This window comes from Lytechinus variegatus, chromosome 14, assembly GCF_018143015.1.
Source record: "Lytechinus variegatus isolate NC3 chromosome 14, Lvar_3.0, whole genome shotgun sequence".
Classification (NCBI taxonomy): Eukaryota; Metazoa; Echinodermata; class Echinoidea; order Temnopleuroida; family Toxopneustidae; genus Lytechinus; species Lytechinus variegatus.
Genome location: NC_054753.1, coordinates 9,758,940 through 9,831,028, shown reverse-complemented (window position 1 = coordinate 9,831,028; position 72,089 = coordinate 9,758,940). Strand labels below are relative to the sequence as shown.

Below are 72,089 nucleotides of genomic sequence, written 5' to 3'. Positions count from 1 at the left end.
TTTTACAGTGTATATTTGTGTTGGAAATGAAATAAATTTCTTGAATCTTAACATAATGTTAAAATGATTTATTGACGATCGTCAATCAATTAAATGGAAAAAAAAAACATGCAAAAAATAATAGTTAAAATGGGTATTCCAGTCTGAAATTTATGTGATTCGAACAGTGTCTAACAAGACGAACAAAACACTTAATTAAATTTTCATCGAATTTGGGCATTTATGACATTTCAAATTTTTGCATTGTTTCGATAAAATATATAGTTCTCTGCATGCAATGAGCCAGCTGATGATGGCATCCCCCACTTATTCTTTTGAATCTTGTTTTAAGAGGTAATGTTTATTAAATTCTCCTTGCCAAGAATGTAAATATAGAATTGAATACTGACTTCATGTATAATATATTCATTGCTGAAACTTATTTTGTTAGTAGAAAGTCTTATTTTTCAAACATGTGTGAAAATTTTGATAATCATGAGAAAAATGGCACATGAAAATGATCAACCCATCTAATTCATAATATTAATGACAACCTGCATACCCGTGTTTTCATAAAATATTGCAAAATTTTGAATCAATTTCTTGAGATTTAACTGTTTTCATTTTCGGCGTCATGCAGAAGTACCCCTTTAAATGAGCCTTTTAGACTCCTAGGCTACACAGTTTATTGGTGTTCATAATTTCAAGAATTGCAGATCATATGACTTGGAATTATTATACACTTTTTGTTGTTGCAATTAGTGTTCGTGGGGGAATCTGTCGGCTATACCGCAAGGCGGTGTAATTCAACATCCTTTGGAACGCCCAATGAAAAATAATTTCGACAATTTTCTTGTATTAATGTTATTTACACCCATTAAGGAAAAATGACCAGTGCGATTCAAAAAGTTTTAAATTTCACTCCCTAGCAGCACTAGGCTTTTGCAACTAATAAAGTCAATAAATATCAAACTGTTCAATACATAAAGATATGAATTTACATGAGAAACATACCGCCATTTGCTGTTCTGTTTCAATCATAGGTGCTCCCATAGAACCAATAGCTGCCAGATAGCAGCCGAAAGAGAGAAGCGCCAATCTCGGCATCATTTTCGCGATCGATAACTTCAGTTTTTCTTTTCCAAACAGTGCTATTACAAAGAATCCTCTCACTTAAATTTATAACGCTGTAACCCTCTTGCTTGAAAGATGCTGATTGTGACACGCCTTTTATGAAAAATGATACCACTGTTGATTAAATTTCATTATATAAAGACCTGCTAGTTATTTTTTGTAGTTATCAGCATTCCATTTATGGATGAAAGGGATATGATTGGTTTCTTTTTAAGTTTTTGTTTTTTTTGCACGCGGCACCATTTGTCACGGAAATACTGCATAGTGCACTGCACAGTGGGAAGTTTAGTCGGCCTACGTTTAGCCAGAGTAAATTATGATACAAATGATTAAAATTGTTAAAGGCAACGACGCACTACTATTGAATTTTTGATCATGATGTCAATTTCCGCAGAAAGTCATATGCAAAGTCACTGGAAAACTCTGTGCGTAGTTTATTATGGTACGTTAAAGCCACAGAAGGTCAAGTTCAGATTCATGGAAAGTAACTATTACGAATTGGACAAAAGTGTAATCAACTCATATCGTTTTTAAACACACGAGTCAAGCTCGACACGGCAATTTTACGTTGTGTAAACGCGATCAGTGTGATCCGCGAGCCGTGTCGAACACGGCATTTTTGATCCGCCCAAATTTTCAACCCGCAAGCCGAGTCAGACTCGCCTAATTTTTGTTTTCATGTGTAAACAGAAAGCCGTGTCGAACCCGCATGTCCTAGGTCAAAGATTCAACATGCAAGCCGAGTCGTGTGTAAAAAAGGTATCAATAAATATTGTAGGCCTATTTTATCACCTTATTGACGTGTGAAGTCACGTAACACAGATTTCGTACATGGGCGTCACTCCAACCTTGAACATGGGGCACGCAATACATGGGTTTATCCTAGAGTTTTTTTTTTTTTTTTTTTTTTTTTTTTTTTTTTTTTTTCATTAAGTTTTTATTGATCGATAAAATGATTACACAAATATCAAAATACAATCGAAATCAAACACAATAATAATAATAAAAAAAAAATAACATAATCATAATGAATCAATACAAAGCAGTATTACATGGAATAAGGGGAGCTCAGCTAGTAAACAAGTACATCTAATATACAAGCAGTTTCTTAAACAAGTACAGTGTACATCAGAACACATATTTCCACTTCCTAAAGTGGAGTGCAAGAGTACCTTTCTTTTTGGCAATGCGATATTCTGTTTCCTTACAAGTTTTCAAATAAACTTTAAAACCCTGAAATGAAGGAATGTTATTTTTGAATTTACATAAGTAAATATAATATTTGAATATCAGGAAAATATAAGTGATAAATTTGTCATCTTTAACTCCAAAAATCTTTTCAAAGGGGGACGGATTAAAAACCTTCTTGGTATGTCGAGAAATTTCAAGAACTATTTCGTTCCAAATGATTTTCACAATGTCACAATCAATAAATACATGGATAATGGTTTCTGATAGGGAGTGACAGAATGTACAATTCGGAGAATCCTTCCTTTTAATTTTATGTAAGAAGTCGTTTAAGGAGATAGCTTTATGAAAGAGTTTAAAATAGAAAGAACGTATACGCGAGTCTATTGAACATTTGAAATTTCTCAAATGAATCTTATCCCACTCTTCAGAGTTTGGGGACAAAGACAGTTCTTCCCAGAAATCAGTGTGTTTTGTTGGACTAAAAATCCCGAGCAAAATAGGGTAAACATACTTTGGGACCTTCTTTGCTTGACATAGATTGTTTACTATTTTATAAAAAATGTCTTCATTGTCCCAATCTGACATATTTAACCAAGAATTTGGAATATTTTTCATTAGAAAGTTGAAGTTTTTCCTTCCCCTTGGAGAAATGTCAAAGTCAAGAATTAGTTCTTCAAAAAGCTTGCTTCCTGGGAGTGGGGGTTCAATAAATCGCTAACAAAATTTATTCCGCAATCAAACCACTCTTGGTTAAAAAAATACTGCTTTGTCTTGGATCTAATATGTTTGTTATACCATAAACATTGGCATGACCCCATATGTGAAAATACTGTATTAAACTCCTTCTTCACTGCTTCCTCCCTGTAAATATACCATGTTCTAATACACTCTGACAGTTGAGAACAACGAAGACTTTTCAAAATGGAATCAGGAGCATGGGATTTCCACAAAATATCTTTGTTTTGATTAAAGTTTTCTAGTACTGACAATTCAATTGTCTTCCACAGACTAACATATTCTTTATCAAGAAGAAGTTTCACCCATGCCATTTTCTGAGACAAAGCAAAAACATAAGGGTCAATCATTCTCAATCCACCTGAACAATAATCATTATAAAAACATTTTCTTTTTACCCTATCTCTCCCACCACTCCAAATAAACTTAAAGAAAATCCTTTCTAACTCCTTAAATAGCTTGGTTGGAGTTTGTATACATAGCACAGAAAAAAGATACAATAGCTGAGGTAATAATAATGTTTTAACGACACAAACTTTACCAACTAAGGATAAGTTTCTACAACGCCAACAGTTAAGGGTTGCTTCTATAGACTTCAGTTTAGGTTTATAATTAAGATCAAACATTGTCCTGGTATCTAATGAAAAAACAATTCCAAGAGTTTTGAATGTATCGGTTTTCCAATTAAGACCGTTTTCAGAATAGGGATTCACTTGTGAGCCCCTTTTAGCCCCCACCCAAACAGCCTCAGATTTAGAAATATTAAGTTTGCAACCAGAACAAGCTGCAAATTTCTTAAGCAAATCAAAAAGATTGTTAAAAGAGTCAAGTGAACCATCAAGAAAGCAGGTAGAATCATCAGCTAATAAGGATATTTTTACCTCTTGACCTTCTACAGGGATCCCTTTTATGTTTACATCTTGTCTTAAACTAAGAGCCATTGTTTCAATAACTAATAAAAACAAATAGGGGGAGATTGGACATCCTTGGAAAATTCCTCTTTCCATCATAACAGCTTTAGTAAAAAATCCATTATTAGCAACATAACTCTTGCGGTTACAATATAGAGTTTTAATCCAACCAATGAACTTATCCCCAAAATTAAATTTTTTTAAAACTTTCAACAAAAATTCATGATCCACACTATCAAATGCTTTCTGAATGTCTAATAAAAGAATGGCACCTGGAATGTCATGAAGTTCTGTGTATTCTATCAAATCCATAATCAACCTTATATTATTCCCAATATTGCGACCCTTTAAAAAGCCAGACTGGTCTGGGTGAACAAGATCATTGAGACATTTCTTTAGTCTATTTGCCAGTGTTTTTGCTAAAATCTTATAATCCACAGTTAACAATGATATGGGCCTATAATTTTTCAAATAAAACTGGTCCTTGTCTTTCTTGGGAAGTAAAGTAATAATACCATTTCTTTGTGATGTAGACAAAAGGCCATTTTCTAAAGAAAAATTGAATGAATCCAATAACAGATCAGATATATCTTTCCAAAAAACAATGTAAAACTCTACCGGTAAACCATCATACCCTGGGGTTTTGTTATGCTTCATAGAGGTGATTGTCTCATATAATTCTTTTTTAGTAAGAGGATGCTCCAAAAATGATTTGTCATTATCGTTTAATTCTGGCGTTTCAAAAGACTCCAAGAAGGTGTCTGTACTGTACAAATTTTGTGTATCTTGTTTTCTATACAAGTTTTGGTAAAAGTCATTAATTTCATCTAATATGGATTGGGGATTTGAAATTATTTCATCATCAACATTTTTGATTCTATGAATGGATTTTTTCTCACCGTGTCTTTTCTCTAAATTACAAAAATATTTGGAGCTTTTTTCTCCTTCTTCTACCCAGCGCAATTTTGATCGAATAATTAAGCCTTGAGTTTCATATTCTAATATCTTGTCCAAATCACTATGCAAACTTTCTAGGTGCTCAATATGAATCACATTATCTGGGTCATTGTTTATTTGCATTTTTACATTGTCTATTTCTTTGAACAATTTATCTTTGGCAGCTTTCCTCTCTCTCTTCCTTCTGGAACTATACTCTATACAAGTACCTGTTATTGTACATTTGAGGGCATCCCACATAATATGTGGGTTGCACATACTGTTACAATTATCTGTTTTAAAATAATTAATTGTCTCTTTCATTGTTTTTACAAAATCAGCATCATTATGCAAATAATTACAGTTGAGTTTCCAAAACCCGGGTCCCTTCTGAGGATGAGCATCTTTAAAGTTCAAGGTAACTACAGAATGATCTGATTGAATCCCAGGAATTATTTTTGATTGCAAGCAATTGTTAACAAAATTTTCAGAAACAAGAATAAAATCTAATCTGGAGAGAACCTTTGGGTTAATTTGATGCCTAGTGTATTGTTTTAAATGAGGATGAAAGTTTCTCCAAATATCACATAAATTGTATTCTTCCATCAATACTTGAATAATTTCACTAGCTTTTTCATTAGCATGTCTTTGTCTACCACCTCGGTAATCCAGAGGACCCAACACAGCATTGAAATCACCAGCACAGATTAATGAAGTATAATTAAACTGCTCTATTTTAGCAAAAACATCTAGAAAAAAATCTGAATCATCGTTATTGGGGCCGTAAATATTTGCAAGTAAAAGAGATAAACCGTTTATGGTTACAGAATAAATCAAAAATCTTCCATTTGGATCGGCGAACGAGGAGTGAATTACCAGCGAAACATGATTACGAATCAAAATAGCGACACCACGACTATTGGAAGTATGGCTTGAAAACCAAGCATGTTCCCCCCACTGCTGTTTCCAAAATGATTCGTCTTCTGGGGAGGAATGTATCTCCTGAAGAAAAATAATATCACTGTCAATTGACCTCAAGTAATGAAATATTTTTCTTCTTTTTACATAATCTTGGATACCCCGACAGTTAAATGTGCTAAGCTTTAATGACATAAATGAAATTCTACAATATCACTGGTTCCATACCACTCTTTGAAGTATCTGCATTGCACGATAAATTGAAATAAGAATAAACACTGTAAAAGGCACATGACTGCTTGCCACCATGTAAAATCACAAAATACCATATCTAGCAAATAAGAGCTTGTATACAAACAAAGTGAGCAATTAACTGCTTTGAATTTAAACATATTACAAATAGGGGAGGGGGACAACAACAACAAATTAGGTAAAATCGAAAGGAGGGTGCAAATGGCACCAAGAATAGTGGCCAGTGACTTCAAATCAGTCTCAGCCCTGGTCCAAAGGTGCATACAACGAGAAATATGAAACAGCCTTGAGCAAAATCCACCGTGTAACCACAAAAACAAACAAAATGGACTCTCTGAATCACATATAAATCATGATCTACATAGGGGCATAATAAAAAAAAAAACACACAATATATCATCAGCAATAGTCAGTCGCCAATAGAGAAATCAAAACACTCGTACATGTATGGTTTACAAGTAAATCGGAATAACAGAGTCAATATATAAAAAATGCTCACAAATGCCTAGAGTAGCTTTATGGGGGAAAAACATCTCTTGGGAACACACTGTAAACAAAAAAGAAGACAGTGCAAACAAAAAAGAAAACTCTTCAGATCCCCATCACAAAGGAGAGTAAAGCCAAGGGGTAGTAACTTGAAAATATATCAAAGTGTACATTAAAACATGTGCACATTATTTTCAAAAGATATGAAAAAGACATTACCTTATAAATGTAATTAAAAAAATGTCACTATGGAAGGGAGATAAAAACTAGCATTAAGCTTCACTGATACACGTAGTATCTACACATGAGATAAAGAAGTATCTGTACAGGTAAACTTCAAAAAATATATATCAATACAACAATAAAGTTCACTCCTGTGCACAGATAGATGAGAGATAATCAGTATCAAAAATAAGTCAGTTAAACAGCCTGTATTCAAAGACATAAACATATAAGACGAGCCATAACAACAGCTGTTCTCACTCTACTTGTTAAAAGGTAAAAAATTATGAAATATCATACAAGATTAAACAATTTCAGAGTCCATAAATATCACTTAAAAAAGATAACGCATGTCCATTCAGTTCAACCTTTAAACATGTAGAACTACGTGGAAGAGTGTTCATGAGATCCATTAGTAGATGTTTTCATTTGAAAAAGACATTCTGTAATACAATAGGATCAATCTGCTGAAAAGACTTTCCCAGTGGTTGGGTCTCTGTACCGAATTTTGTCTGGGTATGCGAAAAAAGGCTTTTTTCCTTCTGATCGTAGATGCTTGAACTTCTCCTGCTTCTTCTGGCGTAATTGAAGGACTCTCTTTGATAGATCCTCAGCAACGAAGACCTTTCGATCCCGATATTTGGAATTGGACTCCTTCAGCTTCTTCACGCACGCTTTCCTCACCCGTTCTTTGGTTGTGAAGGAAGAAAAGGCAATGTGGATTCTTCTCGGCTGCCTAGAGCTGGTCTCAGATCGATATGTGGGGGTACGGTGACACCTTTCTATCTGCGAACAATCATCCTTCGAGACATCGGCATGTTGTAAGAAATCGGTGACAGTTTTCAAACAATCTTCATGATCTTGGTTTGGATGTTCAGGAATCCCAAACAGAACAATGTTCTTTCTCCTTCCCCTATTCTCTAGGTCATCCAATTTGGCAATGAGCACCTCCTTCTCCTTCTCTAACTGCTTGACAGAATCCTTCAGGGACCCCATATCAAACTCAATGCTCTTGACTCTTTCATCATGATCAGACACCTTTAAAGAAATGTCGCTCAATTTTTTATCTAACAAAGCTTCAATGCGTGAGTCAAATCTTGATTCAAAGTCATTAAAAAAGGTGACAAACCAGGTAGGAGGAGCATCTGTGGACTCTAAACCAAGAGAACGCCTGGCGCTAGTGTTAGACGAAGCCAAATGTGTAGCCGAATCATTTCTGTACTGACCTTTGGGAACAGCGTCCGCGTTCGTTACCATACGGCTTTGGGAAGCGGTGGGACTAGAGTCAACAATTTTCGGCTTCTTGGAGAGCGGGGACGATTTGTTTGGAGTGTTTTCCAGCTGACGTGTACTCTTTGAAGGATCCATTGTTATATAAGAATAGTGTATATTATATCAAAAGAACATTCTGTAAATCCAGGAGATTCGATGACAAATCCACACGGCGAAATTTTGCTTCAAAGCAAGGGATACAAAAATTACATCTTGAAAGACATTATACAAACAGCGCACTCTCGGTTTATCCTAGAGTTGAAATATAGCACCACACTGTAAAAAATGAAGTGCTAATTTAGCACTTAAAGTGCTTGTATAGTGATTACACTCCGAGTGCTGATATTCTAGTTCAAATTTAAAATCAGCACTCGTAGTGCAGTTACTATACAAGCACTGTACTGTAAGGGCCAAATTAGCACTTCATTTTTTACAGTGCAGAGTGCTAGTCTATGACACCACCAGCTAACACCGATGTATATGCTGTGGTTCGCTATGTACACCGACTTAACACCACAGTTATTGTATTTATTTTGTATATGATCACAAAACTATATTATTCGGGAATGTAGAACTTTGATGATTATTTTACTCTCTCATGGTGGTTTTGTTATGATCTCATCCTACTCTACAATCGCGCGGGATGGGGTTCGTGTAGTTTGAAAAGGTGAGTAAATTCGGATCATTATGTCCTTTTGAAAGTACGTGCAAGTCATTTCCTGATGCCTTTCCAATGAATGGAAAATATAAAGTATACAAAGCCTAATTAGTTTCCCTGTTAATTTGTTCTGTCGTTCTAGCGTGCAATGTTTACAATACTGCATATCAACGCCCGTCAACCAATTAATAAATGGAAAAGCATAAAGGCAGACATGGATCATTAAAGGGGTAATCAGAATTGAAATTATGCATTAGGAAACAAAGATATACAGAGATAAATCAGACAGGGGAATCAATGAAAATTTCGTCAGAATTAGGCGAGGGATAACGACGATGTGACATTTCAAACTTTTGGACTATTTCGGCGAAACAGCTCGTGCTCTGCGTGGCCTCAAGAATATGCAATAAGCAAGCGGATGACGTTATTTCCCCCACTCATGTATTCTATCTATTTTCTTGTCGGATTTTGTTGAAATTTTCTGCTTTTTGCTCTTTGCTTTTTTATTTATAATATAATTTTACCTTCCAGTGGTCTTTCCAGGTAGAGAAAAGACTAGCTTGATGATTCTTGGAATCCTCTGAGACTACGGATGTGGACCTCAATATAGTGCCCATGACACAAAGCTTTGAAAGCATAGTAGAACAATTTTCTACAACTGATTGCATTGACTACAATATACAATTAATTGTAAAAGTCAAGTGTACGATTCATCGCTAAGCTTTGTGTTACTGGACCATGAACCCATTTTTTTTTACACTCAGGTGAGTTTTTCATAAAGCTGTTCGTAAAGTTACGCACAACTTTGTGCGTAATGATATCCTGTGTAATTTGTATATGATCTACATGTTCTTAGATCATATATAAATTATACAGGATATCATTACGCACAAGAAGGGGTCACCAGTTTTGTGTTACTGGACCATGAACCCATTTTTTTTTTACACTCAGGTGAGTTTTTCATAAAGCTGTTCGTAAAGTTACGCACAACTTTACGCACGACTGGAACATGTTCTTAGATCATATATAAATTACACAGGATATACTTGTCTGTGTTTCATTTTAAAAAGAGAGTCTGACATTTGCATCGAATAATATAAAACTTAAAATATAAGTTCAATTAATATTGTGTATTATCACCCTGCCTATTGCCAGTGAAGGGGAATTTGTCCCATAATCACTGGCAAAGGACCTGGGTTTATTGTAACTTCTCTATTTGACTATGAAATAAAGATGATTTATATATATACGCACAAGAAGGGGTCACCAGTCACGCGTAAAGTCATTCGTATCTTACGAACAGCTTTATGAAATGCCCAAGTTGTGGTTTAACTGTTCAATTCATCAACATGATCAACTTATTTGAAACTGGCGCCGCATGCAATGTGGTGAGACAAAGTCGACTGATTGGCAATCTTGTACTCAAGTCTGTGTTTCATTTTAAAAAGAGAGTCTGACATTTGCATCGAATAATATAAAACTTAAAATATAAGAAGATCAATATTATACATAAATCGTGCCTGTTATTGTTACCTATATCAATACCAAACAAGTTACTGATATTTGGATAAATTGTAGTATCGTTAATCTTTTGGTCAATATAATCAGAAAGCTTATTCCAAATAGGTACTAGTATTGAAGATTCACAAAAATAAGATTTAGAGATTCTGGAACAATCTTCCAAAAATGACAAAGTGGGGAGTCGTTTCTTCCAATATATGGAATCAAAATGACTTGAGTGCTGTCGCATTATGAACATGATGAAGGTTTTGTTTTTGAAAAAAGGGACTTTAGTTGTGCATATAAAATTTTTGTTTTGTATAGTAGATCGACCAGTCAACTTTAGCAGATCAGTCAACTCTATATCTAGTCCAAGATATCTTTCACACTTCAGTGATTTCTCCATCAACCTTTGTGCCATCTTTTGTCAGTCTCGGAGTTTTTGTTTTACATATTTTTTCTTTCTTTTATCCTTAATATTTACTTTTTTGATGTGTTTGATATTATATCATTAGTCATGTTAATCTACTTAGCGATTCTTGGTAATTTATATTTAATAACTCTCTGGAAATAATAACAATATATTTTCTTCACCATAAAAGAATGAGGGGGGGGGAATGGCAAACAATATATCAATATTTTCGCTTCCAATAATATTTATACTTCAGAATAGAGAATAGAGGTTTTCATTGGAAGTTCCTTCGCTGAACATTTGACGAGCTTGAAAACCTTTTTTGCCCACCCCTTCCCCCCTGACGTGCTTGATGACCATTTTTGTTGTTGTCAATTTTTTTTCTGGTACGATTGAAGACCTTTTTACGAATTTCCAATTTCCCCCCCCCCCCCTGTGAAAAATGGAAAAATCCTAGGTACCCCACTGGCCTAAATGATGTAGCAATAATTGTGTGAATATTGAATTCCACAGCACACTGGATATGAATATGTACTTCTGTCATGGCTTTATCATTGCGAAGTGGTAGCATTATATCTAAATTCATGTTAAAACAATTAAAATTGCTCATTGTTTCAAATCTTCGGACGGACATCCGTTAATGAAAGCTGCTGAACACATAACATCATGCATGAACAATACGTTCTCGTTTCATAAAACAATTATATGAGTGTGATTCAATGTTATTAGCTTATCAAACAGATAATAGGTTAACAATGCAAAGGTCCTACTAGTGATTACAAAAACATTAACATTGATGTGTATTGAATATAATGAATAAAAAATGGAAGAAAAAGGTCTAATTCGTGCAGACACTATCTTTGAATGAAAAACCACCTTTTCATTTTTTTTCTCTTTATAGCGATTGCCTACTATAGCTAAACAGTTAAGTTGTGACGCATGTATTACGAAATGGAATAAAGTATCCGGTCACTTTGATTTCCATTTTTTAAGCACTAAACAATGATTTTGGGGTGCAATATTTTCAGGACTTCAAGACCAGTGACAAAAGGAACATTGCAGTTCAGATCGTTTAAAAGTCAAATCAATGTTAGCCAATGCATTCAGTATAGTATTATCTTGCAAGCAAAAAAAAAACTTGCTCTCAATTTTAATAATTGGAGAGACTTGGAAGAGCCGTGGTGTAGTGGTTCTGAATCTCGCCTTGTAAACAGAGGGTCGTGTGTTCGAATCCCACAGCGGTCTAACGTCATTTGCATGGCAAGGCGTTAATCCACACTTTGCCACTCTCGACCCAGGTGCGAAATGGGTACCCGGTAGGATGCGAAATATATTGTATGTTTGAATTTGCCAGCGCCATCATGAGGCTGCGATGAATGCAAGGAATGCTCCCCAGGGAGTGGACATTGTGCACTTTTCGTGCGGGATTGAAATGAATCCAATGACCGGGTAATAATATGCTGTAACGCGCTTTGAGCCATTCTGGGAAAAGCGCTATATAAAGATTGGCTATTATTATTATTATCATTATAATCTATTTGTATAATGGAAATGGTTATACTTCAACAAAAAATCACTCTCGGTCCATAAAGGGCTGAATTACAGTTTTTCGTACAATGGAAATAAATGTACATCGCATTTAGATGAAAACAGAACATTTTACAGCAATACAATGTCAAAATTCATTAAAAATATACACGTCTAAAGTAATTAATATCTAAGGTATTGTGGAATCAGTCATCATTATAATGTTATCAAGTGCAAGCTAATTTAAGTTTTTATTATCATCATTATTTTCATTTTGTAATCATTTATTATTAATTCATTATCCTTTTAATCTAAGATTTTCAATATTATAATCATTATTGTTACTCATATCTATTATTATTTTACAGGCCTACGAAATGAATATATTTGTATATATTTTTCTCCCTTTTTATTTTCTTCTTTATGATTTGCGTTTGAAATCAATATGTAGCTGCATGCTGATATTGATCAATTTGAAAAATTAAAAAACATGCTTATCCTGACTTTGCTCTATCAACTGCATGACATAGATTTAGTCATCAGCGGATGCCAAAAGTCCAGCAGGATATAGTATTACCATATGCGACCTGATAACAAAAAAACCAATAGCTAGTCGCTAGGAAAGATTCTCTGTTGTAAATAGCCAAAATAGTAATTTGGCCTTCAAAAATTAAAAAAAAAGTAAATAAATAAAAATTAAAAGAATAAAAGGAAACCTATTTCAAAGAGTAATTATTTTAATTCATGCTATCAAAATATGAAGTAAAACTAATTAACAGACGGTAGACAAGATGTTTCTGTGACACCGTAAATTTTCCGGACTCCTTTGATGTTTTACTGAGATTGCACAGCACTATAGCGTACCTATGGGGGGCAGACTGCCCCCCCCCCCTGACGAGTCACAACCCATGCAAGGGACGCATCCCTGCCCCCCTCTCTGTCCTTTATATCCTGTTGAGGACCTTTTTTAATTTTAATTTTTGGGGGTACCAAATCCTTTATTTGTGGTTGAAGACCCCTTTTTTGCTTGACAAATTTTTGGGCGGACGATTTTGCCCCCCCTTGGAAAATTCTAGGTACGCTACTGTTGCACAGTAAGCACATCTTATGCTTGAGTGAACCCGAACTTGAAACCATTTTTTCTTGCTATTCTTTGAAGTTGCAACTGAATTTCTTCCACATTTTAACATGTTTTAGTTTCAAAGCTTAACCCATTGCCTACTGGAACCGGGGGATCTCTGTACAAAGCATTTAAGGATGTTTTTAATTTATTAATCTTTCGTACATAAATATCATTATCTGTGGAACTTCATGGTAAAATGGTTTCATGAAATTTGCTCCGGCGGCAATATCTCCGATGGAAAATCTGCACGCACGTTAAGCCAAACATAAAACATAACCTCCAAAACTAAACCACCCGAGATATTAAAGGGGAATGAAACCTTTGGATCAAGTAGGCTTGTGTCAAAACAGAAAAATCAAAGAATAAGGAGGAAGAAGTTTGAGAAAAATCTGACAAAATAATGAGAAAGTTATAAGCATAGTGAATATTGCAATCACTAATGCCATGGAGATCCTCCCATTGGCAATGCGACAAGGATGTGTGATGTCACATGTGAACAACTTTCCCTTTGATGGACTATAAAATACCCCCCCCCCCAAGTCTCTTTTAGCTTTTTCTTATGGTGATACAAACTCTTTATCCATGATGTATTCTTTAAAAATCTGTATTACATGCCCTCCTATCATGCCTATATAAAGAATGATAGATATGATAAAAGAGGCAGTTTAAGTGATATATTTACTAAAGTAATGGGGAGAGTTGTTCACAAGTGACATCACACATCTTTGTCGCATTGCCAATATGAGGATCTCCATAGCATTAGTGATCACAGTATATTACTTTGTATGGTAAATGTAGGACCCCAAGGAAGAACAGCAGTATTTTGCAAATACAGCTGAATTGGGTGATCCTCCGTTATTGTATGTATCTCTCTTGTATATTGTATTTTTTTTATCTGATTACGGAAATAAAACAAACAAACAATATGCTCATAACTTTCTCATTTTTTGTCCGATTTTTCTCAAACTTTTGTTGATCTGTTTCTTTGATTTTTCTGTTTTCACACAAGCTATCTTGTTCCAAAGGTTTCATTCTCCTTTAAGACCGGAGCAAATGTCGCAGGAATCGTTTCACTGGTAACATATAAACAGTTAATTCTGTTTTCTGTTTCTGTTGTGGTAACTCCCGTAGGAACTCGGCAGGACAGCATTTTTTGCTGGTAAACGCCAAGCTGGTATATAACCAATTACCACCCGTATCAGACATCTGAGCTGGTCATTTACAAAACCATATTGCCCTACATTTTCTTAATATCGGGAAGGGTAGGTATATTGTTTGTATTTTCCTCGGTCTCAATGTGCGCGTTTACTTTGCATGCAGAGACGACGCAAAATATACCTTTGTATTTTCCCAGGGGGGTGTTTCACAAAGATTTAAGCATGACTTAAGTCGCACTTAAATGCCGACGCGTACATGATATGCAACGCGCGATCTTATTGATAGATACGCATTAGTGCGCGTCCTCATCACACGATCTGACCAATGCAGTCAAGCCTTTCATACCGTACGCAACTCGGTTTTTAAGTGCGACTCTAAGTCATACTTAAATCTTTGTGAAACACCCCCCTGGTCTCACATCCGGGCATTAGTGGATGCGTATAAAGAGATACGCTTCATAAGGATCCGCGCACCAACAATATACGTCATAATAAAGACAACGCTGGATCCGAGCGCTTGCAAGTACGTCATAATGATAAAGTGCAGAGCCTAGACCGATATTAACATGACACAATAGAACTCTGTTTTTAAAAGAAATATCCCCATTTTCATGATTTTTGCTCTAGATATCTGATTTGGATGATAATAAAAAGATTGAGTGGCTCTTCTTTCGGGGAACATCAAATATATTGCCCTTAGAAGACACATATTGCCCTCGTCTAAAGACTCGGGCCAATATGATTCTTTTGCTGGCAATATATTTGATGTTCCCCTCAAGGACAGTCAATATCATATAATTACCTTGGAAACATTTTACGTCTAGGTTAATCAGCCATAGTGGCTGACATAATAGACGACAGATATCACTCTTGGGCCTTTTTATCAAAGTGGAGACAATGGCAGAGTTGGGATTCGAACTCACAACCTTGCGATTATGAGTCCAATGCTCAAACCACTGGACCACACGACCCGTTTATCCAAGTAGCTTGCTGTTTTTATTGAACTTTCATCACCGCAGTTACACGGAATGAGGAAAAGCGTGGGTTTAAGGAAGTTAAAATGAACGCAGTTTAGCGTGAGTATTGAGGTCATTCTATTGGTTTTTATAGGTAACAGCAGTCTGATCCTCATAACAATTTGAAATAATGGTTAATGAGCCTAATCTTTGCCTATAATTTAGGATTGTGAAAAAGTCAATCAAAACACACACACCTTTTTTGTCCAATGTCTATTTATTTTATTTATTTCATCATTTCTTCATTAAGAAATCATGGCGCTCCTATAAAACCTAGCCTAACCGTTAGACTATCGATTACGGTGCTCACAGCTTTGTATATCACTTCCTGTCGGTACCCATTTACCGCACCCGAGTTGAGTGCGGCACTTTATGGATCCATTAATTTTATTTGCTGGATGAAATAATGCAATGGCCTGGATTCAAACACAGTAAAGGGAGCCAGGATCGTCAGACCACATAGCCTTTTGACAAGGCCCTCGCGACTTGGCTCTATTCCTCGTCAGGTAGTGGCTGAAATGAGACTAGCGGCCTACCGAGAGAACTGAAGATACTCGAGTGAACGCGCGAGCCGAACGACTTGTGAGCGCCGAATCCTCGCACTCGCTTGGCTTCTTGCGAATAGTCTTTTCTGCAGTCGTATAGGTATGTGATGTAAATATCACAACAGACACAGGGCCTTATGCTCTCCAGCGCTCATAATCATTGCTTAATTTGTATATTTCTATTTTGTAAATAATAATGATAACAACAACAACAATAACAGTATATTGTGGGAGCGTGGTCTAGTGGTTATGTCCATCGTCATTCAATCTGAGGGACGTGGGTTCGATTCACAATTATAATCTAATGAATATTCATTATACACAAACGTATCGATGGCTTATCAAACAAATTATTCACATGAATATGCATGATCTACACTATTAAGATAATCTAAACAACGCTGTTTAGTGTGTGAATCGCACAGTAGTTGCTTAAAAAAGTGTGTAAAATATTAAACAACCATGCTTAAATTTTTGATAGGTAGAGATTTGAATCTAAACTTTGTTGCTTGAGGTCATTCACATTGCCTTTAATATACTATAAATGATTTTTTATGAATATCAAATAAGCATTTTTAAAATATTCATGGTAAATACCCTTTCTCCATATTTATGTCAAGTACTGTTGATCTCTAACTGTATTATCTAGTTTCTTTTAATATAATTTGAAACCCGGGTATTGATTACGGTAACTCAATTTCTCATGAATTTAAAACCTTAATATCTGATATATTTTATTTGATATGTGTATCTGAATTTCACTTTTAAATAATAGAATACCTTCAGTTCACAAAATCTAAAAAAATATTTTCTCCGATTACATTTAAAGGTATTGATTAACTTTGTGAGCAGCCGATTTAAAAAATTCTCAAACCAAGATGAAACATGTGTGTGCATGTATGAGAACTAATAAACCCTGAAAACAAACATTATTGAGAATGAAAGCTAAAACTACAAGCCAAACCCCAATTTTGTAAATAGGCGTCTTGTAGACGCCTAAATAGTACACATAAGTGTATGGGATGAAATTAAGATGGTGTTTCCGGTCACTTTATATTTCAATTTGTGAAGCACTAGATAATAATTTTCGAACGCAATTTTTTCTGAGCTTCATTTTTGTAACATATCACAGACACAGGTGACAAGTGTGACCTTCTAGCTCAGATTTTTTTAAAGTCAAACCAATGTTAACCAATCACTTTAAACAAATTGACGGTTTGGTGAATTTCTGCTCATAGAACAGGGAGGTTACTGAGAAATAAGTGAAAACTTATATCTTGGTTTGTTTCTAAGGACTTTTCTAATAAACTACATGTAATCTTAAACTAAAATCAGCTACATACTTTCGTCGTATAATTATTTTGTGCGTTTGTGTATATATATATATATTTTCAAAGTACAGATATTTTGAATGAAAAACTTGTTTCTGATTGATTATGAAATAAATTTGCACATATGCCGGACTCGGACATGCTGGACTCGATCTCGGGGGTCGGACTCAGACTGGGACTGACTGGACTCAGAACATCACTAGAGACATCAAAAATCTTGTTCACATTGCCAATGGGAGGTTTCCATAGCAATAGTAATCTCGACACTCAGAAGCTCATAACTTTCTTATTTCTCGTGCAATTTTACTCATATTTTCTTTAATCTTATTATATTGGCTTTGTCCGCTTTCACAAAGCTGAATTAAAGGGTTTCATTTCAGCAAGAAAGAAAACTCATTACCAGGTCCCTCGGAGAGCTCCTTAAGCCGTTGGTACCCTGGTTGCTTGCTCGCAGGCATTAGTGCTTTCTTAGCAGTCAGGTTAAAAACCTCGGTATAACAAAACATATTCCCTCTAAGACCCTGTCCCTTCACACTTATGTCTGTAGCGTCAATATAATTATATATATTAATGGGCACATTAACTCCCTAATGAAATTCAATATATGCATTAAAAAGGGTTGTAGTTCAGCCATATTCATCTTCAATTTAATTTTGTGACGAGATATGATGCAAATCAACTTTTGTATGATTTACTGTCTTCTTTATAACTTAATGTGATTAGAATTCTCTTAAAATTTAATTTAAAATAAAGTAGGACGAAATAAATATTTAAATACATCACTTTATTTAATGGATAGAATAGTGCTTGAATTTTCCTAAACAAGGCATTTATTATATGACTCTATGGTCTTAAACATCTTGTTTTAATATATATGAATAAATTTAATATCATATAATAAAAAAAATATATACATATATATATATATATAAATTTTAATGGCTCTACCTTTTTTATTCAAAGAAAGAAATTAGACTTTTAATCAATATGAACCATTTTTAAGTCAGTCCTTTCGAACTTTAATAAGAATTATCTAGAAAGTAATCTGCTAGTCCTTATCACGAATTGAATTACTTATTACAGGGCGAGCGATCACGATTACTGATTCCAGGATATGATTGAGGTGTATATATCATAACATAATGACAAAGCTATTAGGCCGGGGCTGTAATCAGCTCCAGTAAAAAGATTGGAAATTATATGTCAGCATAAAAGACAGGTTTCATTAAAAAATGACAGTGAAATGGGCAGACCATTGAAAGGAGATGTCAATATCCAATAAACGGAGATCGAAGATTAGGAGAGGCAAAGGGGGTATGTTGGCAAGTGATTGGGTAATTAAGGAGATACAAACATTAAACTGGAGAAGTATTGCACACAACAACGAGACGCATCGATTCTGTCGAAACATTTCATACGTGACAAAGGAGTCAAGTAAAACAAGGAGGGTGACACTTAGGGAGCATTTAGTTCGTGTTTTATTCTTAGATCGAAAGGCATTTCTAAATTGATAGCCTTTTATCAAATTCAATTGTAAATTCAAATTCATCATATCTGCTTCCATATCATAATGTTAACTAGCCTCATAATTGTAGCGTAATACTTGTTCTCCGTCTGGCGTTCATAGAAAACTTGGGTTGTAAAGGCACCATAAACATGATAAAGCCACCGTTTCCTGACTCGTCTGAAAAGGCATTCGACATTAATGACGTAAAATTGATATACTATACTCCAAAAACCTCTCCCCAGAAAATAATCACAATAGACATGTAAACAGTTTTATGAGTTCAGGGGTCCGTTGCAGAAAGAGTTGCGTTTAAACGCAAGTCAAAATATCAATCGCAAGTCCCAAATGCGCACTGTTTAATTGGTTGAAAATCAAGTTACGCATGCTTTTTAGAGTTGCGATTGATTGCAACTCATTCTGCAACGGGCCCCAGCTCACCTTCCTAGTCGGACAACAGCACAATCCACACATTTGTGAAGGAGTGGTACATTTTAAAATCTTCTAGGACAATACCCTTATAAAAAAAATTGAATGGTATACCATTGACTACCATTTATCATACACCATTGATATACCATTGGAATACCATTCACACAGCACCCACCATACACCAATGGTATACCATTCAAGCCTCAATGGTATACCATTCAAACTAATTTAAATAATTCGGACGTTACTATTACCATATTCATGAGCACCATTTACCATTCATATACCATTGATCAAACACCATTCACCATTGATCTACCATATGGCCACTATAGACAGGTTTACCATTGACCACCATTCACCATTCAGCCACCATTCACTGGCCTACCATTTACCATTCAGCCACCATTCACTGGACACCATTGGCCTACCAATTACCTTACACCATTCACTATACACCATTCGCCTACCATTCAACATACACCATTCGTGTACCATTCACCATTCGTGTACCATTCATCATCCGCGTACCATTCATCATACACCATTCACTGTACACCATTCGCGTACCATTCACTGTACACCATTCGCCGTACACCATTCATGTACCATTCACTGCTCACCATACACCATTCAACTACCATTCGTCGTACACCATTCGCGTACCATTCAAAGTACACCATTCGTGTACCATTCACCACTCACCATACACCATTCAACTACCATTCGTCGTACACCACACACTGTTCACCATTGATTGACCATTCACTTTACACCATTCTACCATATACCGTATACCATTGACCTACCATTTACAGTACACCATTGGCCTACCATACACCATTGAACTACTATTCACCATACACCATAGGCTTACCATACACCGCACACCATTGACCTACCATTTACCATACAACACTGTCATACACACTATACTATTAGTCAACCATTCAAATAACACCATTGGTCATACACTATAGACCACAAGTGTAAATTCAATGGTAGACCAATGGTTACACTGAATGGTAGACAGTAGAACAACGATGTGCAATGTATAGTAGGCCAATAAAGTACAGTGAATGGTAGACCAATGGTGAACAGCATATCTCTGGGGTTAGTGGTAGGCTTAATAATGGAATAAGTATACACAAGAAAAAAAATGAAAACAGTTACTTATTTCAAGAACGTCAATAAAATGTTTTTACTATAAGAAGTTTAAGTACAGCATAAATGGCACAGAGTATTCACAATTATAGACTTTATAATTAAAGCACATAAGTTATCAATATATATGACTTAGCTACTCGTTGATATCTATACTCTGTCAATCTTGTTATCTAAAAATAAACATGCATCAAGACAGAGTTTGATTGAAAAACACAACAAATGAAGACTAACATTTCTAAGAATAAACCTGTTCTCTCATATTGCTTTTTACATGGATTGAGTACTTGGCAAAACCACTGTTCTGCATACAAACCTGATACTTGTAATACAATAAACTTGATGTTAAATCTGTTGTGTGTAATTGATTTCAACGACATTAATAAACATTTTTTACTCATAAGTTCAAGTACAAAAGAGTATTGACAGGTATGGCATAAAAGCACCATATTATGAATACATGTGACTGTGCGACTCCACAAGAGATCAATGATTGCACTCCACATAAATATTATGTTAATCTTCCTATAAACATTTACATGTAAGACAGAGTTTGGACAACAAACTAATGAACACCAAATTTCGAAGATTAAACTCAAAATGTGTGATAGCCTTCACATGGCCAAATGAATAAAGGGTGCCACACCTAGAAGAAATGAAATATCCCCAAAAGGGGGGAAAATAGTACTCCCAAATTGGTCTCTTTTTTCTTTTCACCTAAAAAGATATATCAATGGCATGTTTCTACATAGAATTGTTAAAAGGTATTACCCGCCTACAGTACGTATCCAGAATCCCGGATAACTTTCCTGTAGAAACAGATGCGATGCGGTTTATTGATAAATTGCATCACGCAAAATGCGGTTTCTCATAACCATCTCTCTGAGAGGTGGTTATTGCCATGTTAATCCGTTTTTCTTTTCTGTAAAAACACGGGGCAAAATAGCATACGTGTCTGGCTTAAGTGCTTGAACCAAGAAGTGCGATTTCACAGTATACATATATTCTGGCCGTTTTTTATCTCTCCAGCTGATCGCGAAAAATGTGTACCTGCTACAATGAGTGAGATCTACCATGAATTTTGAAAATTTTCCTAACGAGATGCAATTTTTGACATACCAAAATGCAATGTGAGGTTATAGGATGGATTTTCCAATTTCCGCCGTATTTGCGACGCGAAATGCAAATTAATGAGATTATTAGGTCTGTAGAAACAGGTTGGTTTAAGAATGATAAAAGATAAACTGTTTTTAATGATTTACTGTAGAAACACGCCAAAAGTTTATCATAAATACAATAATGATACATTAAGAAATAAATAATATATCACAAATAGAAAGAAAATATAATGAAAATAGGGAAAGAAAATTATTCAATTTGGAACACTAAAAAACAGAAGAAAAATAGAGACCATTTTTGCAAAATATATAGAAAATGATATATACAAGATACCCACATATTTCTTTTCTATTTTTGTTGTGTTGAATCAAATGAATAACTCAACTATGTGTGAGAAATAATATGATTATTGTCTTACACAGTAAATCAGTAGTCAATCGTAATTTTTTACAACCGAGCTTGGACAAAATTTGAATTCATATAATACAAAAAATATATAAATTGTGATCTTGTATATTCATGAGGACTTGCAGAGAACAGTTTTACCAAAAAATAACAACTTTAATTCGTCAAAACTTCGTTAATCCTCAACAAATTTTGATGAAATTTTCAGTGTTTTTTGTTTGTCTGATGTACACTTTGAATTATATCACATAGCTTTCAGTCTCGAGTACCTATAGCCCTTCAATTAAATTGGTTGGACGACCGGTTACATTTTACATATAACATAGTTATAAGGAGAATGAAGGGGACCATAGAAAGAAAGCATGAGAAAAGGGGACATTTTGGTAGGGAGAGAATGAATCAGAAAAGGATCATGCTGGAAATTTCATTAAAATCTGATAACAAAGTTATTGAATTTGAAATTTAACAACATTTTGGTAAAAAATTAACCCAATGAACACATGATCGTCAGGAATATTTGTTAGGCTTATTGTATAAAATGAAATAATTATTTCATATTTTCATACATGTGTGTATGATATGTCCCAAGTATCATATCATTATTTCCAGCAATGCATATCTTCACATTAAAGGTCAAGTCCACCACAGAAAAGTTTTTTTTGAATCAACAGAGAAAATCAGGCAAGCATGATGCAAAATATTTCATCAAAATCGGATGCAAAATAAGAAAGTTATGACATTTTGAAATTTCGCCTATTTTTCACAAAATAGTTATATACACAATTTACCCACATGCATATGAGGGAATCGATGATGTCCCTCACTTTTTGCTTTGTTTTCATTGTTTGAATTGTACAATATTTCAATTTTTACAGATTTGACAATAAAAAAATAAAAATAAAACTTTATTTCATTGGACAATGAGGAGAAAATTATAATATTTCATATTTAAAAAACAAAGAAAAGTGAATGAGTGATGTCATCAGTTCCCTCATTTGCATACCGACTTGGATGTGCATGTAACTATTAAGTGAAATTGAGCGAAACTTAAAAATGTCATACCTTTCTTATTTTTCATCCGATTTTTATGTTTGATTTTTCTCTTTTTACTCAAATCAACTTTTTTGTTAGGGTGGACATGTCTTTGAAATAAATTTTCACTCCATTTTTTATAGTTCTCGGAGGACAAAATGTAAATTAGCGCGACTTCTTGTAATAAAATACAAAAGAACAAGTGGGGATATGACATCAGCTGGTTTATAACGTCTGGTCTAGTGGTTCTTTCTCTCACCTTTCAAACAGAGGGTCGTGAATTTGAGTCCTAGCCATGGTGTGTTTTCCTTCAGCCCGAAATTCATCCACACTGTGCATCACTAGACCCAGATGAAGTGAATGGGTACCCGGCAGGATTAATTCCTTGAAGCTGCAATAAGAAATATTGGATGAAAACAATGCAAAGGGTTCAAAATATGAATGCTTGTCGTGTGTGTAATCTTTCTTTAGAAGTTCATATATTTTTTATATATCGAGAAATTTGCAGTATAATCAATTGAATGATACCAATTAACAAATATCAACAAAACATTTTGTAAAATATAAATAAATTTATGTTTAACCATAGATGGGTAGACAATTATCTAATGGGAGGTTGCCCCAATGATGACAAATACCACAACAAATGAATACCTGGGGAAAGTGTCCACCCTTCCCCCCTCAGCCAACATACTGATTTTTTTTTCTGGGGGGGGGGTGTCACAAAAGACGTGTGCTCCTCTAAATAGGGATGACATTTGTCCTTTCTCAGGATTTTTTACCATTCCTGACAAGGTTTTTTTTCAGCTATGCCAATGCAGGAATACAATCTGTTTTATCTAATGAAGCTTTGCAATTTTTTCTACTCAAGAAAATTCTTACACACCTACCTTTCATAAACTCCAATTGTTTCTTGTACACGGCACGTTTTCTGTGTTCAACACCCGTCGTGTCATTCCCAGATAAGGCTGGACCATCTAACTTAGCATCCAGTGTATCCGTCGTCCAAACTTTGAAAATGAAATAAAATCAATTTGAGTGTTGTAAAATCTGCATGTATGTGCAGATACAAACAAAAATAGAATACTAATATAGTAATAGAAAAAGAATGATCTTAGAACTTTAATGTCAAAGATATTTTTCATGGATCTCTGATTACCAGCCCAGAATTCAGGATAAAAATAAGGAAATGTGATAGTATTCAGCGTAGTTCAGACAAGGCTGTATTATAACTGTGCATGCTTTATTCTAGTAATAGCTATGTCATCTGAAATCAAATTTCTAGAGCAGCAATTTTCAAAAGGAGGGTAATCGATGACATAAATTCCAATTTTCTGGTATTGACAATCGCAGAAGCAGATCCAAGTGGGCACATTTGACCTGTGCCCCCACCTTGAGAGCAATAGTCGATGTGTTTGATAAAAATGTGGCTTTCTTACACAAGTGTCCCCCTTTTGTAGTCTATCGCAACGTGCACAAAGTCAATTGGCTTCCGGGTTTCGGAGCGTCGAGTGAATATGCATGAAATTGCAGAGTTTCGATAATTTTCGATCGATACCGGAGCGATCCGATCACAAACCAAGACCATTTACCGCGTACACAACGTTACCGGATATTGCTATCGATACTTCCGCACGCAGTCCAAAGGAATTATTTTTGGGACCACGTGGTCATGACGTGATCTGCGCGATTGACCAATCAGCGGTCTTCGAATCGCTTTGCGGAGACGATCTATCCGTTGTACACAGTCTATGGACAATTGTTCGTTGTGCATGCAACTTCGAGCAAAACTTCCCACCAGAATTGTCTACACACATTTTGAGATCAATACACAATATGCCCACCACTTTTCAAAATATTGCGGATCGCTTGGATTCGCCGTCATGTTGATATGGACCGAAGTTATGCGATCAAAATATTCGCATGCGGCATGCTGGCAGTTTGTTCGCCACATGTTAGCATGATTTGGTTGCTAACTTCAGTCCATATAAATATTATAGCGAATCCGAGCGATCCGCGAAGTGATGTCTACGGATTAGATCAACGACGTCGAGATCGCAGACTAAATACAGTCATTCCCAATATTTTGAAAAGCGTTGGGTATATTAACATCGAAATGTGACTGAGGGACCTGTCATGACATTTGGGAACAAGTTTTGGTGATGAGGTATGCTGGTAATCGGCCGGTGCAAAACTGCATTAGCGCCAGTTTTCTCTGCATAATTCCTCGAAAAATTGAATAGGAATCGTTTGTCACTCCGTCCAGTCACAGTTCCACACACAAAGTGCACATTTTACCATTGAAATAGTATGTGCAATGAGTGGTGTGTACGGTGTAGCTAAGTTATAGGCCTGCGTAGCCTTTATCATTTTTTAAACTTTAGGACCCTTACCATGTTTCACCTCCATTTTATCTCATTTACCAACATCTATCAACAACAACAACAAATTATAGGCCTAATTTCAAAGCAATATTTGTCGGCAAGTTTTCAATTTCAGTGAATTAACGTTGTGCAGTAACGGTCTATTTCACATTATCACAATTAAAACTTTGACAGTCTTGACATTAGCATTAACAAATCATTCATTCATGAATTCAATGTATTCAGAGATGGTTTTTGTAAAACATTGACAATAAACATCAGGCAATATGAGCGAATTACTATTCAATGCTCGCCGAGCTAAACTCAGCAAATACAAAGCATAAACCATAAGCACTCCCTATCGTCAAAGCCACGTCCCAGCCCGTAGAGCAGCGGCCAGCACACACGGGGCAGTGACGGTGGCAGTGCAGTGGTCGTGGCAGTACAACGACATCGAACATTTTGAGACAATTTGATAAATAAATCAAAGAAAATTGTTATAGAACTTACTGTTTAGCCTTCTACAAATGACTTTGAAGTCGCTGTCCGAATCTGACCCGTGTTCCTTTAGTTTTTGATGAATTATCGACGGACTTATCAACGGCAAAACGGTAGTACCGGTAGATCGAGTTTTCTTTTTCAAATCCTGCACTTGGCGGTTAGACGTGCACGCGCACGCGTGCGTGCGAGAACAACATGTATAATAGAGCTACCTGGCAAGCAGCCAAGCGGCCCCGCTAGCCAACGCATATGGGGGGGGATAAATTATGACCAAATCTGGGGGAGGGGACTTCTTCGCCAAGATAAATACACATCCCGATATGGGTGGGGGTGAATTAAACCAAATCAGGGGTGTCTTCTTTTTCCTCTCGATTGGTTCTGGGATGGAAACCATGATGGCGTGAGATCAATTTTTGCCACTGTTTTCCTTGGATCTTGGAATCTATGAAAGAAAGTTTTCGATCCCTTCATATTTTTCCTTTTCTCTCTCTTCTTTCTTTTTTATTTTCGTTGTCTTTTTTTCTTTTCTGTTTCTTTCTTTTCTTCTTTGCCTTTTTCTTTTTTTTTGTTTTTTTTATATTTTTTACTCATTCCTCTTCCCTTTTAATTTGCTTTTGTTTTGATTGAAATTGAGATTTCATTCAGTATATATTTCTTTTCTGTTACATTGTACTATATCCTGTATGGCGGCAGGGAATTTTGATAGGGGTGGGGGAGCAAGACAATATGGATAAATCATTTCAATCAAGTAATGACGGGCCTATAGAATAGCTCTCCTCTTTATGAACGCCGTCCGTGAGAAAGAATAATTGGGGCCTAAAAATAGAATTAGAATTTTGAAAATATCATTTGTAAAAAAAAAGAGAGAGGAATAATTCATGATTGGAAGCAGCTATAGTAACGTACAAATGGGTTCGGAGGGGGCTAAATTTGGACGTTGCAGACTGACCATATCAGGGTTTGCGGATGGGAATTTGATAGAGGTTGGGGGACCAAGACAACCAACAGTGAATTTATTTTGAGCAAAATATGGGGCATTGCAAGAAACTTGCAATCGAACGAAAATCAATTTCACACTCCAAAATCAATTGAAAGTCATACTTTTCATTGCAAACTTGCAACTGATTTATTGTTTCTTCCATCAAAAAATCCAAATTGATATGTTTTAGATAAAATTAATGTATATAACCTGTAAATTTGCATCTTCGAATTAATTGCAAATATCTTTTGGAACACTCCAGATATAGTTCTTTTCATAAAAAGCGGCCATAAATAAGCAAAATGATTATAAATTAAATAGAACTTTGAAAATAAAAATATGAAGAACGTAGTTTAAAATAAAAACGAACAGTATACCGTACGATAGAGGAGCTACATTTCTGCCGTTCAATTTTCACTACCAAGAAACAAAAAGCGAGAAGGAAACAAAGGGAAAAAGAGAGGATGGTGATGGATATTACTGAGACACCATTGAGTACATGGTATACCATTCACCATACCAATCATACGTATAGTGGCACATACTACTGAAACACTATTGAATATCACTGAGACACCATTGTATCCACTGACACACCATTGGGTGTATGGTATACCATTCATCATACCATTACATGCACATACTACTGAGACACCATTGAATACCACTGAGACACCATTGTATACCACTGAGACACCATTGGGTGTATGGTATACCATTCATCATACCATTACAGGCACATACTACTGAGACACCATTGAATACCACTGAGACATCATTGTATACCACTGAGACACCATTGGGTATATGGTATACCATTCATCATACCAGTCGTACCATTATGGAGGCACATACTACTGAGACACCATTGAATACCACTGAGACACCATTGTATACCACTGAGACACCATTGGGCGTATGGTATGCCATTCATTATACCAGTCAAACCATTAGAGGCACACACTAATGAAACACTATTGAATACCACTGAGACATCATTGTATACCACTGAGACACCATTGGGTATATGGTATACCATTCATCATACCAGTCGTACCATTATGGAGGCACATACTACTGAGACACCATTGAATACCACTGAGACACCACTGTATACCACTGAGACACCATTGGGTGTATGGTATACCATTCATCATACCATTACAGGCACATACTACTCATACACCATTGAATACCACTGAGACACCATTGGGTGTATGGTATACTATTCACCATACCAATCATACCATTACAAGCACATACCACTGATACACCATTGAATACCACTGAGACACCATTGAATACCACTGAGACACCATTGAGTAAATGGTATACCATCCATCATACCAATCATACCATTACAAGCACATACCACTGAAACACCATTGAATACCACTGAGACACCATTGGGTGAGTGGTATACCATTCATCATACTAATCATACCATTAGACACATACCACTGAGACACCATTGGGTATATGGTATACCATTTACCATTAAATAAACTACCAATTACCATTAAGAACTTACCATTGAAACACCACTTAAATACCATTCGCGTACCATTTACCATTCAGATCACCATTCAACTACCATTCGGCACCATTCAAATACCATTGGCGATTTTTATAAGGGTATAAAATCAATATAGGCCTACTTGATAGTTAGAACCTTTAACACCAATCGAAACATGATACTCATATAATGTAGATGATGATTTTCAAAAATATACTTTTAGAATGCCCTGCCAACGAATATTCAAACTTTCAGTCAATCATCAGGTCGAGTTCACCAAAATTGCGTGACGCCCGTGCCAATCGAAAGGCTATTCTATTTTTTTATGGTGTGTATAGAATAAATTTTCGATGTTTCTTCCATACTTAGTAGTCTGAAAGTAAGTAGAATCGGTAACGATGAATTCTTTATAGTTTCCCGATAATGATAATTATTATTATTATTTTCACATTTCTAACAGTGTCTGAAGAGGCAATAAGGCCATCATCTCCTCGCTTTTCTTCTCTTCTCTCTCTCACCCCTCTCTCTGGCTCTCCTTCCCTTGCTCACTCTCCTACTCGCCACCCCCCTGTTTCTCTGTATACGAATAATAATTCACTTCTCATGAACTCAAATCATTCACCTCGTTAAAAACCCAATTATGTGACGTCTACATCGACTAATTATCATTCGACTGGAGGCTGTTATCTCGCCTTTGGTATACAGCATACTCTATATAGTGATTGCCTGTCATACTATAGTGCCATTCTTGTTATTTCCGCCATTTTGTGCTGAGACATCTTCATTTAGATCAAGTCGCCATCGGGTCGCACTCTCTTATCAAGCTAGTCAATCGTTCTCAGCCCAGGGCTTAATTTGTATTTGTATAATGTGCCAGTATACCCTGATGGTGCTGTCATCATTAGCTTCATTGAAAATTTTAACCGAAAGAAAATTGAACGAATGTAAGAAATCTTTGATGATCGTTGGAGATGTTGAACAGGAGTGGTAGATATCAAAATCTTCTAGGACAATTTAACGACAGCGAGATGATGACGTCCAGAAACCTCGACGATGAGAGCATTGTCAATTTAACCTTTTACGTAATGGTGTTGGTTCTCGGTGTCCCAGGGAATGCCGTCATCATCCAAGCTTACGCATGGAAGAAACGGAAAACGAGCACGGATATCCTCATCATAGCGCAAGCGATAGTCGACTTCATCTCCTGTATTTTGGCACCTGCTTTGGTTGTAAGGCAGGCATTTCAAGAACACATTACAATGGGTCTCTGCCGGCTGACATCCATTCAAGTTGATGCTACAGCCTTCGCGTCTCTTTTCTTAACGACATCAATCGGCATTGACCGCTATATGGCTGTATGCCGTCCATTACGACGGCGATCGACGGTGAAGATGTCAATTCTATTAGTAGCGATATCGGTTGTCGCCGCGATCGGTTTCAATATTCCTTTTACAATTTTCTTTCAAAGCGTTCAAACGCGGAACGGCCGGACATGTAGATTGTCGACATCCTATGAAGTCTCACTGATCTTCACTGCGATTCGAATGACCTTATTTATCATATCCTTTATAGCAACTACTACTCTTTACGGACTTATTTACACCTTCATCCGAGAGAAAGCAACTATCCATGCTGGCCTGGTTGGCAATGAGATCCCGGAAGCCACCGGCACAACAAATGACAGAGGGGATTCGTTTGAAACAAGCTTGAAACTTGATAGCTATTTTGTTAATGATTCAAGCAACATCATAAATAAGACTGATAAGAAGAGTGAATCTAAACTTTCCCAGGCTGCACCGGCAAATCTGCCTTCTACATCGACACATCTGAATACCGCTTCTCCGACAAAGCCCTTGAATAAACATCAGGGAAATATGAAGACATCTGATTCCAGCAAGCATCCTAAAAGTCGTGAACCAACGTCTGCATCAAGAATTGCTGAAGATGTTTCAACGAAACAGCCCAAGCATCGACCTGTGAAGAGAAAAAACGAATACGATTTCGGACGGAAAATAACGCGCATGCTCCTTATAATAACCATATTCTTCTTCTTCACGTGGACACCAAACCTGATCATCCACGTGATCCCGATCCCGATCGTCCACCGGTACCGTGACGTCCCCGGCATGCGCGCCTTTATTCAAATAATGTTAAGTCTCAGGCTGTCCAATCACGTCGTTAATTTCTTCGTTTATTATTACGTCAGCAACGGCTTTAGGAGGGATGTTAAAGAATCATTTAAAAAGTGCAAATGTTGGTATTTATGGAAATAGTTTGTCTTTCACCAATTTGACATAAAAGAAGTTTGATTTTTGTCTTATCTATTTATCATTTTGTATTTATTTGTTCTCCTTCAAACGATTATTATTTCATTTTACTTAAATTGTATTCATATATAACAATTTATTTAGTTGTATACCTTTGGGGTATTCTAAATTATATTCAAAGTAGTCGTATATTTGCCATGTCATACACAGCAAAAACTGTGGTGTTAACCGGTGTACATAGAGGACCACACCATTTTTTTTACACCGTTGTTAAATTGGTGGTGTTAGTTTTACACCTATAGGTGTTATTACAGCACCTTTTGTTGTTACGTTTACACTCTTTGGTGTTATATGTTTAATCTCTAGGGTGTAATTTTAACACATCAGGGTGTGGTCCTCTATTAACACCAATTTGTGTCAGTTTTAACACCGCAGTTTTTACAGTGTAGAGTCAAATACAGAGCTGCGTCATTATTCGATACTGGATTTTACTCGTTTACTTGAAAATAAATCGCAAGCTTCTTTCCAAGTGCAAAATAATTCAGATATCGTGCATAATGGATCACAGTCAATATACAGAAGAGGTACAAATCTATCCAAATAATTCCTTCCTTGTTCATCATGGTCATCACTATCAATTTTGGCGTTTTATTGTAATATTCTCTAATTCATTATTCGAAGAGTTTATTTGTATTTTTTTTAGGGCATCATGAAATTTTTGGAGTTTTTATTGAATAATCTACGTTGATATGCATTTGTATATCCGTACGCCTGCAAGATTGTATATTACACTGATTTGAAACACCCACACACCCACCCTCTCACACACCCCAACACGCACACACCGGTCACATTCTCACCGATAAACAGAAAAATCTAAATTGATAAATATGTATACTTGATATTATATAAGACGTCAAATCATTGCACATGCAAAAATAGAGGGAAAATGACAGAGAAATTTCTCAGAATATTCTAAATGGCATAAAGATGAGGTTCTGCGGTTCGGTGGTTATCGAAGTCTTTAGACGTTAACCACAGGGACGGGATTCGAATCTCACCGCAGCACTTGCATCCTTTGACAAGACATTTATCTTCATTTGCAAATCTCAACCCAGGTACAGTAATTCTGTAATAGGACGGAATTCACTGCATGCTCGAGCGCCCGACTAGGGTAGCTATATAAAGCCAGAGCAGTATGCAAAATTATCATTACTATTATAGAAAAAAATAGAAAAAGATCAAGATCCATGGTGCGATCCAATTTTTTTTTTCACTTTAAAATGTCAATTTAATGTCCATTCAATTGAGTTTTATTATGCTGCGATAGGAAATTGTTATGTTTTCATATTCTATTCGATAACATTGCCGATATATTGATGTACATTACCAAGATTTCATTTATCATGTATTTGTAATGTGTGTTCTGATTACAGAAGTCTAATGCAAGATCAAAATTCATTTTAAACGAGAAGAGGGAAATTCACTCGGGGAGAGCTTTTTATAAACTTTTACAATGAACGTACATCCAGATTGGTCTGTTGAATCTGTAATTCTCCATTTTATGACTGCTGACGATCTCTTCTCCTTCATTGTATTTTTCCAATCATTGTCAATTTTCATTATATCAAACTATTAAAATGTTCCATCATCATACAACCATGTCAAGTCTTTCAGTCTCCTTTATGCACTCTCATGCATTTTAATTACCAAGAGTCTTGACAAGATACTTACAGATCTCATCACTACCCGTCGTTTTAATAATCTTAATCATCATAATATCAATATCCTGTCACTTCGGCATTACCCTCAACATCCTCAAGCAGATTATTAAAGAAATTGCACATGAATGATGTCAGAAGGCAAAGCGTGATTCTACTGTAATCAGGGTAAGTTGTCAGCTAGCTCTTCACTGAAAAGCTACTCCACTGACATCCGCAAGAGTGATGTATTATTCTGATAATACAATTGCGGTTGAATTGAAATGCTGATGTTGCCTTAAATTACTTTCACCAACGTACTCTTTCTTGTGTTGGCTCATATTTCATCGGTTCTCCTGAACTTCATCCTCCAAATTCTCGACAAGGTACTGAGACTTAGATAAAGTCGTACACCATCTCCCTTTTACCATATTGCTGTGAGTTTACAATTGACTAATATATTCTTTCCTCCTTCGATCGTTAGGCTACCCCTCACTCGACTTCCAGTATAAATAATCATATGACTAAAGTAATTGTTACCTTTTTAGACTGTTAAAACAGGGAATTTACCGATTCTGTATTCGGGGGATCTTTTGAGGGTGTCACCGTGCAGAAAAGAAAGGTGGAAAGATCGATCTCGAAAAGAATCGCAATACGCTTTTTAAAAGAATGATGCTTGGATGATAGTGATGGAGACGACATCGAACTATTCCTATTATGAGGCGGCCGATGAAGGCAACACCAATAGCATTGTTATAGGTTTAATCTATTACATAATGTTGATGGCCCTTGGACTTCCTGGTAATGCCATCATCTTCCAAGTTTATGGGTGGAAGAAAAGAAAGACAAGCACGGATATCTTCATCATGGGTCAAGCCTTAGTTGACTTTATCGCTTGCGCATTTACGCCTGTTTTCATAATTGAAAACTTTTTTCCGCATCATATAGCAATTGGTTTATGTCGGCTGTCGTCCTTTGCAGAACATATGTTTTCTTTTACTTCACTACACATCACTACTTTAATAAGCATCGACCGTTATCTAACAGTGTGTCATCCTTTGCGACGTAGAATGACGGTACGTATGGCAGCAGCCCTGTCTATTTTATGTATTATCGTCACCACTGGGGCCTGCGCCGTTCTCGCTGTTTTCACCAAGGTCATATTTTTGGATGGAATTGTGAAATATTGCACAATCGGTTTCTTTGTCCAAACTGACTCCAGCATCCCCAATTTTGCCATAAAGGGAGTGTATTTTACATGTTTTGGTGTGTCAATTATCACAACGGCGCTTCTTTATTCATTCATATTCAATTTTCTCCGAAAGAGAGCAAAGATCCACGCTGAGCTTGTGGGTAATGGTCTCCCATTGGCCACCATCAGTTCAAACGAGAACGGTAAGATTACCCATGAGTCTCGCTCAACGGTAGGTGACACTTCCAAACCTGTTGCAGAAAGCAAAGGCTTTAGTGGAATGGCCACCACCTCTCAATCGAGCCCACAGAGTTCGTATTTACGCAGTGGAGAAATTAGTTCATTTAGCAAAACCCTTACATCACATCCAAATAGTAACGTCACCAATTCATCTCACGGGTCGCCCATACCTGGAAGACCTCAGGGCCGGCATCAGAACCTTCTCCGCCTCGAATCGACTATCGGGGCACCATATCAGCAATCACCATCAGCGCCCAAGCATTCCAAAGGAGCACTTTTGAAGCAACGAGGTCCATTTCAACGAAAGCATGAATCTGATCACGGACGGAAAACAACTCGAATGCTCCTCATTGTAACAATGTTCTTTTTTGTCACATGGACTCCACAGACAGTAATTATCATCATGCAACGACCAATTGTCTCGATAGCAAGAAACAGTCCCGGTCTCGTTGTATTAATAAACATCATGGTCGATCTCAATCTCACCAACCACATCGTCAACTTCTTCGTCTATTATTTTGTCAGCAACAGTTTTAGAAAAGACGTTAAGCACTCATTTAACATGTTTAAAAAATGTTTTGCAAGGAATTAGAAACGTATGCATGGTATCAAAGTTGTATGCCATGGCACATTTTTTATTCAAGAATACCAAAAAGGAATTGCTTGATAATTAAGAGATTGGCTCGATCATAAAGAGGCAATACCCCTCACATCAATTGGTTTCATAATCCAAAAATGAGATTGGATTAAGCAAACTTCCAAGTTTACCACACGTCCATCACAGGAAGGATCCACTACATGCACACGTACACGATCGCCTATGATTTGCTCTAAATGAAAAATGTGCTGCAGTTTTTTTTACCAGGTTATTATGTCTTAAATCTCTTATTTTGTGATGAAAAAGATGTGTTTTTTAGAACAGACTACAATTGAATCCCCCATCCCCAAAAGAAAAACTTAGGTAGCTGGAAAAGAAACATGCAGAGTGTTTGTGCGTGAATATTTTGTACTGAACTGCTGAAGTGATTTTCTCGCATAAACTACCCATTCACTGTGCGCTCGTACATTATATTTGCAATAGAACACTTTTACGCGAACTTACCCGGCGAGTTACACTATATAAGCACGATTCGCTTATAAGATCGTAACAGACGATCGATTTGACCGCTTATGGTCAATTTTCTAAATTATAATGCATACTTTATAGGCAAGTTCAAGTAAATTTGAGCAGTTGGAGATTAAAGAAACTAAGAAAGAGTTATGCAAAGTGACAGACTGGTTTGGAGCCAATAAATTAATAATAAATTATAATAAAACCAATGTTATGTATTTTTGCAAAACAAACATTTCGTATAATATATCTGCTGTTAAATTAAAACTAGGTTCGACAATTCTGAATGTTACTAACACAGTCAAATTTCTCGGTATAATTTTAGATGATAAATTAACTTTTACTAATCATCGTTTACATATTTGTAACAAAATATCTTAAAGTGTAGGAATACTGTGTAAATTGAAATCCATATTACCTGAAAAGAATTTAATTATGCTATATTACTCCTTGATTCTACCTTATATTCAATATTGCAACATAACATGGGCCAGTGTAACCAAACTGGATTGTATCCATAAACTCCAGAAAAAAAGCACCACGCATTTGCACCAATTCTCCATATCTGACACCATCAGGGCCATTATTTTTTTAGATAAAAAACAATGACAGTCTACGATATTCATAAATTTAAGATTGCTACACTTATGCACGCAGTTAGATATAGATATGCTCCTATTAATATCATCAATCTTTTTTCAATATCTCTTTTGAATTTACCGGACCACGAATTTGGAACAATCTCAATGTATGCCTTTTTTCATGTTCAACTGTTTCTTCGTTTAAATGCAAAATTAAAAAGATCATTATTAGTACCTATTCCTAATTTGAATTCAAACTCACCTCATTTATTCACGTATTATTTTTCTAAATGAATGAACCAAGATGATGGATGTTTCGGGTGTGCTTTTGTGTGTGATGATGACGATGTTTCTCGGTGGGTGTGTCTGTGTGTGATTGAGCATATTTCGCCCCCCCCCCCCCCCCCCCTCTTCATCTGATGTGTACATAATTTATATTGATTATTGTATTCTTTGGAGGCTTCTTATTTTCAAGTGTAAACTTTTTGTTGCCCTCCTTTTCTTGTAATGATATTTCTTTATATATACGAATGTATAATTTGATGTTTTTATTATTATCAAGAATAAATTGAAGTTGAATTGAATTGAAGAAGTCAACCAACTTGATCATTTTCTCTTCTTACCGATGTAGACTCAAGATAAAATTACTAAAATTGTACACAGTTGAGATTTGAAGAGACTTATTACCGCCCTTTCACACGGTTAAAGAATAGCAATTTGAATGGTGATTCCAGTGAAAAATAAGGCTAATGACGAATTTTTAGCACGTGTGAAACGTGATTAGAGTCACGAACGCTAAACACAGTCACGAATTCCAATTCTACTCCGGGTGTGAATTCCAGTTCCCTTCTATTCAAATCACGGTTTTCGAGTGAGTGTGTGAAAGGTCCGATGATTCTAAAAACGAATTGTAATCATCATTACAATGATGATTCTAAAAACGAATTGTAATCATCACTTCAATGATGATTCTAAAAACGAATTGTAATCATCACTTCAATGATGATTCTAAAAACGAATTGTAATCATCACTTCAATGATGATTCTAAAAACGAATTGTAATCATCACTTCAATGATGATTCTAAAAACGAATTGTAATCATCACTTCAATGATGATTCTAAAAACGAATTGTAATCATCATTTCAATGATGATTCAAGATCCATTGTGAAGAGGCCCATAGAGATCGAATCGATATAATGTGATCTTGAAATAGATTTCTGAAATTACAGTGAATAACGATTCACACGTATGTAGTACTGAAAAAAAAAACAGATTCGTAGGTTTCATAGACAGAGGATTCATGAGCCCTATTTAGAGAGAATGGAAAATGATATATGATTAAAATATAACAGATTGAATGTTTCCTGTATAAACACATAACATGCATGATAGGATATTGATTACAGAATAAAACTTGATCACTTCTTTGAATTTTCAAGGTTTTTTTTACGTATACAATTAGTGGCGTACCGTGGATCACGGCATGGGGGGGGCACCAGCAAAAATTTTGAGTCACTTAGTGAGCGCGCTCAGTTGCCAGGTATACTGACCTAATAGAGACATTTTAAGGCCAATGTCATAAAACGGATATGTATCTCATTGATCAATAATGCCGACGCGAAGCGCGAGCTGAAATTCTTATATGTATTGACCCCAAACAGGGAGATTTTAAGGACTATATTTTATGAATCCATTGGGAGTATACATATATCTCACCATAGTCATCTAATGCGAGTGTTAAGCGGTTGCTGATTTTGTTAGAATTGCATCTACACACATGAAGCACTTGTATTCATTGAAATCATAAATAACATAAGCATCTCACTAATCAAATATTGCAAGCGCGAAGCGGGAGTTGGAAATTTAGGAAATTCAGACCTGAAGAGTGGCATTTTAAGGCTTGTTTGTAGGAATTTACGAAACCATACCTATTTCACTAACCAAATGATGCGAGCGCGAAACGCGAGCTGAAATCTTTGTATATACTGACCCCAAACAGGAATATTTCAAGGACTATTTTTTAAGGAATCCATTAAGAGTATACATATCTCACCAAAGTCATGTAATGCGAGTGCCAAGCGCTTGCTGATTTTATTAGAATTACATCTGAACACATGAAGCACTTTTTTTAGTCATTGTAATCATGATTATCACACCCATCTCACTAATCAAATATTGCGAGCCCGAAGCGAGCTGAAAATTTAGATAATTCAGACCTGAAGTGAGGTATTCTAAGGCTTGTTTGTAGGAAATAACTAGGATCATACGTATTTCATTAATCGAATGATACGAGCGCGAAGCGCGAGTTGAAATTGTTTATATTCAGATCAGAAAAAGGACATTTTAAGGACTGGTTTTAGGAATTCATGGAGAGCAGACATATCTCACCAATCCATTAATGCGAATGTAATCACGTACAGGAAATGTTTAATTATATCATGACCTTAAAATGGGCAGTCACTTTAAGTAATCATGAAAAAGAAGCACATAAAACAATGATAACTTGAAGTGCGAGGATCCAGGATTTTCCAAAAGGGACGGGCATTTTGTACAGAAAAAATTGAAAACCACCCCCCCCCCCCAAAAAAAAAGCACGTAAAATAAAAAAACCAGGTCCTCACTGGCATATGCATAACATATTCCAATTAAAAATTTCAAATATATTTTTGGTGCCTCTCAAGGGGTGGGGGTGCACTGGCCGGGCGTGCACTCCCCCCCCCCCCCCCCGCTTTGAGAGGCACAAAAAATATATTTGATTTTTTAGCCAGTAGGCTACATGTAAGTGATGCCCTACAAGCCTATACTATTTTCTGAGAACTTCAACACTTGAAAAATTGGGTAAATATTAGTTTGATATTCAGTAAGAGTTTTCCCGTTCAGACACCTTGGTAAACATCTCTGCACCGTTTCTTGCAAACCTCCAATTCCTATTTGTTAAGTATACTTACTGGCCCGTATTCTGAAGTCGGGTTTAACTTAAACCCAGGTTTAAAGTTGTGGTTTAAGTATGGGAAGCCAAAAGAATCAAAATTATTATTAAGTTGTATGTTTTTTATGTTTACTGTGCTCTTTCCTGATTAATCGATGGTGAAGACAATCATCTATTTATACTTCCTAGACAATTTTGAATGATTTGAGAGCCAAATGAGCTGAGGTATGATATCTCTACTGTTACTGATTTATGCAACAATTCGTTTTCCATACTTAAACCACAACTTTAAACCTGAGTTTAAGTTAAATCTGACTTCAGATTGCGGGCCATTGTGTAAATCTTGAAGGCCAAGTTCATCCAAGCAATAAGGTATATTCAGAATAATTAAAGAAATGAACGAAGGATAACATTTGAATTTTAATTTAAAAAAATCCGATGTAAAATGAGTTATGATAACACGTGTCAAGGGAAGCATCGACCCAAGCCTTTTCACTATAACGCAAGGGGAAAAAACTTTTCAAAAACATTTTGCGGGGAGGAGATGATGATGTCACTCACTCTCTTTTTTTTCTCTCTAATTTTCACGATATAAAAATCGTAAAGGGCTATACTTTTTTATATAAATTTGAAATGGTCGTAAAAACATGCCACCTTTCTTGTCAGTTGTGTTAATATCGGGCGGCATTCATTCGGGATCCATTTCCTATATGCCTGTAGTAGGGAAATCCCATTTCCATTTGATACCGACGAACATGACGAAGCATATAATATGCTACTTTTATTTCATTTCAATTACACTACCATACCCCTCTCCGTCTCTCTTCCAACTCTATTTCGCTCTCTTTTGCATTTCTTCTTCCTTTTTCGCTCAATTCACTTCTCCACCCCTTAACCACTTATCCCAGAATAGACATGATAATATACATGAAGAGAATGTTCCATAACTTTCTAAAATAATGATGCCAGATACATCACGAATAAGGAACTATACTGTCGTTTCAAGTGATATTTCAACTAAATAATACCACGGACCTAGTCCTAACGGAAATTGATCTCTTTAGTCTCTTTCAGTAATTACAATTAAGCATCGCAGGAGCGTTTTCAATGGATGCATCGAAATATTGTTTTAGATGCGATCATATGCAGGTGTCTATATTAGAAGTCGGTGAACTTGAACCAACCAAGGATTCGAGAAACCGAACCCTGTGAAAGTGGACCACTTGATTTAATCTGTCTTTCTCGCTTTTTGCGACGTCCATAATCATATCCATTTTATGAGGTATATGCTTAGTTGACTGTTGGAGGTCATTCCGTAAGGTGCATTTACCATTAGAGCCTGTGAACCGTATATCGTAAGTACTAATTTAATTTCACTTTCTTAATTACATAAGACTTTTTTTAATACAAATTATCTTAACAGAAATACAAAGCTATTGTTTAGTAAACAATAGCTTTGTATTTCTATTAAGATAATTTGTATTAAAAAAAGTCAATAGCTTTGTATTTCCATTAAGATAATTTGTATTAAAAAGTCTTATGTAATTAGGGAACAATAACAGATAGCAGAGATGTGGGTTTATTTCCAATTCGTCTCATGCCAATTCGTCCAATTGTCAACTCGTATACCATCAGTTCGTCCACTATCCACATGGTCTAATTGTCTATTCGTCCACTCACCATTCATTCTAATAACCAGTTGATCCCATAGTTATTTAGTCCATATACCATTAAATTGGACTAAGTGTTAATTGTGCAGAATGAATGAAAATTAAATGGATATTAGATCAACTGATAATGAGACGAAATGGTCATCGACGAAACGGTGAGACGAAGTCATAATAATAATAATTATTATAATTAATATTATTATTATTATTCATAATCAATTATAATCATTAATGCATGGAATGTTGATGGACGGAATGGCATTAGACGAAATGAAAGTAGACCATGTGGTTAGTGGACGAATTTACCAGAAGGTAAACGTGGTTAGGGATCAGGGGAGCAAGGGTGGTTACGGCGGGGGGGGGGGGGGGGTGGTTGTCAGAGCGCAATAAGTTGGAGGAAAAATAAATACAGAGGACAAACACAATAATTATCAAATCGGAGGATCCATTCCATTGCTTTTGAAATATCAATTGAAATATCAAACTAAAATACATATAATTATGGCTTGAAAACATCCACAACATTTTTCTTATTTTTTCTTCCCTGCTTTGATAAAAAAAATGTAAATTTTGTCACTACATTCTTCCTGCAAAGCATTAAGCATATTTGCTGATCTTTGACATCGCTCGAGATAGAAATGATTATTTGTCAGAAGTAATATAATAAATAGCTCATTATACCTAGAACTCTCCAACATGCTAAAACTTGTGACCCTCGGAGCTCTGATACTGGCCGTGTCTGCGGGGGCACCGAAATGTTGTGGGCCTGATCAAGTCATGACAGGAGTTCGTGAGTATACATTTCATACCAATATACTTCGGGATGGGCACAGAAAAAAAAATTGTGGTAAAGTACAGATTGGTGTCCAATCACTTTGTCTGTTGTCAGTCTAAATGGCTAATAAATAATTGTGTTTGTGGGGCCGCTAAACCCATTTTTTTTTCGGTAAACGTGCATAACAATGTAAAAAAATGCCATTTGATTTTTTTTATGCATGGTAGGCCTATCCCAAGCTGAAAATCATATAATAATATTAATAATATTCCGCATTTATATAGCGCTTAACACATCGGATCAAACTATAAACTGAAAAATTCATCGAAGTCGGATGATGGATAACAAAGGTTGTGACATTTCAGATTTTCGGTGAACATGGTAAAACAGTTCTTCTGTGCATGTCCTCATGATTATGCAATGAGCAAGCTGAATATGCTGATTATCTCCCTAGGCCTACTTATTATTTTATATTTTATAGATTTTTTATGAAATTATTTTAACTCATTTTCCCTCCAATAATGTAGAATTGACTAATTCTGGGTAAGATAACAATAATTGCTGACACTTATTTGCCAAAAGGGAGACATGTTTTTTCACACAATATAAGAAAATGAAATAATTATCATTTCATATGATAAAATAATAAAAAAAGCAAAGTGGGAACAAGATATCATTTCCCCAACTAATGATGTATCACAAAATATTACTGGAATGTGAAATTCAATGACTAATTCTGGTAGGTGTTGAAAATGTAGAAATTTAAACAAGTGAAAACTTTTTTTTCCTTATCAAATTGACATCAGCACCCCCAGTAAAATAAAGAAAAAAATGTTCCCAGGGCTCTGAGATTTTGAAGGCATTTTCGATGTTTTACACGCTGAATTTTACTCTATTTATTCAAACATTTTCATCTTCATCTCGGAGTACCCATTTGTTATACCATTTTAGAATGATTAATTTACTTACAAAGGTGCAACGAAAGCCTTGCAATTTAATGGACATCCCACAGCCTACGCCAGCTACGCCTACGGAGCTTTTGATTTCCGCAACGGAGACTATGGCTTCTATCTGATCGTACACCCCGGTCAGTCCTGGCAGTCATCATGGCGTATTATCCAGAATTATACTGAGGTGAGGATGGCATAATATACCAGTTTGGTCGTGAAAAGGTCTGGGGTCCACATCCCCAACATTTTCACGACCAAGGAAACAAAGAGAAGGGGGATAAGATTTTTGCCATTAAATGCCACTTTTTTACTCGCATCGCTCTCTCGCCATTTTTAAAATATATTAATTCTTTTTATATAAATTTTGCCTGATACACCATGTTTGCCCCCACACAATTTTTAAATCACGACGCCATTGCTTCGTCTTAATTGTCCTCATCGTTATCAACTGCAACGTCATTATCTTCATTATTAGAATGATTAGCATGATTTTTTTTCACCATTTTTATTGCAACCAATCAGCAAGTACAATGGGTGATTGATTTACGGACGAAGAAGTGTGCGAAACAGCCAATCACACAACCAGCACCTAATAATTGCGTTCCCGGTGGCGCGTTTCCGTTTTACACCCTGGCGAAGGCATTTTCCGGAAAAGTAGCCAAAAAGCGACTAGTGAAGAGTCTACGTCTACGTTTGTTTACATTATCAGCTGAGCGCGCGATCCAAAGTCGAAGTTATCCGCAGAACATGCCGTACTCGGCAGCTGAGCTTATACTTTCCAGGTTCAATACGAATGTTTGCCTTGATCATTTGCCTTGCCGATTTGCTGATGTCTGTCTTTCTCTCTATCTGTCTATATATCTATCTCTCAAATTCTATCTCTATCTATGTAACTGCAGTATCTATATCTCTAATAATCTTCTCTGTCTCTCTCATTCTTTATGTAACATAATATCTATCTCAAATTCTCTATCTCTCTCTCTCTATCCATCCATCTGTCTGTCTTTCTCTATTTCTCTCTCTCTCTACCTACCTATGTAACTACAGAATCTATCTGTTAATTTGTCGCTCTTCTCTCTCATTCTTGATCTATAGTGACATCTATCTATCTCTCAAATTATCTATCTCTCTATCCATCTCTCTATCCATCTGTCTGTCTTTCTCTATTTCTCTCTATCTATTTTTGAACTAGAGTATCTATCTATCTGTCAATTTGTTAATAATCTTCTCTGTCTCTCTCATTCATTAATTATCTATTTAATCTCTCCCTCTCTCTATCTATCCATCTGTCTGTCTTTCTCTTATTCTCTCTCTCTATTTATCTATTTTTTTTAACTTATCTATCTGTTAATATTCTTTGTCTCTCTCCCTCTTTATCTATCTAACATCTATCTATCTCTATCTATCAATCTGTCTGTCTTTCTCTATTTCTCTCTATCTATATATCTATCTATGTATCTATCTATCTGTTAATTTGTCTATCTTCTCTGTCTCTCTCATTCTTTATCTTTCTATCTTTCTAACATCTGTCTCTCAAATTCTCTCTCTCTCTCTCTAGCACCTGTCTGTCTTTTTTCTCTCTTTCTCTTTGTCCGTCCATATTTCTATCGATAACATCTCTCTCTCTCTCTCTCCCCCCCCTCTCCCTCTATATATATCGACCTCTCTGTCTCTCACCCTCTCTCTATTTATCTATCTATCCATCCATCTCTCCCTCTTTCCCTCTCTTTCTATCTATCTATCCACCTCTCTCTCCTTCTCTCTATTTCTATCTATCTATCTATCTGTCTATATCTATTTATCAGTCTTCTATATCTATCTTTCGGCAGCTTCTAAGTGTATCAATCCATCAAACTTCAATTTGTCTTTCCATTACAAGTATCTGTTTATTTTGATTTTGTCTGTCATTCTATTCATTTAGTTAATAATTTATTTTTAGAAAAAAAAATATCATAAACAACGCGACTGCAAAAGCATGTTCGGATTTCACTCCTGACTGCCGCTCTCTCTGTACATGAAGTGCCGAGGAACTCTGTGCTCTGATCAGTATCTGTGGTGGTGGACTCGCCTGTGTCGCAAGCTGCATGCAACCAGCGACGTGTGTAGACTCTTCACTAGTCGCTTTTTGGCTACTTTTCCGGAAAATGCCTTCGCCAGGGTGTAAAACGGAAACGCGCTTCCCGGTGAGTAGCATAACTGATTTACACTCTTAAAATAGTTAGGCAAAAATGCCCAACCTTTAACCAGCTCTGGGCAACATACTGTCCACACAACTTTGGTTAAAATCTGGAGAATGGAGCCTTTGGAGCGGGGTGGCTTGTGTGGGAATGGAGGGGTCGGGGGGGGGGGGGGGGGGGCGGATCAATGGGGGTTTAAGAAGGGGTCGGACGGATGGTGGGAGGGTTGTAATCAGGGTACTAATGGATAATTCGTTTATCAGCGAAGAGCAAAAAACGGAAATCAGCCCCGTGGTTCGGTCTTTGAAAACACAAAAGCAAAATCACAGCGAGAAAAAACGTGCTGTGATTTCGTTTTTGTAGGTCAAAAACAGAATATTGAAATCAAAAATTCTTTTGGGCTCTTTCTGATTTCTCATTCTATATTTGTGTTTTATGTATCAAAAACAAAATCAGAACACGCTTTTCTCTACGTGATTCTGTATTCGGACAATCGCACAGCGAACATCGAAATTGCCGTCGGCTCCCTGATTTGCTCTTCGTTCATCAATATAAAAAAGCGCCGTCTACGTCAACAAAATGTTTAAAGCGCCATATTTCATAATTAAATTATCTTGATAGAATTAAAAATAAATCACCGTTCTAGCATTATTATACTCCCAAGCCATGGGTGTCGATCTGTATTCATGGTTGGGGCTGTTTTGTTCTCTTGTGAGGGATCTTTTTTTTTTGGGGGGGTAGATTTTATTTTATTATTCTTTCAGTTTGGGCTCAAACTAAAAGAATAATAAAATAAAATCTCCTCTAGACCTAGTTGAGTCAACAAAATTCCTCGGCATATATAAAGATTCTAATTTATAGTGGAAGACTGATGTGAACTACTTAAAAGTAAATTATTGTCTCGAAACTAGAGAGTTTTAAATAAACTTAAAACATGAATTTCCTCACCATATATTATCACTATACTTCACTGTCATATCATCCAGCCTCAACTATGGTATTTTAGCCTGGGGTAACGGGGCAAAATTTCTGTTTGATAGGATTTTTTTACTCCAGAAACCATTATGAAAAATACGAGACATTTGGCTTCCTCCTGCTCGTACGCACGGGCGTCCGTCGATATAACACATGATATTTTTATGAAAATATGCACCCTTTTTCTTAAAAGTTGATGGAGAGGGGGAAAAATTAATCGTATCAAGTCGCGGTATTCAGTAATGAGTACAGGAGAAACTATATTTCACTGATTTTCATGATTCATCCCATTTGATTAACTCATCTATTCGTGTTTTGGGGCTAATATTTCCCTTACGCATTGCTTTTTGGCAGAAGTTCTATGGAAAATGCACCTTTTTTCACACAAACTTTGAGACACTCTGTATTCATTTCCCCATTGCTCGAGAATGAATGGGCAGTTAATGACGGGGTGAAAGATTTATTGAAGAATGGACTGTATATTTCATGAAAATGAAAGCCATATCCCCATTGGATGTTATCTACAATACGTGTTTTTTTTAGATGAAGTTAGTTGTCGAATAGGCTCTCCTGGCATTTGAGGTCTCTATCGGTGACGTCACTCAGGATCGTCATGCCTGAACCATCGGCCGGGCAGGGGTGGCAATGGTAGTATGATTTATGCATAATGCACTCGATATAATCTTGTCCTCCCGTTCAAATGAATGTGAAACTCATATAATTTTCATCAGAGCATTCAACAGGAGTACTGTAGTACACATTTCTTTGTATAAGTGAATTAAAGTCCCTCCAGTGAGTTTGATCACCCCTATTGTGAAAATGTATCACCCCTAAGTTGTAACACAGTCAGCTGTTTGCACTCAGGGTCACTCCGTGACCTGTGTGTGCGTTCAAGAGTTGTACACGATTTTCTGTCTCATTTAGGCAGAAATCTTTCGTAATGTGCAATTAGAAATATTAACAATGTTGGTTACCTATCTCATACATATCCATTATTTTTGAAAAAAAAAATCCTTCGTATTTTTGTTATCTTTATACCTATAACTTTGGAATCTTTATGTATCAGTTAAATGCCAATGATATACCTTCTGTTATTGCCTCCCTTTAAAAAAAATAGCAGTGTACATGGATATCCTACTCGGCAAAGTAATCTGTTTCATCTTCCTCGTGTAAGAACTTCATTTGCCGAAAGGAATATTACTTTTACAGGTCCAAAATATTGGAATGCCCTCCATAATGAACTATTACATTCACCCTCAATATATGTCTTTCGACGAAACCTGAAACACCATCTTCTCAAGGACTATACTTAGTACGAACACAGTTATAACCTCATTCCATTCGCTCTACTGGTCAATACTGAATTGATTTTGTATGTTTTATTTTCTCATTGCTCCTTTATCATCGTTGGGCGTGGGTTGTCTTAATCTTTGGAAGTCATGCCTCGGCGCAGGAATGTATGATCATTTTGATCGGACGGGAATTTACCATGTTGTGGTACCTACTCTTACTTGAGTGCTCCCCCCCCCCTTGCCGTCCCTTAATCCGCTCATTTCTCCCTGATGGCATAGATTACTATCATTACTATTTTTTTGCCACTCTTAGCAATAATTATTTCCATGCTCCTACAGGCTCTAATTCAATTGGTTGCTTTCTACACTTATTTTTTCTTACTCATCATTTATGTATTTGTGTATTCCCCGTTTTTTTTTGTTTAATTTTTCGTTTGCCCTTTTATTTATTCCTCTATTTTTCTTGTCGTATTGATATTCTTATGGGACTCTCACTGTATATTCTTTGGAGCCTTTAACCAACAAGCTCTGCTTTTACCTTTGGCTCCTCATATCCACACCTCCCATTTTCTTTCTTTCTTTGTCATTATATCACAACCAATTAAAAGAATCCATTATAGTATTTTTTATATTTTTATATTAAGTATATAGGAGGCTGCAAATAGGAGGCTGCACTCTACAAGCTCCGCTTTTTAGCAGCCTCCTCCATTTCCAACCTGATTTGTAATAATCTTGAATATAATTTTCTGTACAGGAATATTTGAAATATGTTTTGTTATTTATATATGTCAACATGTACAGAAGAAACTGTAATTGTTGAAAATGGAAATAAACGAATGAAATTAATGAAATATACATTTCATATTTTGCGATATTTATTTATGCTTATCTATGATAATTTGTATTGTATAATATTATTTTTTGTACTGAGTTGTTGATTTTGTTGAAAATGTAAAATGTTGATATGAATACAACCTTGAACCTACTTGTGTATTAACGGCATTGATACATTAAAAAATATTTAATATGATTCTTAGAGGGGCACGGGCCGGATGTGCACCCCCTTCCTGGATCCGCCACTGATTGATGTTCCATCGTTATACCTTCCTTTCTTACACAATGTGTATGGCGATATATTTTAATTCCAATCACGTAAATATATTTTATCATTATTTTGGTTGCTTCGTTAATTTAGGCGATGCCAAGTTCCAAATGAATATTTCTTTTGGAGGCAAGAATGGACTGGTAGCAGATGCTTACTCTTATGGAATCCACTATCCCCATGTTCATGAGGACACATTGGCATATGCCACCGTCGTCCACGAGAACTGTTATCCACTTACCGTCGAACTCATCGGGCAGGAGTTTATCCCATTTCTGAATTCAACAGGTGAGCCAATCCTGTCACGTTATGGGCCCCAATAACCAAAGTTTGCGATGAATTGCAAATACGAAGCAACAGCTCTGACTGGGTCACGGTAGGCATGTAGGAGTTTTGAAAAGAGTGCGCACGAAACCATGGTAACCATGATCTTGGTTTAGCAATTATTGATTTTTTTTTATTTTTTTATACGGAGCCCAGATTTTTTTTTCCATACGGAGCTAATTTGAAAGAGAAATTCTAATTGGTTCATAGTCAGTATACTGAGCAAAACACGCATGATTTTGATTGGCCATTTCATTTAGCGATTAATCGCTAATATTTGTGCTAAGGAGGGGGGGGGGGGGTCCCAAAGTATTATAAAATCGGTTACATTTTGTAATTCCGAAGGTTCTTTATTCCGAAGGTTCGTAATTCTGAATCACGTAAATTGCCTTTTCCTCGATGTTCGTTAATCCGAAAACGTAAAAGGGTTCGTTAATCCGAACATTTGTGGCGTTATTCCGAAGGTTTGATAATCCGAAAACGAAATAAGGTTATGTTCCGAAGGTTCGTTAGTCCGAAAACGAAATAAGGTTATGTTCCGAAGGTTCGTTAGTCCAAAAACGAAATAAGGTTTGTTAATCATTTAGTTTTCGGACTATCGAACCTTCGGAATTACGAACCTTCGGAAATACGAACCTTCGGAATAACGAACTTTCGGAATTACGAACCTTCGGAATAACGAACCTTCGGAATATACGAACCTTCGGAATAACGAACCTTCGGAATTACGAATGTATCCGTATAAAATCAATGTGTGAAAGCTTCGTAGTACAATGCTTTCCAAGCCATACCTCATTTTCCATCCTAAATTTGTTGATCGAAATCCCTTTTGATATTTTCACTCCATTTGTTGCCTATGTATTGCTATTACACTATATAGTATATATACAGTGTGTATAAAAAAACCGGGACAGATTTGAAAAGTCTATAAATTTTTTTTTACAAATTATGATCTCTATATTTTGGTGTCAATAGGTGCTGAGGTCTTATCTTTCAAATACCATTAAAATAATTTGGTTCCGTTCATGCTTGAGCGAACACGGAATGTTTTTGTCTGGGGTTAAAAAGGAGGCTTGCGCCAGAATGGCATAAAATGATGAGTATGATGATCGGAGTTCTTTAATCAACAGACTTCCTCTTAATCTTTTCATTATCTTTGCCATAATTTTCGAATTATGCATTTCCAAATTTACTTATTTGCTTGAATATTTCTGTTATTTCTTTTTAATATGTTCTCTTTTAGCTTTGAATATTCCTTCTTTATGCAAGACGATTTTTTTTAACCTAAGTATGGGAGAGCGTGTTTTTTCAAATCTTTTCATTGCGTGCTACAAAAGTTATGGGGCCTTTGAACAGTGGCTTACTGGTGGATGGGGGCTCGGAGTGCTCCCCCCCCCAAAAAAAAAAGAAAGAAAGAAAGAAAAGAAAATCATGACCAAGGAAAAAAGTGGAAAGGAAAATGAAGAAAACATAGAAAATGAAATATGATATCATTTTCTGATTATGTCAAAATCACAAATTTGATATTTCAATAAAAAAGTGGAAACGTTTGCTTGCTCGCTTCACAACTTTTTAATACATTTTACCCGATCTGCCATATCTTGCTCCTTCGAAATTGGCTCAATATACCATTGCCATTGAAAGATATGAATCCTTTCCTGTTGGTCATGTCAAGCACATAATTAAACTTGGTGAAGGATTCAATAACCCTTTGAAAATAGGATTTATGTCCTTTATAGGTACCATGACATAATTTGTTGCACATTATAAAAAGATTTAAATAATTACAAATTCTCCCAATTAATAATGCAAATCATCTTACGTGGGTTGACAAAAAGTCTTCTTTAAAAAAAATCTTCTTTTCTTACTTATGAAAAAAATCAAAGGTAAAAGAAGTTTAGATGAAAAACAAAAATAATTCAGGAAATAAATAAATTTGTAAGTGAAATTTGACAGCATGGTTCGAAAATTATGGCAAAGATAATGAAAAGATTCAGAGGAAATCTGCTGATTAGCCAAAAGCCTAATCATCAGATTTCTTATTTCTGCCATTTTGGCGCAAGCCTCTTTTTGAACCCCCAACAAAAACGTCCTGTGTTCGCTCAAGCATGAACAAATGTTTTTTTTTTAAATGTCATTTCAAAGACAAGATCTCAGAGCATCTATTAACATTAAAATATAGATATAATAATTTGAAACAAACCTTTCAAAACTGTCCCGTTTCTTTTATACGCACTGTATAGTATACCCCTCATTGTTTTTAATGAATTTGTATTGTACCAATCTAATTATTTTAAACTGATCATGACAACGATGTGAACGGTTTCTCTGATTCTCTGTTATCCTGAATAAATAATATTCTTACTATTGTTTTGCATGATTTTCTTAAAATATATTATAATTTTACAAAATAATGCAAAATAAAGCAGGTGATTGTTATGGTCTTTTAATTTATAACAGTTCCGTTCCTGAGCACATCTAGCTTTGTAGACATGACCGTTGGGATTCCTCACCCTAATCTTTGGTTTACACTACCGAAATTCTGCCGCGGGGTAGGTGTACTCTTAAAATACACTGCAGAAACTCTGGTGTTGATTTAACACCGCCCGGAATATATATTATGTCCACACCAGAGAAGTATTGAATCAATACCAGTTTGGAATCAAACCGATGTTGTTTTAAAACTAATTGGTTTGTATAAACACCTATCTGGTGTTAGACTAAAACCAAACCAGTGTTATTTAGCACTTCTCTGATGTGGACAATAGATTCCGGGCTGGTGTTAAATTATAATCGGAGTTTTTACAGTGTAGTTTGGCAAAAAATGCCCAACCTTTATCCAACCCTTGGCAACATACCGTCCACACAACTATTGGTTAAAATCTGCCCAGATTGGGTAATAAAAACTAATAGTTGAGAGATAAATTTGCTCAATTGGATAATAATTGCCAAATATATATACATATATATATATATATGTATATATATATATATATATATATATATATATATATATATATATATATATATATATATATATATATATATGTGTGTGTGTGTGTGTGTGTGTATATATTACCAACATGCATTACACAACACAGTGGGAAGCATGTTGCCTAACATTTTAAGTGTGTGTCTTATTCACTTTTACACCACTGGCACACACAGGGAAAAGTTTAACAGGAGTGTTCGGTTTCTGGCAATTTTATTCGACACCCAGCTGCCGTGGTTGTGTTAGTTATGACACCTTTGGTTTTTAATCAAAGCCCCAATGGGAAACCTTTGGTGTTGAACTCGTATTTTGAACAAACATCCTGTTGTGTTACTTTATAATCAACCACCGGGTGTATATTATACAACCACGCGAAGATGTTCACATCAGCATTAGATTCATGGTGTTCGACACCCATTGGTATTCGTTCAACACCCAATTTGATTTTAATACGACACCTTTGATTCTAGAGCCCCAGTCACATATAAACACGGATCCTCACGGATCAACACGGCAATGCCGGCATGATCCGGGGAGGTCCGGGATAGTTTTGCCCCGGATGACTGTAAACACGGCATCAACACGGCAGCTTCACACGGATCTACACGGACCATGCCGGCAGAGCATGTCGTCAACACGGACCGACACGTCAGCAACACGGACCTACACGTCAGCTACACGGACCAACACGTCAGCAACACGGACCAACACGTCAGCTACAAGGACCAACACGGACCAACACGTCAGCTACACGGACTAACACGTCAGCTACACGGACCAACACGTCAGCAACACGGACCAACACGTCAGCTACAAGGACCAACACGTCAGCTACACGGACCAACACGTCAGCTCAAGGACCAACACGGCAGCTATATTGACCAGCACGGCAAATGAAAATCTGTTCATAACAATGAGCTGATATTTACTTAATTATTTATCTATTTGTTCATTTTTTTCTCATCCTTGTCGCAACATTATCATGTTGTGTTTAAAAAAGATATCAAAACTCCCTTAACCAGTAAAAACGCTGTTTTTTTATACAACACAGTTTACTGTTTTAACAGTAGTTGTTAAGTACTTTAAATCTTGAACGACAAATGTAATTTCGATTTGATTTGATATCACTTCATTGAAATCACAATAAAGGAAAGAAATTTACAAAGTCTATAGAAAACATATAACAATTAAGATAGGCCCAGGTCATGACGCATAACTGTCGATGCAGGGCAGTAGTATAAAACTTAATGTACAATTTCGATGTAACAGGTACATAACATATACATATAAAATATTTTTTTTTAATGAAATGTGAAATAATAATAACAGACAAAGTTGGGGGTAAATATTAGAAAAAAAAGAGAAAAAAAATATTCATACATGCACTAAGTTTACAAATATTAGGTTGGTGCCAATCACCAAAGGGTATATAAGAAAATATCCTGAATCATTTAATCATCCACTTAAATAAATTAAGCATGTTTGTGTCAACTGTTTAACAACTACTGAAAAGTTCATAAAGTAAATAGCGTTGTAATGATTCGATGGGAAAAAAGAACACGGACTGCCAAGGATACTCCAGGCAGCCACACGGACCTACACGGCAGCTACACGGACCTACACGGCAGCTACACGGACCTACACGGCAGCCACACGGACCTACACGGACCATCCCGGATGGCTTTGCCAACCCGGCAGTCCACGGATGACGCCGGATGTTTTTGACAGTCAAAAACTGCCGTGTTGGCCTCCCGGACGTTCAAGGACCAACACGGACCACCCCGGACCTCCAAGGATGCCCAAGGCGCCAACACGGATCTCTCCCCGGACCACCCCGGATCAGATCCGGGATGGTCCGGGGTGGTCCGGGCTCTATATGTGACTGGGGCTTTAACTCCTCCAGCGTATTTTAACACCCGGATTGTCATTCATTCTAGTCCACCTATGTCATTGTTTACACACCCTTAGAAGCCGCGGGGTTGCTCAGGTCCTTATTGTATGATAGTAAAAATCAGAAAGACATGCTCATTAAGCATGTTAAGTCTTTGGGTGGTGTTCTGATTATTTCAACCTATGATTAACTCTACATGAAAGAAAGAATCTTTTTTGTTTCACAATTCTTTGCTGCGTAATTAAAATAAGTTGTTCTTTGGTGAATAAAATGGCTTTCATTTGTATTCTATTCTTATAATTTCACAACATAAATATAATTTTTTTCAACTGTTTTTTTTTTTTGCCTCGTAATTAGAACAAGTTGTTCGTTGGCGAATGGAGAGGCGACTATCATCCCCGAAAAACTTATACAATGGTCTAACTAGGCCTATATAGGTTTACTAAGTCAGTGCTATGATATAATGGGAATACTACCAATTGTGCGATTTCCATTTGAATAACAACCTGACAATATAATTGCTGAGGATCTGACTTTTTTCATTATTATTTTCACTTTGATTGTAAATTTCAAATCGCATTTTTCATGCAACATGTGTTTTACGATGCACCCACTCCTATTATGAAAATAATCATCTCAATATTAATTGATACAGACTCTAATGAATGCATTCAACACAAATTGAGTACTAAAATACAATGAAAGTTTCCTTGGACCGGTGTTACACCCACAAATGTAATAATCGCCCACAAATGTAATAACACTTTACCCACAAATGTAATAACGCCCACAAATGTAATAACACTTTACCCACAAATGTAATAATTTTTGATCGCCCACAAATGTAATAACACTTTACCCACAAATGTAATAACGCCCACAAATGTAATAACACTTTACCCACAAATGTAATAATGCACTTTACCCACAAATATAATAATGACTTTACCTACAAATGTAATAAATTTGAAGTGATTTTTGGCGAATTCGTTCTAAACTAATATCCTATAGTAATGCGTTCATATAGCACAAAAGTTCAAAGTCTTTTTTCCAGACCCGGTTAATGAAATATTACAGTACAAGTCCAAGTCTTTTTCCAGACCCGGTTTTTCAAAATTATAATATACGTCCAAAGTCTTTTTACCAGACCCGGTTGTTTCAAAATTATAATATACGTCCAAAGTCTTTTTTCCAGACCCGGTTAATTCAAAAATTATAATGCAAGTCCAGTCTTTTTTTCAGACCCGGTCGTTTCAAAAGTTATAATATACGTCGGTGAGGGGTAAAGACAACACTCTAAGCCCAAGCATTTTAAGTGGGTTTAATTTTGAAGATTGGTCTCAGCTGTCATTTTTTTTTCAATATTTATTTATCTTTTAAATAACCGGGTCCAGACGAAAGACTAAGCATAATACTTGTGTTATTCCACAAGAATAAGAATATGAGTCTTTTGTTTTTAGGATTGTTTAAATCATTTTTAAATCACCGGGTCTGGAATAAAGACAACGCTCTAAACGTGTGCTTTTCTACATGCATGGTCTTAATTTGGAGGATTGTTGGTTCTTAGATTCGTTGTTGGGGGTTGAGTTTTATTGATTTTTTATTCCTGAAATAATTGTGTCTGGAGGAAAGTCGATCTTCGACAATCGGTCTTCATGTTGTTCCACAGTAATTAGATTATTGGGTATTCGTTTTAGAATATTTGTAAAAACTATTTTATTTTTCAAATAGTAACCAAGTCTGGAGAAAGGATGTCTGCTTTACCCACGCGTTATTACAATGTTTTGTAGGGGTAGTAGTATTATTTAAAAAAGACATATTTTTACTGGGTGAAACTTTGGAAATTTGGTCTTAGATTCGAAGTTTTTCAGTTACTTTTTTTAATAGCCGGGTCTGGAGGAAAGAGTACGTTTAAAAACTCGTGTTATTCCACGAGAATAAGAATATAAGGTCTTATGTTAGAAGATTTTTTTTCGTAACTGTTTTAGGTCTGGAATAAAGACAACACTCTAAACCTCTTTTAAAACAGGTTCTTAGGTTGAAGGTTTGTTTGGTCTTAAACTTTGATTTTTTAAATTCTTACTATTAGCGTTTTTTAAAGAAAAAAATGGTCGGGCTGAAAGACTACGCTATATATCCAGCATTAATAAGATTATGGGGTCTTTATACTGTTTTTAAACTGTTATTCATAATGTTTAAATAACAGGTAATCGGGTCTGGAGAAGACTACACTTGATTCTCAATTTACTCTTAGTGCATATATTCACAATATACACCGTTACAGTTGAAACAACAACAAAGACATTGATTCCACCAGTTTTAATTAACTGGGTCTGGAGAAAAGACTAAGCTCGATTCCCATTTTTTTCCACAGGAATATCATTATCGTATCTTAGTTTGGACTTATATTTTGAAATAACTGGGTCAGGAAAAAGACTTTGGACTTATTAAAATTCTTGAAACAACCGGGTCTGGAAAAAAGACTTTGGATTTATATTATAATTTTTGAAACAACCGGGTCTGGAAAAAAGACTTTGGATTTATATTATAATTTTTGAAACAACCGGGTCTGGAAAAAAAGACTTTGGACTTATATCACAATTTTTTAAACAACCGGGTCTGGAAAAAAAGACTTTGGACTTTTATTATATTTTTTTAAACAACCGGGTCTGGAAAAAAGACTTTGGATTTATATTATAATTTTTGAAACAACCGGGTCTGGAAGAAAGACTTTGGACTTGTACTTTGATGTTTTATTAACCCGGTCTGAAAAAAAAGACTTTGCACTTTTGTGCTATATGAACGCATTACTATAGGATTTTAGTTTAGAACGGATTCGCCAAAAATCCCTTCAAATTTATTACATTTGTGGGTAAAGTCATTATTACATTTGTGGGCGATCAAAAATTATTACATTTGTGGGTAAAGTGTTATTACATTTGTTGGCGTTATTACATTTGTGGGCGTTATTACATTTGTGGGCGTTATTACATTTGTGGGTGCAACAACCCCCCCCCCCCCCCCCCGCTTCTCAATCTCTTCCTCTTTTATTCCTAATCCATGCCACCCATTCTCCCCCCTCACTTTCTTTCTTTCTTTCCATCTTTCTGACATTGTTTCTTTCTCTATCTACCCTTTCTTTCCGCTACCTCTCCCTTTATCCACCCTCGAATCTATACCCCCGCCCCCCCCCCCCCCATCACCACATCCTCCCTTTACACCACCTTAACCTTTCTCGATTTTTTACGCAATTCATTAACCCGTTCTCTTATTTTGGCCTCCCTCTCTTTTACTCATCCCAACACATCTTTCTTACCCCCCCCTCCCCCGCTCTCACATTTACTGTACCACAGGGTCACCGTGTGTCACCACGCTTTTCTCGAGCTCAACCAGATTTCGATCTCAAGGCTTACCACATGCCAACTTTCTTCTAAGACACCATAGGCCCGTTTCATAAAACTTTTTTTTATAATAAACAATTTGCATTAACAGTTAAAAGCTCCTGAAATCCACCATTCTGATTGGCTGGTAGAAAATTTGTCATAGAAATCGTGCATTTTGTTTTTATAACGAGTCTTTGTGAAACGGGGCCCAGTTCATCACCTTCGACCTCTGTCTTCACAATTTCGTTAATTCTAATTTTGAGTCCGATTAGTTATAGGTATTGGCATATATAGCCAAAATTGATGCACAATATGTTTTTATAAATTTAATTGAAAACAGTTCATATAAAAGTAAAAGGTAATTGCAGAAAATCTACATGATTTGGAGATAATACTGCTTGTTGTACAATACTCATTTGTGAGGCTGAGATGCATTAGTGTATCGCTCTAAATAAGAGTTACACCACTATGAGAATGCATCACTAATTTGAAGAAAATACTACTTGATTGTAATGATACCCTCTCCCATCGAGGTCAAATAAAGCAAGCTGATTATCTTAACTTTTTCACTTGTTCTGCTGCATTGCTGTTAAATTTTTTATTTTAATGGAAGGATTGAATGAAAGACTAGTTTTTGCAGTGAAATCTCGTCCCTATTTTTGTTATGAAGTTATATATTTGTGTGTAATAATGAGGACATGACGTGTATAACATATTTGGTGAGTTACGATTTAGAGTGAATGGGGTTTTTTATTACTCCTGTCTGCCCTGTAGTTGTATGTATCCCCAAAAGTTGTTGTCTACTCTTGACGTAGAGGGCGACAGGTAAGATAAGCGTCAAAATATCGGCAACGATGAAACCAACGGTCACCTGGAATGGAAGGGAAAGAGAAAATGGAAGTGTTATTTTACTTAATGACTCCAATATGACGATTTATTGATTAAAATATATCCAGTTTTGTGTGATTTCTTGTTTTACATTCTATTGATTTATTTCTGCTCTGTAAAATAATTATGATTTCATGTGGGAACACACAAAAGGGAAAGTGTGGACACGGCGTCATCAGCCCATTTGCGGACGTGCATAACTGGTTCCACAAAATATAGCTAAACTTAGTAACTTTGTTATTTGTTCTTAGATTTTGATCAAATTATCAGCATTAAACTCGGTTATTGTTACTCCAATTAATTTAAACACAATCGTTTTCAGCCTGAAGTACATGATAATGGAGTTGAGTCCTTACATAGAAGGGATCATTGTCAAGATACTTCTGGACTAGGATGAAGATTGGGTACTGGAGGAAGCTGAATAAACCACTGATCGTTCTCATCGCACCGTATACACTGGCAAAATATTGCATCGGGAAGCTGTAAGGTCATGAAGTGACAGAGAAATGAGTTGGGTTAGATTGGGATACGGTCAGGAAATTAAACACATGGGGCAAGCGATTCTCCCCCTAAATAAATAAATGAATAAATAAATAAATTAATAAATTAATTAATTAATTAATTGATTAATTAATCAATTAAATAAATAAATAAATGAAATAAAATAAAACAAAAATGAATAAATAGATAAATGAATGAATGAATAAATAAATAAATAAAATGAAATGAAGCAAAATGTTAATACAAAATAAACACAATGGAATAATAACAAATTTCCTGAATGAATAAACTAAATAAAATAGACAGAAAACTGTGAATGCGTATTTTAGTGAACGAATGTATTTATATTCAACGTGTAATATTGAACTAGATAAAATGTAATAAACACTAAAAACACTAAGCACAATATAAAACATGAACATGAATAATAAAAATGAATAAATGAATGAAATAAGGTACTGTACACAAAGATCATAAATTCATTGACAAAATAAGAAAAATATAATCACAGATAATAATGAAAAAATATATTTAATGAATAAACATCATAAAAAAGAAATGTCTGAACAGACTAAATAAAATAAAATGTAATGAAATAACAATAACCTGAATGTATAAATATACAAAACAAAATACAAAATATGAAAAAAACTTTCCAAAATATCACTTATTAATTTGAACCCGAAGGTAACCCAATCGGTGGGGGGGGGGGGGGCTTGTAACGTTATCACGTCACGGCGCACTGTCACGTTTTGAGTACATTCTTAAAAAAAACATCTCCCTAGTCTACGAAGTGTTGGGTTATGTGACCCATTAATTCGGTGAAATGCTAAAATGCAAAATACGAATCATCACGTAACGTTAACAAAATAAATGTACATCGGGAACAGACTAACACCCTCGCACAGTATATTGCTGGCCGACCGCCGGACACAGGTACTTTTTTGAATGGAGATTCGAATCTGAAAACCACAAAGGTTCCATGGATGGAACACCGCTGGAATTTCTCTTGTTTTATGAAAATGCAAAAATTTACCGAAAAATAAATGGCAGGATATGATCGGAGATTAAAATGCTTCATAGGTTATTGCTTTGCAAAATTTGAATGAATACAGTCACTAGCGTACCTATGGCTGGGTAGGGGGGAGACTGCCCCCCCTGACGAGTCACAACCCATGCAAGGGACGTATCCCTGCCCCCCTGACGGGTCACAACTGATCCCTGACGAGCCACAGTGGCCCCCTCCTTTGAAGTTGAAGACTTTTTTTTTTTGCTTGTCAATTTTTTTCTCTGGTGCGAAATTTCCTTTATATCCGGTTGAAGACCTTTTTTTTGCTAGTCAATTATTTTGGCGGACGATCCCCCCCCCCCTGCGGAAAATCCTAGGTACGCTACTGAATACAGAATAATTCATTTAAAGGGTGAGACTTTCGGACTTGCATGTTTTGTTGCACACATACATTGTGATCTTTGTGAGGGTACATTTTGGTGTATGACGTCATGATTAATCTTACTAACAAGCGCTTGCAATCAAAACTGATTTTTCATGATTTACTGGCGTGCAAAATAACAAAGTATAGACCCTACACTTCGCAGATCAAAAATGTGAGTGACGTGTAACGTAAGTAAACTTTGCAAGCCAATTAATGGTACTAGACGAAGTAAAACGGTCTTCAAAATAAAATTTAAAGGACAAGTCCACCCCAACAAAAAGTGGATTTGATTAAAAAGAAAAAAAATAAACAAACGTAACACAGAAAATTTCATCAAAATCGGATGTAAAATAAGAAAGTTATGACATATTTAAGTTTTGCTTAATTTCACAAAATAGTTATATATACATACTGATCACTAGTATGCAAGTGAGGGAACTGATGACATCACTCACTCACTATTTCTATTGTATTTTATTATATGAAATATGAAATATTATATTTTTTTCTTCATCAAACTGTGAAACAAAGTTTTATTTTGCCCTCAACATGTGGAATTACCATATGATTGTTTAACATTTTGTGTTTCAGTCAAGTTGGTCTTTTTTGTCAAATCTGTAAAAATTCAAATATTGTATAATTCAAACAATAAAAAAAACAAAAGAAATAGTGAGTGAGGGACATCATCTATTCACTCATTGGCATGTGACTAAATTGTGCATATAACTATTTTGTGAAAAATAAGCGAAACTTTAAAATGTCATAACTTTCTTATTGTGCATCCGATTTTGATGAAATTTTCAGCATTATGCCTGTCTGATTTTTCTCTATTGATTCAAATCAACATTTTTCTGAGGTGGACTTGACCTTTAAAAAAATCCCTAATACCTACACGATGCCGACGACTGCTGGTCCGATACCAAATAGCAAAGATGGTACGATTAGGAGGAAGACGAATGTCAGATATTGAAGCTGGAGACTAGGTATCAGGAGACAGATGGAGTAACCAATGGAGGCAAGAGTGGCCAAGGCAAGAGGTAGACAGCTGTCCCGCATGTCCGCGTATTGATTTATCAATTTGGGTTTTCCTGTATTTCAAAGAAAAAGTTTAAAACATGGAACTGCTTCCTAAAAATATGGAGAATCTTGAGTCATCCCCCCCCCAAAAAAAAATGAATGAAGTGAAATGCTGCTCATGGAAAAAAAAAACATTAAAAGTGTTGAATGAATCGTTAAAAAACTGACAAATCTTGAATGCTTCAATTTGAATTGAAAACTTGCTCATCATTTTTCTTAAAAAGTAACAAAAAATATTACTTGATCATGATTTCACAAATGTCGCATGCATGCAGCGGAAAACAGTTTTCAGTAATCCTCGCACTTTTTATATAGGTTTGAATTCTTTTCTGCCATAATTATCTTGGATTCATAGGCACAATATTGTACAACTTTTTTCTGTCACAGTTCTGTTCTTACCATTTAAAGGAGAATGATTTTAGAATTGCAGGAGAGGGACGAGTGCGCCCATAGGCGGCGGGGGGGTCCCCCTCTAAATTTCAGGTGGGGGCGGTACCCCCCTAAATTTATTTGTGAGAACCTTTTTTTTCCCGCGCCCCCCCCCCCAAAAAAAAAAAACTTACGTGGACCCCCTCTGAATTTGCTGTGGTCCCCCTAAAATTTCGCTGGATAGTTTTTTTTGCTAGTCAATTTTTTTACCTGTCTCCATCCCAAAAGTTTCAGGTGGACCCCCATAATTTTTTTGACTTCCGCCGCCAATGAGTGTGTCACGGGAGAAGGAGCAAGTTGTATGGCAGATTTTCGAAGGTGTTCCAATGGAGGGTGAATAAACTCAAGTCCTCCAAAGGAATGGAAAATAGCCCATCTCACTTTGGCATACACTTACTGGTTCTTGAGCAAGATGTGAAGACGTTGTTCCTGTCCATGAGGAGACCTCCAAGGGGGCCAACGATAAGAACAAGGAATTGTATGAAGGAGAATGCATCTATATACCAGCTAACTGCCGGTACATTGACAAAATAATGTGGGATGAAAAGAAAAAGGAAAGTTGAAATAGGATTTTTAGCTTAGTACGCGATGTAATGTCTATTTTTATGCTACTTTGTGTCTGAATGTATATTCGTAGATACGGAAAATATTGTCCTCCCTCAAGCATGTTTAGTTCCATTATCTAAGATGTACGAAAGGTATTACTACTACTACTACTACTACTACTACTACTTCTACTGCTACTACTACTACTGCTGCTGCTGCTGTTGCTACTACTATACTACTACTTCTTCGATTACTTCTTCTAACAATATTTCTATTTCTAATTCTATATTGCTGCTACTGCTACTTCTATTACTTCTTCTACTAATAGTTCTACTACTACTACTTCTAATACTGATACGACTTCGAGTAGTAGAAGTAGTAGTACCACCAGCAGCAGCAGTAGCAGTAGTAGTAGTAGTAGTAGTAGTAGTAGTAGTAGTAGTAGTAGTAGTAGTAGTAGTAGTAGTAGTAGTAGTAGTAGTAGTAGTAGTAGTAGTAGTAGTAGTAGTAGTAGTAGTAGTAGTAGTAGTAGTAGTAGTAGTAGTAGTCGTCTGCCTTTGCCGACTGATCTAAGGCGCCTAACTAGATATTTGAAAGTCTGGGGTTCGATCACAGGCCACTGCACCTAGCTGGTAACTCCTTGGAGAAAGTCAGAGTTGACTGATAAAGTTGAGCTTTAGTTTTTCGCCATTTGGGACTTGCTATCGATCGTCCCTAGGTTGAATACTATAATGTTGTCATTTTGAATACTAGTGCAAGAAGCTCTCGCCACATAATTTGATTGTTTGCGCATACAATCGTCAGATTGATCATGAAAATACTGACAATATAGACTACCCGGAATTTCCCACTGGAAACAAGAACGGTCTGAAATTAAGATAATTTCCAATTTCTAAATATTCGAGGAAGACTCTCCTAACGGGTTAAATACTAGTGCACGTACGGTATATACATTACCTATATCTTCATCACCGTCGGCCATCCTGGTTAGGAAGAAGTTGAGAGTGCCAATCGTGAAGATCATATCAATCTCTAGGAAAGCCTGCCACAGGAGCAACAAGAAGAAGGGCATCGACCAGAGACACGAGCCCAGGTTTCCGTACTCTTTTCTCTTCCTTTCATCGATTTCATCGGCAAACCGTTTACCTGTTCCACCTCCTATTATTTCATGCATATCTCCACCAACCTCTACACTGCTAAAGTCCCCTCTATTCTGTTCGGAGAGTCCATTTTCAAGGACATGACGGATGCCGCCATTACATTGGTTCATGGATGGGTCTACCTCCTTCCTGCTTCTACTGCTTATGTAGTCACCCTTATTCTCTTCGCAATTTCCGTTTGCAGATGCGGTTCTGTCACTTGCCACTTTGTCAGTCTTGCCCATTTCCCATGCTCTTTCTCTAAAGTCTACCCTATTTTGGCTCAAACACTCCCCATCCTCACTTCTAGGTACTTCCTTAATAGTACCTCCATCTATGGCTCTACTTTTCTCCAGATAAATGTCATTTGAACTTGAGGGATCTTCTCCGTACCCTCGATTTTGGTAGCATGCAGCCTCTCCTTTGTCGGGATTGGTGGTCGGAGGGGTCAGACAGGGGGTCATTGTGTATCCCCTTGGCAGCGGCCAGGGGATGAACTTTGTTGGTAGGAAGACAAAGGTGTTGATGCTGAGGAGGAGTACGGATCCAGTCAAGATGAAGAAGAAGGTACTGATGGAGAATCCTGCCTCGTATGATCTCTGAGGATAAAAACAAACCAACAGTCACTTTGAAATGTAAGCCTATAAATTGGTTTATTGGGAACGGAAAGTCGTGTAAAACTTCCAACTCAGGACGCCTCCTGACTTTATTTAAGTGACGAAATACTAAGGTTTGCGGGTTGCATTGAAAGGCATCATTAGAGCTTTGTATGAGAAGCATGTCATTGTTTCATATTCAAATGCAAATCAATCAAATATCCACTGTCAGAGACGAACAAAAAGGAATACATTAACTTTTGCTTTCATTTGGCAAAGGACTACTGTCAGCAAGGGAGAACTTTTATTTATTTATTTATTTATTTTATTTTTTTTTTTTTGGGGGGGGTAGCCGGTTTAAAACCCAGAATACCGAATACTGTTTACAAGATGTCTTTACTATCGAGGTAACATCGGAAATTAAAAGAAAAAAAGAGCGAATACGGATTCTGAATAAGATCCAATTATTAAAAAGGAAAAGAAAAGGAAAAACACATCCTGGTATTTGTTTCAATCATGTCAACTGTCCTCTTAATGAAAGGTAAATATATTCAACAGGGGATAGAAGCAAGACTATGAAAGGTACCCGGATGACCCGATGCAGAGTAAGGCAAGGCTATTACAAAACAAGTTCTCACCTTGGCGATAACAGACATTATTATAGATGCGCTATACATGGCGTTGATTATCGTGATGACTGTCGACTTATTTCTTCCAAAAAGATTCCCGATCTGTTTCGAAAAGTCAATCATGAATATAAAAACCACATAGAATATTTCTGGTTATGTTCCAGTATCATTGATTTTAAATACCGAAGTATAGACAAAGCTTAGTAGTTTCAAACTCGATTCACCGGATAGCTGGCTTATTTAGCATCATCCAAAGAAAAGTCCTCAAAAACATTATTTCACCATTTGTACAATTGATTGAACACATACGCCTATAAGACACCAATCAACTTAATACATGTAGGTTTCAACGTTTTTTAAACTTTTATATCTTCGAGACGTCAAAAAACAATAAAAAAAATGCTTGTTGGCCAATCTGCAAAACTGGAGACTTCAAGGGCGTAATGAAATTCAGATCTGGGGCTTAAGGCATGGTCACACCGCCCGAGCGTTGTTGGAGCGGTCGTGGAGCGGAGAGAAAAAAATCATCACCACTCGCTCCCGTTCACCATTTTCGATTTCGATTGTTGTTGGGTTGTTTATTTTCGATTTTTGTTTTCGATTTTTCCCCCAATTTTGTGAGCGAAATTCGACCCTCTTTCCCTACCGCTCCAACAACGCTCGGGCGGTGTGACCATGCCTTCAGTTGTAACATAAAGGTTATATAGCGATCAATCGTACGCTTATAATTTTCAAGATTGAATTGTAGTCTATGCAATCAATCGTAGAATAATGTTCTACGATTATTGCTAATCTTTGTGTTACGGACCCCTGGTCTATATCTACTGAATATGCCAATCTAAGAAATGAAAATGCAGGTAACTCTTTTCTTGAGGTATTCAACAAAAGGTTAAAGTCATTGGTTGACATTGGTTTGACTTTAAAAAAATCTGAGCTAGAAGGTCACACAGTCACTTGTCACCTGTGTCTGTGATATGTTACAAAAATGATGCGCAGAAAAAAATTGCGTTCGAAAATAATTATTAAGTGCTTCAAAAATTGAAATATAAAGTGACCGGAAACACCATCTTGATTTCATCCCGTACACTTATGTGTACTATTTAGGTGTCTATAAGACGCCTATTTACAAAATTGGGGTTTGCCTTGTAGTTTTAGCTTTTCATTCCCAATAATGGTTGTTTTCAGGGTTTATTAGTTCTAATACATGCACATGTACACAGTCATGTTTCATCTTGGTTTGAGAATTTTTTAAATTGGCTGCTCACAAAGTTAAACAATACCTTTAAGTCTGACTAAAAGTGCACTTAAATTCGTCATTTGACCTATGTCCTCTGTCTCACCTGCGTTGATATTAAGTGGCATACTGAAGATATAAAAGCTTTAGGGCTAGTTAATACAACACTCTGAAAATTCAGTTTACTTTTTTCCTTTAGTGGTGTCAAACAAGAAGCTAAGTCTGACTAAAAATGTTCTTAATTTCGATATTTGGCCTATGACCCCTGTCTCACCTGCGTGGATATTTAGGGGTTTAATGTAGATTATATGTAGTAGTAGTATTCATTTCCGTATTAAAAACACAATTATATACAATAAAATACGGTGGATAGCCCACATTCAGCGTGACTGGCACAGTCACGCTGGTCTTCCGTGCATGGGGTCCAAAACATTTAACATTAACCTATAAGTTAGACACAGTATAACCAGATTGAGATCAGAGATGTACAGAAGATGAATGAAAATAGTGACGAACATAATTGGTTAAAAATACAGATATCAACTGTAAACATATTTAGATAAAACACCGCAAAAAGAAAATAAAACAAAAACAAAACAAAATAAAAATATGAGCTCTACAGTTAGCTGATATAACACTCTGAAAATTCAGTTTACTTTTTCCTTTACTGGTGTCAAACAAGTAGGTAAATCTGACCAAAACTGTTCTTAAATTCGACATTTCACCTGTGCTTTGTCTCACCTGTGTGGATATTCAAAGAGTTTAAAGTATATAGAGCGCTAGATTTAGCTAACATAATACTCTGAATAGGCAGTTCACTTCTTTTCTAGTGGTGTTGAACAACGCATACATTCGTAATTCCGAAGATTCGTTATTCCGATGGTTCGTATTTCCGAAGGTTCGTAATTCCGAAGGTTCGTTAGTCCGAAAACGAAGTGAGGTTCGTAATTCCGAAGGTTCGTTAATCCGTAAACGAAATGAGATTCATAATTCCGAAGGTTCCTTAGTCCGAAAACGAAATGATTAACAAACCTTATTTTGTTTTCGGACTAACGAACCTTCGGAACAACGAACCTTATTCCGTTTTCGAATTAACGAACCTTCGGAATAACGAACCTTATTTCGTTTTCGGATTAGCGAACCTTCGGAATAACGGCGGATTAACGAACCATTTTATGTTTTCGGATTCACGAACATCGAGGTATAGGTAATTTACGTGTTTCGGAATTACGAACCTCCGAAATTACGAAGTGTAACCGTTGAACAAAAAGTTTTTGTTCAACGGTTTTAACAAAAAAAATAAGTCTGACTGAAAATCACACTTAAGTTTGACCTTCGACCTTTGTTTTTCGACCTTTAACTAACCTGCATGGATGATAAGAGCAAGATGACGCCTCCTACGGTAAAACAAACTGTTGCAGGGAAGAGAAGGAACGAGTAGGAAGGGGAGCTCAGCGCCATCATTAGATATCCAATCAGCATTAAGAAACTAATAGGAACGTGAAGAAAACCAGATATTGCAATTTTGTTCCAAATACAATTTGTACTCAAATTTATCTGGCTCACATTTATAATTAATTAATTGAATATCAAAATTGTTCAAATATGCAATGAATTTACACTTTTCCAATAAGTTTCTTCCTGAATTGCGCACTTCACTCATGTTCTATTATGTGTACAATGTTTATACTTGTGTTTCGTTCATGTATCTATTACAATGTTATGTTCACACCTATGTGTTACCCTGTATCTCGTTTGACAAGAATTGATATCCTGGGTTTATATGTTTATTACCTTTGTTATATGATTTATATGATTTATCAATAAAGAGGTGATTTATAAAAAAAAAATATACAAGAAGTCAAATATCGGAATTGTTAAACTTTGAATATAGTGTTGCATTTTTTTTACAATCTTAGGTAGGAGCAGTAAAATATTATATAAGAGTGTTGTAGGTTTGTGTGTTTTTGTGTTTTTGCAATTTCATGACGGAGCGATCTATGTTTTTTGTTGCGATCTTACGTTGGAGTGTTGCCATTTTTGAGTTAAAGTGCTAAAGTTTTTCTGAACTTTTATTGCAATTTTAAGTTAGACTATCGCAGATCTGTTGCAATTTATTGGAGATTAAATTTGTTGGAACTCACCTCATGACAAGTCGAGATATTCGAGTTCCAAATCGATCAAAAAAGAGGCCGATTGGAAACATGGAAATGGTCTGAGAAGCCGAAGCGACGGAGAAGACAAGCTGAAGACGAGTGGCCTGCTCCGGACACGGCATATCATTGTCAGTTACTTCGATGGGGCTTGAGCTGCCTGTGCTGATATTGTGCTAAAAATAAAAGGTTGATAAACATTTAATTCCAATGAAGTCCATCCCCAGACAAGATGATTTAAGTATGAATACATGTACAATTATCGAATAAGAAGGATATATTTTTCACCTGCTGAAAGGATGATTTCATATTAGAAAATAAATATTTTTGAAAAGATTTTCATCTAAAGGAATAGGAGCTGTATTTTGTTTTTTTTATTTCTGTACTTGAAACTATGATTATCAAAGGGGGTACTCCGGGCTGAAAATATTTATATCGCAGTAAATAGTGCAAAATTCACAGAGCAAATTGCTGAAATTTCATCAAAATCGGATAACAAATAGCGAAGTTATTAATTTTTTAAAGTTTACCGATATATTGAGAAAAGAATCATGCACGACTCATGAATATTCATTAGCTGGGCCGATGATGTCGCATCCAAAGGTCCCATCCCCCACGTTGTTTGTCTTATGTTATTACATACAATCGTTTTTGTTTCATTTTTTCCATATATGCGTGAAAGATATATGCCCATTATAATGGATTAGTTGCAGCAATGGATATCTAATGCACTACAGTTTTCAATCCATTTTTTAGTTCTTGGTATAAAAAAATGAATAAACCCAATTTCATATATTAAAATACAAAAGAACAACGTGGGGATATTACATCCTCGGTTTGCTCATTGAATATTCATGAAGGCATGCCTAGAACTGTTTCATCAGAATAAATCTTTAAAATGCTATAGCTTTGTTGTTCCTTGTCCGATTTTGATCAAATTTTCCGCGTTATGTTCAAACTTCAGGTGTATTTTAACACCCATGTGTTACAAAGTACTCTCACAATACCGGCTTGAATGTGTTATGCTTAACACCGGATAGTCTCATAGGTCAGGATCCCGGGTGGGTGGGGGGGGGGCACTTCCTCGAACGTCGAATTTTGTACAGCCGCATCTATGGGATACATTCGAACCCCCCACACACACACACTTTGGGTGGTGATTTTCTAGTTACAAATTTGATTGACTAAATCAGCACTCAAAGTGCAGTCACTATACAAGGACGTTAAGGGCTAAATTAACATCTCGTTTTTTAGAGTGCACACACCCCTTAGAGAAACAAAAAATCTCACAAAATCGTCATGCATTATAAAATTTTACAATCATGCACTTACGATCATTGAGGATGTGGTATTCTCGCTGGGCCCGTCAGCATTGCAGAGATCGTTGAAGTAGCCACGCTGGTTGAAGACGAAGACGAACGATGGCCAGCCAAAGATGATGGCGCCGTGGACGAGATTCTCGAAACAAGTCAAAAGAAGAGCGAATACGCGCTCGACGGCCTCTCCGGTCCTGATCGCACCCATGGTCGTTTATTGATTAGCGATATCGAGTCCTCATTAGCGATGTTGGGCACGTATTAATATACCTTTTACCTATATATAGCTGTGCAGAACTGAGAAAATATGATATTCATACATTAGATATGTAAATGTATTAACATAAATCTGTATAAAGATCACTCACGAAGACAAGGAAAGTGTTCTTCATAGAAAGGTTGTCTTTCTATATACAGATGGTGGCTAAATGAAATAAAAGCAGATTTACTGTATATCAAAACTCCTTTTTAGCTCGATCATGCAGGTTTACATTTCGCAATTCAAAAACAATCGAACGTTTGAATAAAAAAACAATAATGTGCAACATAATTCATGAAAAATATGATCATTTGTAACTTAAGACATCATGAAACTAAAAAAAGAAGATGTAAATAACAATAAAACAATCGATATTTATTAACACCAAAGTAAAGTGATATGTCGTATTACCTGCAGTAATGTTTCGTGGTGATCAGATCAAGTAGCTCCGCGGTTCTGTGGGGGTGCGTTTATTCGACACTTTTTTACCCTAGAATCATGATTCAAATCACGATTCTGCAGAATCACGATTGCGTTTAGTCGAAAGTGGAAATAAACGTCTTTCAAATCACAAACATGAAACACGGAAAAAGGGGCGTTATGAAAGACGTTTCTGTAGAATCACGAACGAAAAAGGTCGAATGCCATACGACCTTTTTCGATATCGTGAGTTGAATCATGATTCTATGACGTCATTGTGTCGTGCTTCTTCCGGGTTCGACCCATAGTTCGACCTAGTGCATTTAGGAATTATCATTCTGTGTATTGTACCCCCGGGGTTGTACTGTAGCGCACTGGCGGCGGAAGTCAAAAATTTTAGGAGGGGACAACCAAAATTTTTTTGACAAGCAAAAAAAAAAAAAAAAAATTCTCAACCCAAACACTTTAGGGGGGATGTAGGAAAATAAATTGACAAGCAAAAAAAAAAAAAAAAAAAAAAGGTCATCAACAACAAATTTAGGGGGGGGAACCCGCCCCCCCTCCGCAAAAAACCCCGCTTCCGCCGCCTTTGCTGTAGCGTCATTTGTATATTTCATTGTTTTCATCAATCATATCTTCAAGTTCCAAAGGCACACACTGTGGAGAATCGACCCAATTAACATGGTCGGTCAGTATAAATGGACAGAGGAATAATTATCTGGAAGAAATAAATTAGGTTACATCGTAAAACAAATGACCGAAGATCAGTCGTTCACAATTTCTTTGACATTGAACGTTATTATTTATCTATTTCCCCGCGTCAGATCCGTTTTGTCCAATAAAATAACAAGTAACCCAACAAAGTACAGAACAGTAGATGATGGATCCAGTAGGGGGCGAGGGTCGACAAAATATATTTCTAAGAATTGCTTTTCTTTGTTTACAGAATGCATTTGTATAATTATGAAAGATAGCCTCAAATAATAATTGCCCCTCAAATAAGATGTAAACTTTATAATACCTTTCATTTGATAGTATTTTCCAATCGGGAGCGGTCGCAGGCATTGAATTAAGTACGTATACTGCCCTCATTTAGAAAGATCCTCATCATCATGATCACGTTGCTATTATCGACACAGTACATTGACCAGTTGCGCTGATTGATAATTGACCTATATAAAGTATTTGCGAAGTCCGGTCCTCTATGTACTTTTTTTTCTAAATTATTTTATATATCGACCACAAAATCAGATCAATATAGACTTGAACAAATTGATATATATTATAATTGACAAAATTATGTGTAATTAATGATATTTACAGAGAAGAGGCAAGAAAAAATGTATGTATGTATTTATGCTTTTTCTTCAACATTTTCTTTCATGGGCTCATCCCACTTACTGCTTGGATTAATTCCAAAAGGTTTCCGTTCATTTGCAAGTTTATATTCAATGCTGCTGCTGCTGATGATGACAATGATGATGACGATGATGAATGATGATGATGATAATAATGATGATGCTGACGATGATGATGATGATGTGGATGATGGTGATGACGATGATGATGAGGATAATGGTGATGATAATGATGACGATGATGATAGATAGACAGACAGACAGACAGACAGACAGACAGATAGATAGATAGATAGATAGATACACACATGTAGATAAATAGATTTCTACTCTATATGCTATGAAATCTCTAGACTTTATCAGGCATGATGCTTTTCATTTTTTAACTTAACCATTTTGCTTCACATTTGGTTTCTTATGTTTTATTGTCAAGGTAAATTGGTCTCCTGCGACATCTAAAATTCTCTTACTAAATAAGCACCATGGAAGCTATAAACTTTGAACTATATTCATCACAATATACACCATTCTCTATGAAAACTGGTCGATTGCAAAAAGTTTCAACTTCTAGTTTCAAGTTATTAGTCCAATGCAAAGTTACAAAAGATGTTCTTTCTTGCTCACACAATATGGCTCCTAATCGTTTTTTCCCTCACATTACGGATACTTTCCATAAATGTTACAATTTGACAACCCCCCCCCCAAAAAAAAAAAGAGGGGGGTGTCTTGACCTTTTTTTACTTGACACTGGTATGAACATGTGTTAGATAGATAGATAGATTTCTACCCTATATGGCATGAAATCTCTAGACTTTATCAGGCATCATGCTTTCATTTTTTAACTTAACCATTTTGCTTCACATTTGGTTTCTAAAGCAAGGCAGAGGTAAAAATGGCAGAGGTAATAATGGCAGAGGTAACAATGCTACGAATTCGTTAGAGGTGTACCGTGAAGGCTTTTTAAAAAGAAATCAAACGAGAAATGTTTTTCATTCAATTCATCAGGAGCAAAACGAACTGCACTAGTTTCATCCATCATTTTATAACATTTCTTTTTGTCTGGCTTTTTTTGGTATAAAGTTTTGCCAGGTTTACCGAAATATTTCTCGTTTGATTTCTTTTTAAAAAGCCTTCACGGTACACCTCCAACGAATTCTTAGCATTGTTAGGCCGAAAAAGACATAATGATATGATGAAATGCCTAACCGTGACATGCCCTTCTAATTTAATCTATGTACATGCGGGGGATTTTTTGACAATTCATTGCATGGGGGTTAAGGCTGGCCATATTTTACCTAGAGCTGTCATTTTTACCCCTCCCATTATGACCTCTGCCATTTTACCTCTGCCATTAATGTTTTATTGTCAAGGTAAATTGGTCTCCTGCGACATCTAAAATTATCTTACTAAATAAGCACCATGGAAGCTATAAACTTTGCACTATATTCATCACAATATACACCATTCTCTATGAAAACTGGTCGATTGCAAAAAGTTTCAAGTTATTAGTCCAATGCAAAGTTACAAAAGATGTTCTTTCTTGCTCACACAATATGGCTCCTAATCGTTTTCCCCCTCACATTACGGATACTTTCCATAAATGTTACAATTTGACAACCCCCCCCCCAAAAAAAGAGGGGAGTGTCTTGACCTTTTTTTACTTGACACTGCTATGAACATGTGTTAGATAGATAGATTTCTACCCTATATGCTATGAAATCTCTAGACTTTATCAGGCATGATGCTTTTCATTTTTTAACTTAACCATTTTGCTTCACATTTGGTTTCTTATGTTTTATTGTCAAGGTAAATTGGTCTCCTGCGACATCTAAAATTCTCTTACTAAATAAGCACCATGGAAGCTATAAACTTTGAACTATATTCATCACAATATACACCATTCTCTATGAAAACTGGTCGATTGCAAAAAGTTTCAACTTCTAGTTTCAAGTTATTAGTCCAATGCAAAGTTACAAAAGATGTTCTTTCTTGCTCACACAATATGGCTCCTAATCGTTTTTTCCCTCACATTACGGATACTTTCCATAAATGCTACAATTTGACAACCCCCCCCCAAAAAAAAAAAAAAGAGGGGGGTGTCTTGACTTTTTTTACTTGACACTGCTATGAACATGTGTTAGATAGATAGATAGATTTCTACCCTATATGGTATGAAATCTCTAGACTTTATCAGGCATGATGCTTTTCATTTTTTAACTTAACCATTTTGCTTCACA

The 72,089-nt window shown here is 36.1% G+C and overlaps 4 protein-coding genes across 4 annotated transcripts in view; 2 read left to right on the top strand and 2 right to left on the bottom strand.

Moving 5' to 3' along the window:
• Positions 1 to 1,293, bottom strand: part of LOC121427699 (matrix metalloproteinase-16-like) — a 25,002-nt gene extending 23,709 nt beyond the window's left edge. Inside the window, exon 1 of the mRNA XM_041624222.1 lies at positions 994 to 1,293. Within this exon, the coding sequence (XP_041480156.1) occupies positions 994 to 1,089 (96 nt within the window). The 5' untranslated portion in view covers positions 1,090 to 1,293. The remainder of the gene's footprint in view (positions 1 to 993) is intronic.
• A 27,846-nt stretch (positions 1,294 to 29,139) lies between these two features.
• On the top strand, positions 29,140 to 30,821 carry LOC121428154 (cholecystokinin receptor type A-like). Its single transcript, XM_041624747.1, has one exon. It carries the CDS (start codon positions 29,292 to 29,294, stop codon positions 30,591 to 30,593), a length of 1,302 nt encoding a protein of 433 aa, XP_041480681.1. The 5' UTR covers positions 29,140 to 29,291; the 3' UTR covers positions 30,594 to 30,821.
• Positions 30,822 to 41,767: 10,946 nt separating this feature from the next.
• On the top strand, positions 41,768 to 56,435 carry LOC121428138. The gene is made up of 5 exons (XM_041624731.1): positions 41,768 to 41,922; positions 42,261 to 42,345; positions 47,378 to 47,572; positions 50,069 to 50,160; positions 55,845 to 56,435. Exons 3-5 carry the CDS (start codon positions 47,395 to 47,397, stop codon positions 55,923 to 55,925), a joined length of 351 nt encoding a protein of 116 aa, XP_041480665.1. The 5' UTR covers positions 41,768 to 41,922; positions 42,261 to 42,345; positions 47,378 to 47,394; the 3' UTR covers positions 55,926 to 56,435.
• Positions 56,436 to 56,524: 89 nt separating this feature from the next.
• Positions 56,525 to 68,091, bottom strand: LOC121428137 (solute carrier family 43 member 3-like). The gene is made up of 9 exons (XM_041624730.1): positions 67,832 to 68,091; positions 66,491 to 66,675; positions 65,712 to 65,835; positions 63,122 to 63,214; positions 61,706 to 62,486; positions 60,600 to 60,713; positions 59,589 to 59,784; positions 57,119 to 57,242; positions 56,525 to 56,745 (listed from the first exon to the last, which is right to left on the bottom strand). Exons 1-9 carry the CDS (start codon positions 68,021 to 68,023, stop codon positions 56,599 to 56,601), a joined length of 1,956 nt encoding a protein of 651 aa, XP_041480664.1. The 5' UTR covers positions 68,024 to 68,091; the 3' UTR covers positions 56,525 to 56,598.
• Positions 68,092 to 72,089: the final 3,998 nt, after the last annotated feature.

Bases quoted from the DNA above. Each gene is read 5' to 3' on its own strand.
- LOC121428154 (XM_041624747.1), top strand. From the start codon at position 29,292: ATGTTGAACAGGAGTGGTAGATATCAAAATCTTCTAGGACAATTTAAC.
- LOC121428138 (XM_041624731.1), top strand. From the start codon at position 47,395: ATGAATATTTCTTTTGGAGGCAAGAATGGACTGGTAGCAGATGCTTAC. The intron at 47,573-50,068 runs GTGAGCCAATCC...AATTTATAACAG, and splicing joins CCCATTTCTGAATTCAACAG to TTCCGTTCCTGAGCACATCT. The intron at 50,161-55,844 runs GTAGGTGTACTC...ACTGTACCACAG, and splicing joins TACCGAAATTCTGCCGCGGG to GGTCACCGTGTGTCACCACG.
- LOC121428137 (XM_041624730.1), bottom strand. From the start codon at position 68,023: ATGGGTGCGATCAGGACCGGAGAGGCCGTCGAGCGCGTATTCGCTCTT. The intron at 60,714-61,705 runs GTAATGTATATA...ATGTACCGGCAG, and splicing joins CGACGGTGATGAAGATATAG to TTAGCTGGTATATAGATGCA. The intron at 59,785-60,599 runs GTAAGTGTATGC...TTTGAAATACAG, and splicing joins CACATCTTGCTCAAGAACCA to GAAAACCCAAATTGATAAAT.